Source organism: Gossypium hirsutum, chromosome A01 (assembly GCF_007990345.1).
Source record: "Gossypium hirsutum isolate 1008001.06 chromosome A01, Gossypium_hirsutum_v2.1, whole genome shotgun sequence".
In the NCBI taxonomy this organism is placed as follows: domain Eukaryota; kingdom Viridiplantae; phylum Streptophyta; class Magnoliopsida; order Malvales; family Malvaceae; genus Gossypium; species Gossypium hirsutum.
The window spans coordinates 3535241-3607329 of record NC_053424.1 but is presented as its reverse complement, the minus strand read 5'-3'; the positions used below and the strand labels follow the sequence as shown (position 1 = coordinate 3607329).

Genomic DNA, 72089 nt, shown 5'->3' with positions numbered 1-72089 from the left:
AACAAATGCTCATCTCATTAGTATATTTTTTAACACTAATGTCGAAAGGACTACTCACTTTATCCATCTTGCCAAGGTCCAAACCTTCAAAGTTCTTCAATGTCAAAAATGGTGGTAAAGTGAACCTGCAAGGGAATTTTGAAACATAAGACTCTTTGAGTGTAACTCGAATATATTACGAAGAATGCTTAACAGCCTCGAAGACACTGCGAGACAATAATACCTGTTCTTGATATCAGCTTCTCTGCGACCGAGTCTCGGAGTATCAACTGTAAGGGCAATTGCCTTGAAACCAGCCCTCTCGGCTCTTCTAACTAGCTGTGCAACTACATTCCTGTCCTTGTATACCTTGAGATTCGACATCGAAGATCAGTTGATGTACAAATATAGGACACCAATGTATGCATTATTGAACTTACATAGAGTTGGAAAAACCGAATGCCGGGTCCTGTCGAAGCAACCTCCTCAACACTAGAAGTTGCCCATGAGGATAATGTCTGAAATGATCAACAAGCAAGTTAAAAATGAATTGGAACACTGTCACCGGTTATGGATCGGTTTTAGCATAAAAACATTCGACGATTGGGGTTAAATAAGTCGGGAATGAGAAACCAAACCATGATAGTTCCAGCAGCAGATGCAGCCCTAGCTGTTGCATACTCCCCTGTCACACAAATTGAAAGGGATCTCACTCAAATTGGCTTCCATGAAACAAGAACTAAATAACAAAATGAAACCGATTCCATACCTTCAGGATGAGCCATTTTTTGAAAGGCAGTTGGGGCAATCATGATAGGCATTGATATATTGAAACCCAACACAGTTGTGGTCATGTCTATCTTGCTTACATCGATGAGAATACGAGGACGAAACCTTAAGAACAAAGAATGTAAACAAATTGAGACATAAACATTTAGCAATAAAGGAACAATCTGGTCTTTGTTTTCAAAAAAAAAAAGCTCACAGTATCTTAGTGAAAGCAAATCTATTCTCATGCAATGTCCATTGGTCCTCAGCACCAGATGCGTAGTAGTCATACACCATCTTTGGCAACTTTTGCTTTGCAATTTCTTGATACTCGGTCACATTTGTTATCTCCATCTTTGCGGTGAAATGTTAAAAGAGTCTTCTGTCTGAAAAAACATATGATACCAGTTAGGATTAGGGACCAAAACAATGTAACCAGACTGAATGGTACGGACAATAGTTCAATCAAATGTCGGGCTTCAAGACCTAGACTATGAGCATCTTTTTTTTGCATTCATTATCTACCTAACTTTACATAAACATTTAAATAATTAAATCAATTTTTTTAAAAAAATATTCTTTTAGTAATTTTAAAATATTTTTAAAAAATAATATTAAACTAAACCATGTTATAACAAAGTTCCAAATACATGCATAAAACTATAGAGATGAGAAGAAACTAATTCAACTTATGTTACATAGACATAGACATAGACATGGTTCATTGTGTATATAAATATTTTAAAATTTTCTATGTATTTAGAATTTCTTTTAATATATTTAAAAATTCCTTTAAATTTCAAAAATAGAAATTCTTTGGATTCGTATTAGCATAAATTTTTACTAAAATTTACCCGATAAGATATGTAAGATACAAAACCAATTAAAATAAATGAGGCTCTACCCTTTGAAATTAAGAAATTGAATTCGTGAGCCATTTGCTTCCATTTTTCAATACTTTTAACTACATGTTTAACATGAAAATTAACTCCCAACTTTTATTTGTTCTTTAAGCATCTTCATTCAATATTTACATTTCATATATATTCAGATATGAATTTATTATAGGATACTTTAAATATGTTAGAAATATTCGTCCTAAATACATACTCATATTTTAACATTCAACTTGAATTTAAATAACATAAATTCAGATAAAAGGAACAAGAAAGAAAGATATTTAACCCAAAATATTCAATGAAAAAACATAAATACAAACTACATAATAATTTACTGAGTCAAATTCATTTATTCTAAAATACTCCTATTCAATATATATTTGAATATGAATATAGAAAAATTATCATCCCAACATATGAAAAGAACTTGGGATAAAGTTTATATGTCCAACACACCAATATCAGAGACTTAAACTGAAATTTAGCTAACATAGCAAAACATATATGGGGGAAATGTAGTGTAAAATTGAATAATGCAGCAGAATCATAGAAAGTGTATATATTTTAGTCTACTATCTAAACCAACATGGCCAAAAGACCATGAAATAAGGTAGAGAAAAGGCATACCCTTGGGTTCCAAGACTATGGAGCACAGTGCATGAAGGGAATTAAACCAGTTATGGAAATACTCTACTTATTAATAAGGGACTGATTGGCAATGAAAAATGTTTAAAAAAAAGGTTTTATATTAAAAAAATGGGATCCATATTAAAACAAGTAAGAGTATATAGTTATATTATATTATATGGAAATTACAAGTTTAAGTGGATGAGCATTTGGAGGTGAGAAATTGAGACCAAATCCTATTTTGGGGTATTGGGGAACTCTCATCCACTTATCCTTTGTGTGTTTCACAGTGGTTCTTTTCCTATATTATCATTTCTCATCCCAAAATAAATAAATAAAAAGAATAAACGGAGAAGGGGAAATTAGAACAATGAATAAGGTATATAATATATTTAAAAAATTCGTGACATGTGAAAATGACAACAGTGGTTCAGGCTCTCCCCACCTCACTCTCTCTATGGATATACGATATGAATGCTACATTTTTGGTAAAAAAAATTAAGTTGATGTCTATTACAAAATTAAAAGTAATTAATTGAAACTAGATAAATAAGAATAATTAATAATGGTATTAATGATTTTTGTCAAAATTATCCTGGTAATAAAAGGAAAAAGAAATGAATTTTATACAAGAAACACATATGTCAAATGTTTTTCTCATTTTCCTTTTTTTTTTCTAAGTGATTAATTTATTTAATTTTTAAACTAAAAGGGACTTAAGAGGTATGTAAACGTACTTATGATTTAAATTAGGCTTGAATGAGTCCGAACTACTTTGAGAGCTCAAAAATTATTTTATGCATCCTTTCCATCACATCACTCATGGTCTCTTTCTAATTATCTAATGTCATTTTAACAATTTTTTCCATGTAATTAATATATAATGTTGGAAATTTTTTACCCCGAACCTAGAATCCTAAACCTTGAACCCTGAGCTCAGAATTTTGACCCTAAACCTCAAACTTAAACCCCGAATCTTGAACCCCTAATTTTAAACTTGGGTTTTAGGGTTTAAAGTTCAAGTTAAGGGTCTAGATTTGGGGTTTATTTTTTTGAACAAATTGGTTTAATGATAATATTCATTAATTATATTAATACCTTTTATATATTGTCCTCAATGGTTTTTGCACAAAGAAAAATGAAAGTAAATATTGGCTTAATGGTTATCTAATGTTTAACTAATACTAAGCGGTATTACATGGTCGGATCGTAATACAAAAAGACAACTTATATCAATAGATGAACCTAAACATGTCATTAATCTAATCGAAAATGAACAAATTGATTAAAAGACTAATATGTCATCTGTCGAAACCATCTTTTTAGGGCCAAAAAAAAGGGCGATCGACTTTTTGAAAAATAGAAATATGGAGTCGCCACCGATCCTTTTGTTTTGGTGTGATCGGATCACCTAAAAATTTAGTTATTTTAATAAAACATTTCTTTTTTACTAAAACAACGATTTTGGTCTTACGAAAATATGAGAAAACGGGTTTCGGAGTCGGTTACGCATGAGGAAGGATTAGCACCCTCACTACGCCCAAAATTGGTACCAAATCGATTAAATACTGTCCTTTTGTCTAAGATTTAAAAACGTTTTTGAAATGTGGTTCCCTTTCGATGACATTTGAATAACCCGAGTTGGTCATCAAAATTCTCTTGCTTAAGAGGAATATAGCATTACATCCAGCACAATAGGACATGATCCTTTATGCCCTTGAAAACATGATAAATTTTGACTTCCAAAAATTTATATGTTGAAAACCGCAAAAGGATGACCAATTATCTTGTCCAACGGGAAAATCGAAACGCAGCACAGTAGGGCACGACTCCTCGAATTTCTAGATATCAGACATTGCCTTATTTTCGAATTTAGAGAGTATGAGTGAAATTCTAAAGGATCAATTTGGACAAACAGGAAATCGTAACCCAGCACGATAGGGCATGATTCCCCGAATTGTCAAACATCGAATATTACCTTCGTTTTGAAGAGTTTTTAGAACACGTGAGTGAAATTCAAAAGGGACCTTCGATTATTTTGATCAAACGAGAAATTGCAACCCAACACGTTAGGGCACGATTCCGCGAATTGCCAAATATCGAATATCGCCCTCGTTTTAAAGGGGTTTTAAATGAATAATTATAAAACTAGCTTAAAACGCCTTAATAACTTGACTTGAAATGAAATGGAATTAATCTTAAAGATTTGGACTTTATAAAACCGCATCTTGTAAACCAAGTGGAAAACAATGATATGGGATAATGTACATACAAAAAATATACTTTGCGAAGAATAATAGTATAAACATAAAAAAAGGAATTAATATACACAGCATGACAATGAGTTCATATCTCATTTAGAACATTAATGAGAAACTAAAATATAATTCACCAAAGAAACATATTATAAGGAAATACAACCAATTTTCAAATATAGATGAACAACAATTAAAATGATAATGCAAATGAAGAATAAACAATATGCAGTAGTTATGTATGAAATGAAATGAAAACTAAAAAAAACAATATATAATATACAAATTAATACGGATAATAGGAGTCAACATAATGTGCAACAATTCAAAAACCATTAGTAATAAAAATTTAAAAAAAATGAGCTATGCATGTTAGGGTTTGAAATGATTTGCATATAAAAAAAAACTAAGAATATATAAATGAAGATTAAAATAAATATTGTAAAAGAAATTTAGAGCAAATAACATACAAAAATATTTTAAAAAACAAAACATATCTACTTAAAGATGATGATATACATGCAACAATAAAAGTCAATGTAAACAATGTATAATGAAGATATAATAGAAATAAAGGATAAACAATATACATGACAGAATAACAAATTAATACATAATAAAACAACATATACATGGAAAATTAATATAAACAAATTTTCGAATGATAATAAATAGATTTAAAATAAATGAAGAAAAAGAATTTTGAAACCATATAATTTTAACCTAAAAAATTTAAAACTAGGCAACACATGAGAGAATTTGAAGTAAAGTACATAATGAAGATAAGTAATAATTCGTGGAGGAGCTCTAAAATAAATATTGCATGAAAAGAAATATGAAATAGCGAAATAATCTAAACAAAATATATTGCCTTAAAATTGATTAACACATAAAATAAAAGCTTAATAGAATTAGTACATATATAAAAGTGATAGATAAAGATGTAAAAAAACAAAATGAGATCTCTAAAAGAGATAAATTGTGTATAAACAAATTTTATATATATATACATATATACGTGAATAAATTAAAAAAGGGAAATATGTACATAAAATTGACAACATATTTATATGAGAAATAATGCATAACATAATAACATATGGAATTATTTAAAATAAATATTAAATGAATTTTGAAAACCCAAAGAAACCTTAATATATATATATATATGAATAGAAGAAATCACAAACTAAACAATATAATAATTTTAAAATAATGAAGAATAATATGTTTTAAAAATATATATAAAAGAAAAATCATCAAACTAAAGAAACTCAATTGAAACAAAAATAAATAAATACAATTATTAAAGCAGAATTGAGGACCATAATTAAACGCACCCAAACAAACAGGGATTAAAATCGCAAATGTCCCGAGTCCCCCAAAACGAGGCGCAGAGGCACGGACCAAAGTGCAAACACGCACAAATTACAAAGACAAATTAAAAATAAAGCAAATTAAAATTGGGGCCCGATCAGATGGTAGTGCGAAGGGAAGGACGAATCATGAAATTATCCCTTTTTTAAACAAAGGCGTGGATCCGAATGTGGGTCGGGTCAACGCGCGGGTTCCACCACACATAAAACGACGTCGTTTGGCTTGTGCATAAGAAACCCCAAATGCATCTGTCCCAAAATCGAATGGAACAGAAGGGATTTCTCCCTTCCTTCTTTGCTAGGGCGCAAATGGATCAGCCCCGCCGCTAATCCATCTCGAACGTGAATAACAGTGGCTGGAGAAGGTACTCTCAACCCTTTTTGCTCTCTTTCCCCCTTTTTTCGTATATTTGCCGGATCGATTCAAAGTAAAGGAAGAAAAATGAAATAAACACCCTTAATAACCTCTGAGTATATTCTTTTTTTTTTTGTAAACTGCTTTTGAACTGATTTCTATTTTATTAATATGCGTGTGCTCCACTTTTGGTCGGCTCGTGGGCTTAACCAGCGCATAATGTGCCTCCACCACCGTCGCGGTTTCAACCAGACCCACAAGGATCTGTCAACCTTCGACCGGAGGAGCCAACGTCGACCAAATCGACACCAAAACAGTAAATGAACTCTCCCTTTTTTAGATTCGTCCAGTAGATTCAAAACAAGATAAAAAAGAATAAGAACAGAGAAAAAAGCGAATCACCTTTGGTAAACTATTTTTTTTAATTGATTTCTCTTTTTTTTCAATCCCCCCATTTTTACAAAAATCAAAGGAATCCTTTATATCCGAACACTTATCCCCACCAAATAAAAATACAAGCCCCCTTCTTTTTCTATTCTGTTGTTTTTTGTTTCTATTTGCTATCGTCTGCTTGTCTGCTTGCAGGTACGTGGTGGTGTACAGAGGTGGTACGGTTGTGTCGACGTGGAGGCGTGAGCGATGGTAGTGCTGGAGGATGCTGGAGGCTGCTGCGGCGCCAAACAAATGAGGCTAGGGTTAGGGTTCCCAAGAACTGTCAAAGGATTGGGCCTATCGGGCTCTATTAGTTGTGGGGCCATTGAGTATTGGGCTAGGATTAATTTGGTTTTTAGGTTTTATATTTGGGTTTGGGTTTGAAATTGGGTTATGTAATTTGGACTTGTGGATATTTAATTTGGTTTAATTTTTATTTGTTTTTTAATTTTGGTTTTTGGTTGTTGGGCCCGGGCAGATTTGGCCCATTACATCATCTCTATGCAAGAAACCAATCTTCAATTCTTCAACTTCAACTCAATTAGTTTTTATGTTTTGGGTTTTAATTCATCCTAATAATCCCACAACAGATAATCCAATATTTTTATTCTAAAGTATGCCAACTTGAAAGTAGGCAACAATGAAATAGTTCAAGAAGTTATGGCAACTATTTCAATAAAAAAAACAACTACAGAATTAATCTTACCTTCAAATGTGTTAACATTTTGCATTAAATAAATAGTTCTTTTATAGATAAATAAAATGCTCTCTCAATGTGTATATTTAACCTAATCATGCCATGCATATATAGAATTTAATAAGACTTATTCAATTATAACCACTTCTTTCCACTAAAATAGTCAAGTAAAAAGGTTTTTAATTATACTTGTAATGTTTGAGATGTCTCTAGTATCAAAGTTCTTCTATATAAGAGGAATTTGAATTATATTAAAAGTGTTCAATTCAATTTTTTTTGTTGATTTTTGCTTGTTTGACTTTAAAGATGCGTCGCTAATAAACCACACAAGTCATCAAAATAAGAATATACTAATTTAGTTAAAAATATATCAATCAACTATCAATTATTTCTTAAGTTGCAAATTAATTATAGTTGGAAGGTAAATTTTGCATTAACATAATTTATATTTAAATTTATATAATAAATATTTTTCTTAATTTCTTACATATCATTGTATAAAAAAATTTGTTATATTTAAATTTAAATGATAAATGTCGATTAAGTCTTAACTAGATTGTCATGGACATTGTTGCCAATACAGGAGGACGAGGGTTTGAGTACACAAAAGTGCATTATCTTCCTATTTATGGGTTGGGGAGGGGTTGTGGATAGTTATAGGTTATTAGATATGATCAGAACCTATAATGAAATTATTCAAGAAAATAAAAACAAAATTAAATGATAAATGAATCATTATCATTATTCAATTGCAATTTAAATAGATTTGTCCAATAATTCTATTATTATCCAAATTTAAATATGTTTTCGAAATATAATTAATTTTAAATAAAAGTGCAAGGCCCAAAAATAGATTTAGACAAGTTTAAGGCTAACCTCGTGGAATCTTCTTCTGGTCCTAAACTTCAATGGTTTAAGAATGATAGGAGTCTAAAGAAGAAAACCAAGTCTCAATCCAATAAGCTTGCAAATTTCAAGAAACCTGGAAAGATTCAAAAGTCCAACAACTTGATAAGTTGCTATGTATGTAGTAAGCCAGTACACGGAGCATACCAATGCTTTCGAAACTCTGATCGCTCCAGAAGTCACAATCAGAATGAGAACAAACCATTAGCGAACCTGATTGAAGATTTAGACAATGTGGTCACTATTGTGGTCTCCGAGGTCAACGTAGTGGAAAATGACACTGAGTGGATAATAGACACGAACGCTTCTAAACATTTCTGCTCCAATAAAGAGATGTTCATCAAATTTGAAAATGTAGCTGAAGGTGAACAAGTCTAAATGGGTAACTTTAGTAGTTCAGAAGTACTCGATAAAGGAAAGATTTTACTTAAGCTTACTTTTGGCAAAACACTTGTTTTAAATAATGTTTTATACGTTTCTGCTTTACGTAGAAACTTGATTAGTGGTAGACTTCTAAATAAGGCAGACATTAAACTAGTCTTTGAATCCGACAAACTTGTACTTTCCAGTAATGGAAACTATAAGAGAAAAGGTTACCCGAGTAAAGGGTTGTTTGTGATTGAGACTGTGTCTAATGCTATTAATAAAACTTATACTTCTGCTTACATTCTTGAGTTTCTCGATATATGGCATGCTAGATTAGGACACGTGAACTTTCACTCCCTTAAAATGCTTAAAGAAATGAAATTGTTTCCTAATCTAGATAAAAACTTTAATAAATGTGAAATCTATGTTGAATCAAAGCATAGTAGACCTCACTTCAAACATATTGCTAATAGGAAGACTGTTCTTTTAGAGTTAATTCGCACAGATCTAACAGATTTTAGAAACATAGAGAGTAAAGAAGAAAAACACTTTTATATTACCTTTGTAGATGATTACTCTAGATACACAAATATTTATCTCCTAAGGTCAAAAAATGAAGCTAATAAAACATTCCTTGTTTAAAAAGTAAAAGTAGAAAACCAACTTAATAAAAGAATAAAACGGGTTAGATCCGATAGAGGTGGTGAATATAACACTAATTTTCTAAAAGAAGTATGAGAAAAACACGACATAATGCATGAGTCCACTACCCCTTATGTTCCACAACAAAACGACATAGCTGAAAGAAAGAATAGAACTTTAAAAGAAATGATGAATGCCTTACTTCTAAGTTCTAGCTTGTTTGACAATATGTGGATGGAGGTCGTATTTTCTAAAAATCACATTCTTAACAAAGGGCCTCATAAAAAAATTAGATTGCACCCCATATGAATTATTGAAAAGTTATGCTCCTAATCTGCAATACTTTTGATGCAGCTTTTATTGGTAATGTTTTAAACAATACGGCATATAAATTTATGTCATTGCATGATCATTCTATTTGTGAATCTAGAGATGTTATTTTCTTCGAAAACATCATCCCTTTAAAGAAATATGCTATAATGCACGACATACAGTTAGATGAACATGATTCTTCCTCTTCTAGTAAACACGCTAGGGATTCTCAATATGATGATGAACTTAGGAAGAGTAAAAGACAAAAAACTTTAACTAGTTTTGATCCTAACTTCCTTATTTCTTTTATAATTGAAATTGTTGAATTAGACTCAATAAGTGATTTCACTGCTCATACTTTCCTAATAGATAGGATCCAAAAACATATGATGAAGTTGTAAAATCAATTTATGCTAGTTTTTGGAGAGATGCTATTAACGATGAGCTAGAATTTCGTTATTTCTAATCATACTTGGGAGTTTGTGGACTTACCTAAAGATTGTAAACCTATTAGTAATAAATGGGTTTTTAGAAAGAAACTTAGACCAGATGGATCAATCCAAACGTATAAGGCAAGACTAGTTGTAAAGGGATTTACTCAAAAATTTAGAGTTGATTTTTTCGATACATACTTTCCCATTACTAAGATCTCAACCATTCATGTTTTGTTTGTTTTAGCTTCCATTCACAACTTACTTGTACATCAGATGAATGTGAAAACAACTTTCTTGAACGGTGATTTAGATGAGGAGATTTATCTGATAATGATGAGGTCAACTCTAATAGCTGCTATGTGTTTTACTTTAGGTGGAGCAATTATTTCTTGGAAGTCTGCTAAACAGACATGTGTTGCTCACTCCACTATGAAATAAGAGTTTATAGCTCTTTGTATTGGGCTAAATCCGTCCAGGCCCAACAACCTAAACCCTAGCCCAAACACAAAAAAAAAGTAAAAAAAGAAAATCAGATTTTTCTAAAACCCTAGCCGCCGTACCAGCATGCCCATCCTGCTGCCACCACCAACTCTCTGCCATCCCTGCAAAACAGACCAAAGAAGAGCAGATAAACACAACACGCAAACAGCAGTAGAAACATTTTTTTTATATTTGTAATCGGCTTTAAAAGGCCGAATGATGAATGTAAAAAAAGGGGGATTTTTGAATACAAGAAAAGATTGTATTTTCACACGATTAAGGAATCAAAAAGCAAAAACAAAAAGGTTGATTTTAGATCTTGTTTTCTTGTTCTTTTTCTTTCGGTTTTTCTTTTTTACTTACTTATTTTTCTGCCTTTTTTAAATTCCCTTTTTACAAAAATATAAATAAAAGGAGAAAAAGAAAACTTACCCAAACCCGGGGTTGCGTCGCCGGAGTTTTCTTTCCTGTCGTCGGAATTGACGCAAGGAGAAGGTAGGGGGTTCTTTCTCCTTTGTTTTCTTCGGTCTAGAAAGGCCTTACCATTGAATCTTCCTTTAAAAGTGCCAAAAACCTGGTTCCATGAGGCTTTGGACCACCGTTTACGGTGGAAGCCACGGCGGGTTCACGATGGTTTGGTGACGGCTCAAAGGGGGAAGGTAGAAAACCTAGCAGAGAAAAGAAATTGAGGGGAAGGGGCTGCTTTCTTTATTTCTGCCGAATGAATAAAAAAGGGGGCTGTTGTTTTTTTGATATGTCTTAAGCAGCCAAATAAAAGATTTTAGGGTATCTTAACCTAAAACATAGAGTTGGTATATTTCTTGTTTTGATCCCTGAGTGTTGAAGCAAATTGCGTTTTAGTCCTTCCTTTAATTTCAGCGGTTTATTTTGTTTATTAAATATCTCTTTAGTTAAATTTTGTTTTAATAGAGTCCTTTTGGGTAGTATAACTCCTTTTTTTTATTCACTTAATACTTACTTTTTATACAAGTACATATGTACTCTTTTTTAGCTATCATGATGATTTTACCCTTTTTTATTATATATAAAATCTTTATTTCAAAACTTTTTATATTATATGGTTTAAGATTTTTGTATAAAGTTTCCTCCCAATATCTTGTATACTATTATACATATAAAGCTCATAATAAAATTAGTTTTGTTGTTACTTTCTTATTTTTATTATCTTATGTTTGGAAGCTTACTGTAATTCATTTTGATATGTTTTTAGTGCATTGGTTAATTCATTTTATGTGTATGCTATTATCCTTTGTGGAGTATAATATATTATTCATATATGTTGTTATATGCTTATAATTCCACTTTTTTTTTAATGAAATCACCATTTTAAAATTCTTTTACATCATAATATTTTGACGTTTTATATAGCACTTTGTTTATAAATTTTTATATACATTTGTGTACATATATTAATTTAGTTGAGCTTTCTACTAGGAAATATTCGTATTTTAAAATTAATCTAGGTGGTTTAATTTATTTTAATTATTTCGCATTATTTACATGTGTATAATTTTTTAAAATTTGTTATTTTAATATTTTTGTATAATGTCTCATTTAAATATCCTTGTGTATATTTGTACATATATTATTTTAATGATTAAACTATCGTTTTAAAATTCGTTTTTATGCTTTTAAAATTGTTACTTCGAAATTATTTATATCGTATTATTTTAATATATTATATAGTATCTCATTCAAACACTTTTATATATATATATTTGCAAGTATATGACAAAATTAATTTGAGTTATGTATGCATTTCCCTTTTACTTTATTCTAAATTTATATATATATACACGATTTGTAAATCTAATATGTTTTTCAAATTATATTTCATAATATATATTTTTTACCATCTTTGCATATTTTATACATAATTTTTTATTGTCCCTTATTATATATAAGTTGTCAATTTTAAACCGATGCCCTTTAACATTTCGTATATCATTCGATTTAAATATTAATTTTAAATTATATTTTAATGGTCATACGTATACCTCTATTTTGTTTCTATAAAAGGTTTCTAGTTTAACAATTCATGTAATATAGGTTATGTGTTCATCCTTTTAAATTTGTCTTATACACATATATATACATTTTTTTTTAACTTTCATTTTGCTTTGCACTTGAGTGTGTTGTGTTAGGTTACATATATTATTGTGGTTTATTATTTTCGTTTTGTATCACAATTGATTATTCTTCATTCATGATTAGGAAATTGATAATTTTTTAGATTAGTGGAATTCGGTTGTTATTTTGTTAGTTGATTAAACGAATTATATTATCTCCATTCATTCATCATAATACTTCATACATGTATATCATCCCGTGTTTTTTTATTTCCATTCCGATCTACAACTATCACTTTATAATTTCTAATTCTTTAAAAATTATTCCCTTTTATTTCAAGTTAAATTAGTGTACTTCAAGCTGGTTTTATAATTATTTGTTCCTTAAGACGGAGGCGATGTTCGATGTTTGACAATTCGGGGAATCGTGCCCTACTGTGCTGGGTTGCAATTTCTCGTTTGCTCAAAATAATCGAATATCTCTTTAGAATTTCATTTGTGTTTTCTAAAAACTTTTTAAAATGAAGGAAATGTTCGATGTTTAGCAATTTGAGGAATAGCGCCCTATCGTGCTGGGTTGCAATCTCTCATTTGTTCAAAATAATCGAATATCCCTTCAGAATTTCATTCGTGTTTTCTAAGGCGAGGCAATGTTCAACGTTTGGAAATTCGAGGAATCGTGCCCTACTGTGCTGGGTTTCGATTTTTCGTTGAACTAAATAGTTGAGCATCCTTTCGAAATTTCCAAATTATAAATTTTTTTGGAAGTCAAAATCTATCGTGTTTTCGAGGGTATAAAGGATTGCATCCTACCGTGCTGGATGTGGTGCTATATTCCTCTGAAACAAGAAGATTTTGACGTCCAATTCGGGTTATTCAAATGTGATCAAAAGAAACCTCATTTCAAAAACATTTTAAATCTTAGACACAAGGACAGTTATTTAATCGATTTGGTACCAATTTTGGGGCGTAATGAGGGTGCTAATCCTTCCTCATACCTAACCGACTCCTGAACCCTTTCTCTCAATTTTTGTAGACCTAAAATTATTATTTTAATAAATCAAATGTTTTATTAAAATGATCAACTTCAAGGTGATCCGATTACACCTCAAAAAAGGGTCGGTGGCAACTCCATTTTTGCTTTCCAAAAAGTCGATCCCCATTTTCAAAAAAATGGTTTCGGCACTCTTGATTTAACCGGGCAAGATGTCGAGTGGCTCAGTAATCTACTTGCAGAGTTTACTTTATGGGAGAAAACTACACCTCTTGTGTCCTTGTTATGTGACTCACAAGCCGCTATTTGTGTTGCTTAAAAGCAGGCTTATAATGGCAAGAAAATGCATAACAAATAAGACATGAGTAGTTATGTAGGAAAATGGTTCTTGATTTGTCGAGGGGAATGAGTCTAAAGCCAATTGGTTGAGAAATTCATGGTGGATGCCTAACTTAGCCTTCTAAGTTCAATGTGGTCAAACGAAACCATGGAAACACTCATATAGTACATATTTACTTATCCCTATGGTACATACATAAGGATGAGTCCATTACTCTTAATGAGTTCATAACTCAGAGTTTGGGTGATCCTACTAAGACAAACTTGATAAATTCACCAAATTTATAAAATGAATTACTAGATGCTCTTAATGAGTTCATAGCCCAGGGTTTGGGTGGTCCTATTGAAACGGATTTGATGAACCTACCAAATTTTTAGGATAAGCCTCTAAATGTTCTTTATGAATTCATATCCCAAGCTCTAGGTGGTTTTATTGAGACAGGCTTGTTGAATTCACCGAATTTCTAAACTGAAAGGTTGAGCTTATTAAATGCTTTTAATGATTTCATAACCTTGGTCCGGGTGGTCTATACTGAGATAGGCTTGATGAAATCACCTACATAAGTGTGAAGGATTAGTCAACTTTTATGAAAGATGTTGGGTCATTTTTCTAGAGCACTTACCAGCATCCCAAGGTATATTAGCTAAATTGTTGATCTATTGTGGAACTCAATTGGACCTGAGATTAGTCGTTTGTTATGAGTTTACTCCTATTTTAACGAGTTCTAGATTCATTCACTTGTTAAGAGAAGAATTTCCCATTTCACTGTGTATTAGTGCCAATTTAACAAATATTAGTACTTAAGTAGCTAATTTCGCTGTTACTCATTTTTTCTCATCTTTTCAAAAATCTCACATTGATAAAACATTGGCTTTCACAAAGGTTTAAATATAGTCTTTTGGGTTTACTCTAATTGAGTAATAAAAGACTAAGCCCATTCATGCACGCTGTCGCCGCCGCAGCCACCCACCCAATTCATGTTCCTATCATCGACACATGCACGCGTGTTTCTTTTTAGGTATGGTTTGTATGAATTTATCATAAAAATATTTTTTTATCTATTACATTTTCTAAAGTTTGATTGTTTCATAAAATTTATAAATAATAAATTTCAAATTGAATGTGTGAGTATGGAGGAACTAAAGTGAGTGGATTTAGGGGAATAATATGGAACCCTTAAAATATTTTTTGGACGTAAAACCCTTTTATTTCAGCTATAAAAGGGAGTCTTCCCTCATTTGCAAAATGTACAAAAAATTATTCAGCTCTTTTCTCCCTTTCTCCTCTATGCACTTTCACAGTCTTCCTCTACTTTCTAGTTGGTTCTCCACCTCTTCTTGGTTTTCACTATTTCCTCCCTCCTTCCACCATTCATTCTTTTCAATCCTTTTGAGTTTCATCTTCTTCATTCGGGTGTACGAATTTGGAAGCACTGTATTAACCTTGAGGGATGACGTCCATTTACAATTACACCGATAAGGGCAAAATCTGTAATGACCCGAATTTTACGGTTATCCAAAAAGTGTATTTTCGAGTCTCCGTTACTGAAAAACGGATCCGTAAATATTTATAAAAAATATTTAAAAAGTTAATTGAGTGGTTAATTAGAGTTTAATTAAGTGAATTTAGCTTAATTAAATATAATTGGATAAAAGGATTAAATTGAATAAAGTGTGAAAGTTTAATTATAGATTAAAAAAATAAAAAGGACCAAAATGATAATTATGCCATTTAGCATAAGTGAGGCGGCATATAAAGTAAAAATCTAAGATTTTTACTTAGATTTTAATTCTAAAATATATATATTTATTAGTAATAAATTATATTAAATTAATTTATTATAATTATATTATAAGATATTTATATGATAAATAAATTGAATTGTGACAAGTGTGTGATAAAAATAAAATATATGTGTAATAAATATTATACATATATTTGTAATATATGTATGTATTTACTTATTATTTAAGTAAATATTGATGTTATTGTTATTATTAAATTGATATTATATTATGAAATAAATTAAATAAAGATAAATATATGGTAAATAAAATATACAAGTGCAATACATATATTTGTACAATTGTAATATATTTTATTTAATTGCTTTTTATTTAAGTAAATAGATTTTTATATGAAATAAATAAAATAAATAAAAGAAAGACAAGTGTATAAAAATGATTTGTTACAAGTGTAATAATATATATGCATACAAGTGTTAAATAAATGTGTTATTAAATAGATTTTTAATATAGATATTTTATTGTTATTATTATATTATATATATATGGTAAATAAAAAAAGAAAAAGAAATGAAACAAAGAAAAGAAACAGAATAGGCAAACGAAAAGCAAGGGAAAGAAAGAAAGAAAGGAGAAAGAAAATAAAAAGGGAGAATTAGGGTTTGAAGGTTTGGAAGTTTAATAGCTAACCTTGTACTGGAAATCTCGGCTAAGCAAGAAAAAGGCAAAGTCGACGAGGGTTAACTTGAAAATTACGGTTTGTATTTCTATAATCTGAACTTAATATTTAATTATTAAATTTATTACTTAATATGTATAGAAAGTGCTTTGAGATAAATATTTGAATTAGAATAGATATTTGTTAGAATTGAAAAGTGAAATTAGTTATTAATTGTTGAATTTTGATTGAATATTATGATAGTAATTGAGGTGAGAAATATTGTGTTTTATAATTGAAATGGATTGATCAGGTATGTATTAAATTTATTGAATTTATACAGATATATGTGATTATTGTGAAAATTGAATATTTGTTATTGAAAAAGTGAAATGAATTATATCGAATTATGAATATATATGATTGTTGAGATGTGTAATGATTGGAAATTGGAAAATGAATTAGAAACCCTATTAACAGTATCAGGCTAAGTCGGATATAGTTGGCATGCCATAGGATTGGAAGTGTTCAGGGATATTTTGACTTTGTGTCGATGAGACACTATAAGTGTCGCCTACTGTTACTGTTCCGGATTCGTTTCGAAGAGGTACTCCATACTTTACTGTTACTGTTACTGTTCCGAATTTATTCCAATGAGGTACTCTGTGTATCACTACTGTTACTGTTACTGTTACTGTTACTGTTACCGTTACGGTGTATTCCGGCTCCGACCGATGAAACACTATATTCTATCCCGGTGTGTGGGTTAGATCCATGTATCCGTTCGTATCCGAGTCATGTTAATAGGGGTAAATAAAAGTACTGAATAACTGACTGCTACTGAATAATTTATCGTTACTGAATAACTAACTATTAAAGAGTGACTGAATATTATTGAACGACTAATTGTTATTGAATGATTGAATGTTACTAAATGAAACTGATAAATTGATCGATACTGAAAATTATTTACTGATATTGAATAGTGAACAGAAGTATAAGTGAGACATATGAATGGAAAATATTATTATTTAAATAATTGTGAATTTATTTGAAAAGCTAATTGGGTTAATAGATGATAAAGATTGAATGAGTTGTAAAGAATTTATCCATGAAATGAATAAATGAATATTTCTGATCATTAAATGATATTAAGTGTATGTTTTATTATTTAATGTTTGGATTTTAGAAATACCACTGAGTTCATACTCAACGTACGGTTTGTTTTCGAGCGCAGGTTAAATTAAAGCTAGAACGTTGAATCAGCATCCCAGGCCGATCCCAAATTCAATGAGGTAAGACGTATTAATAGTTGGTAATGGCATGTGTGTAATGGCCTAAATTCAAGGTTATCGGAATAGTAGTTTCGTAACCACAAAATCTGATTTAAAGAGAAATTTATTTCAATATTTTTGCATGAAAATTGATATGATAGGAAAATCGTATGAAAATATTGATAGAAAAATTTTACCGATTTAGTGATTAGTTAGAAAAAGAAATTATTGAAGAAATTGGGTAAAAACAAGGTATCGAGACCTCTATCTCGTAAAACCGAGTCAAAAATAATTTTATAAATATTTATGAAATGTTAGTAATGTGGTATTAAAATTTCGTTAGGAAATTTTAATGTTTGGATAGTTAATTAAATGAAAAGGACTAAATTGTAAAAGATGTAAAAGTGGATGGGATGATTAAATAGCTTAAGTGTCTAATGAGAGAGGATTTAAAAGGTAATTAGACCCAAAATTTATTTGGGCTGGACGGCAAGGGCATGAAATCAGCAGAAAAATTGATAAATTAAGGGTAAAATTAGAATATTGCAAAATTAACTAAATAAAGCTAGGACTAAATAGGAAATATCTAGATTTCTCTTCATTTCTCTTCAATTCCAGCAGCTAAAAAGGCCATAGGAGGGTTCTCTAAGCTGGTATTTCATAATTTTTGCACCAAGTGAGTTAATCCTTGCCTTTTTCTTGTAATTTTTGTGTTTCTAAGACTTTTACAACTAGGTCCTACTATTAAATTCATTAGTTTTTGATTTCATGGATGAAATTGAAAGTCACCATTGTTGAGTACTGTAATTTTATGATGAAATAGCATGAAATTTAAGCTTTAATTTGTTTATAAAATGATTTTATTAGGTAATCTCAATAGAAATTGATTTTTAAGACCTAATTGTGAAAATGTTTGAAATTAAAGTATATTGCTGAAATTATGATTCCTAAAGGTTGTAAACTAGTTTAAGGTGATAGAATAAAGTGTTAATTGAGAAAAATCATCTCAATTGAGAGGCTAATTGAGTAGGGACGAAATTGTTATTTATTAAAAGCTTAGGGAAAAATGGTAATACACAGCTTGCACTAAAACAATATTGGACAGCAGCAGTAGACTAACTTTGAAAAATCACCATAAATTTTAAGAATCGAATTAGAAGATGAGAAAAATATGGAATTAAATCTTATTGAGTCTAGTTTTTCATAGAATAAACGGTGTAAGCAATGGATTTGTAAATTTTGAGATATAATAAATTTTGTGAGACAAGTTCAGAATGAATTCAGGTTCCCCTGTTCTGACTTTGAAAAATCATAAAAAAATTGAATAAAAATAATTAGGGGCTTAAATTTATATTTCTAGAATCCTGAATGAGTCTATTTTCAAGAGAAATAAATGGGAACATCATCCAAATTCTGTATGAAGAGATAATTAATTTTTAGTGAAGAATGGTCAGAACTGTTGGACAGCAGAACAGGGGTGACTTTAAATAATAAACTGTACTTATTGGCTGAACCAAAAATTCTGAAAATTTTATGGTAAAGAGTCTATTTTCAGATAAAATTATCGGATCCTAATTTGAAGTTCTGTAGCTCAAGATAAAAATAATTTAGCGATTATGACTCAAGTAGACAGCTTTGAATAAACTATAAACAATAATAATGAAATTATAGAAAATGTTGCATATGAACATGAAATGTATTAAATTGATAATTAAATTTATTTATTTAGATCCAGAAGATTCAAATACGAAGCTAGATCGAGAAAAGGAAAAAGTTCAAGATTAGTAGATTTTTGTACACGAACAAGTATCAAGGTAAGTTCATGTAACTTGAAGTATATTCTTAAATGCTTGAAATGTATGTTATTGATGTGAATATGATTTGAATATTTATAGTATGAAAATTGATAAAACATTAATATATTTGATAAAATGGGAAGAAATCCTAGTTGAATGAAAGGAAAATTCAATGGATCTCTGAAAAGGAATTAACAGTAAAAAGGATCTAGCCCGGACGGGTGATCATATCCTGATATAGCCCTCCTGAAGAATATGTGGAAAATGGATTTAGCCCGGACGGGTAATCCGAATTAGGGTCTGAATTTAGCCTAGACTGGTAATTCAGATGCAAGCTCATTAGAGTAATTGTCGTTGCAGGGGATTTAGCCTGGACTGGTAATCCCGACAATACTCTATGAGTTTATATTACAGGGGATTTAGCCTGGACTGGTAATCCCGCTGTAAGGATGAGGTTCGCGAGAGTGTGCTCTCTGAAATAGAAATGTGCGCACATGAATATGAATTGACAGACCCGGAATTGTACACTAAAAGTGTACCTCTGAAAATCTATCGAAATTTCGATAAATTCAACGAGATAAATATGAAAAAAAAATAACAAGGAAATGGAAATCATGGTATTGATGAGCTCATCAATCATGGTATATATTATTGGTACATGGAAATTATTGTACTAACTTGAATGTTGAGTTTGTGCATATTAGGGTAATAATGCATTGAATGGATATATGAATGTTTATTGTATTGTATTGAAAATATTAGGTAAGTATAATTCTTGTTACATGAGCTTACTAAGCACAAAGTGCTTACCCTGTTTCATTTTCTTCTGTTTCGTAGTGTTAAGAGCTCGGAGGTCGGATTTGGTCGGAGACACATCACACTATCAACCTCAGGATTTCGGTATATAAAGAAACTTTATTTTGGAAATCAATGGCATGTATAAGCTAATAAAGTAAATGTTAACATGAAATGAATGTAAAGTTAGCCATTGATATGGTTAACAAATCTAGTTTTGGGTATATGATGACGTTATCTTATAAATATGCATGAATTTATCTTGAAAATATGTTGAATTGGTTTGGTTGATGTGGATTGTTTTTGGTTTAAAATTGCAGGGAATGTTAGATATTTATAAAAGAGATTATATGGAAAAAAAATTAACTCGTAAACTCCGCTAATACCTCGTACCCTATTCCGGCAATGAATACGGGTAGGGGGTATTACAATGTGCCTAGGATGTTTTACGTGTGTGTTGTTTTGGATTGTTAATGTATTAATGAAATAAGTAGAATTAAGCTTGGTAATGGTATATGGTAGAATTAGGGTAATAAGTATGAATCTGAACTATTTGATCATATATGATAAGTGAATAGAATTAAGTATTGGATAATATATAAAATGTCTAAATTTGGCAAGTTTTGAGTATATTTAAATGTATTTAGATTGGTTAAATATAGGTATTTTATGCTATGTTTGGTAATTATGTGTATATTAATTGTAAATTATCCGATAGGTCAGGTAATGTTCCGTAACCTTGTTTCGACTACGGTTTGGGGTTAGGAGGTGTTACAAAATTGCTTCTAAGATAGCAATTCTCCTCGACACGATATTTATTTATTTTTATTTCCTGATTATTTGTACTTGCCAACGTACTCATATTACCAAATTGTTTTTAAGAAAAGAATATACAGAAAAGGCAACAGTAGCCAACATTATCATTACATAACCTTTTAACTCAATGAAACAGTAACATGTTCCCAAAGAAGAAAAAAAACAGTAATTTTATGCCATTAATGCAATGCAAATGCTATATATATCTCTTGAGCTCCGACTAAGTTCATCTTGCGATTTGCTAGGCTAAAGTTCCAAGCCCATAATATATAAGGCTCTACAGTCTCGGGGCCGGACGAGGATGAGGACTGTCCCATTCTGTCATGATGTGGTCACGAGTGATTTCTTTAAGAGAACGACAACCGCTCAACGCCATGGTTAGCTCAAACTCCTCACGCAGCATCGAAAGCACTTTCCTCACGCCAGCTTCTCCTTCAGCAGCTAATGAGAACACCACTGGTCGCCCAATCTGAGATTTAAGCATCATTGTTATAACATTGCACCATTGTATAATATCAACTTTTGCAGCTTCATGGTGCAGCCCTTATAGGGGCAGGACAGTTATATACTTACAAATATACCAGAGGCTCCCAATGCCAAAGCTTTAAAAACATCGGTTCCACGCCGAACACCACCGTCCAAGAAGACAGGAACCCGACCTTGAGCAGCTTTGACAACCTGAGAGAGTTTCAATAATTTGTGAAACATGAAGTTTTTGGTAATGTGTTCCCTATGTCTGAAACCATTGGTTTACCTCTTCCAAGGCCATGATAGTGGCAGGAACATAATCGAGTTGGCGAGCTCCGTGGTTGGAGACGATGATACCGGCTGCTCCAGCCTGTATTGCTATCCTTGCTGCGAGACAAGCATCGATATATAGTTCAAAAAATCAATATATGTTATCGAAATGGACCTGAGAAACAGAGAAGGGCTCGAGTTCTTTCTTACTATCTTCAGCAGTGAGTACACCCTTCACAAGAATTGGCAATTTGGTGATTGTTTGAAGCCATTTCACATCCTATGCATAGCCAATAGAGTTCATTTATTAAACGTTTAATCAAAACTATAGCATGTACATTGTAAATTAACCGATAGAATCCCTGGATCGGCTCGTGCATGTACGTACCTTCCAGCTAAGGGAACGATCGATTTGTCCAGCAACATACGAAGCAAGACCCGAGTCATCAGCCTGCATGGCTCCCAATAACAAGTTAAATATCATAGGAAACAAATGCTCATCTCATTAGTATATTTTTTAACACTAATGTCAAAAGGACTACTCACTTTATCCATCTTGCCAAGGTCCAAACCTTCAAAGTTCTTCAATGTCAAAAATGGTGGTAAAGTGAACCTGCAAGGGAATTTTGAAACAGAAGACTCTTTGAGTGTAACTCGAATATATTACGAAGAATGCTTAACAGCCTCGAAGACACTGCGAGACAATAATACCTGTTCTTGATATCAGCTTCTCTGCGACCGAGTCTCGGAGTATCAACCGTAAGGGCAATTGCCTTGAAACCAGCCCTTTCGGCTCTTCTAACGAGCTGTGCAACTACATTCCTGTCCTTGTATACCTTGAGATTCGACATCGAAGATCAGTTGATGAACAAATATAGGACACCAATGTAGGCATTATTGAACTTACATAGAGTTGGAAAAACCGAATGCCGGGTCCTGTCGAAGCAACCTCCTCAACACTAGAAGTTGCCCATGAGGATAATGTCTGAAATGATCAACAAGCAAGTTAAAAATGAATTGGAACATTGTCATTGGTTATGGATCGGTTTTAGCATAAAAACATTCGACGATTGGGGTTAAATAAGTCGGGAATGAGAAACTAAACCATGATAGTTCCAGCAGCAGATGCAGCCCTAGCTGTTGCATACTCCCCTGTCACACAAATTGAAAGGGATCTCACTCAAATTGGCTTCCATGAAACAAGAACTAAACAACAAAATGAAACCGATTCCATACCTTCAGGATGAGCCATTTTTTGCATGGCAGTTGGGGCAATCATGATAGGCATTGATATCTTGAAACCCAACACAGTTGTGGTCATGTCTATCTTGTTTACATCAATGAGAATACGAGGACGAAACCTTAAGAACCAAGAATGTCAACAAATTGAGACATAAACATTTAGCAATAAAGGAACAATCTGGTCTTGTTTCGAAAAAAAAAGCTCACAGTATCTTGGTGAAAGCAAATCTATTCTCATGCAATGTCCATTGGTCCTCAGCACCAGATGCGTAGTAGTCATACACCATCTTTGGCAACTTTTGCTTCGCAATTTCTTGATACTCGCTCACATTTGTTATCTCCATCTTTGCGGTGAAATGCTAAAAGAGTCTTCTGTCTGAAAAAACATATGATACCAGTAAGGATTAGGGACCAAAACAATGTAACCAGACTGAATGGTACAGACAATAGTTCAATCAAATGTCGAGCTTCAAGACCTAGACTATGAGTGTCCTTTTTTGCACTCATTATCTACCTTTTATCTTTTGAAAACTTTATTTTTAACTTGACATAAACATTTAAATAATTAAATCAAATTTTTTGAAAGTGTTCTTTTAATAATTTTAAAATACTTTTAAAAAATAATACTAAATTAAACCATATTACATCAAAGTTTCAAATACATGCAAAAAAAAAACTATAGAGATGAGAAGAAACTAATTAAACCTATGTTCCATAGATTGTGAAGATATATATTTTAAAATTTTCTATGTATTTAGATTTTTTTAATATATTTAAAAATTCCTTTAAATTATAAAAAATAGAGACTCTTTTTATTCATACAGAATAAATTTTCACTGAAATTTATGGGGTAATATATATAAGATACAAAATCAATTAAAGTAAATGAGACTTTAACCTTTGAAATTAAGAAATCTGACTTTGTGAGATATTTACCATCATTTTTTCAATAGTTTTATGGTTCATAATTTTTTTTTGGAGTTAATGACTATAGCTTTTAACTCCATGTTTAACATAAAAATTATCTTCAACTTCTAATTTTTTCTTTTAAGTATGTGCATTCAATATTTATATTTAATGCATATTCAAATATGAATATATTATAAGATACTTTAAATACATGATTTGAATTTAAATAACATCAATCGAGAAAAAAAGAACAAGAAGAAAAGTTATTTAACCTCAAAATATTCAATAGAAAAAACATAAACACAAACTACATGATAATCTGCTGAGCCAAAAACATTTATATTACATGGATTTCTCATTTATTCTAAATTATTTATATTCAATATATATTCGAATATAAATATAGAAAAAATTATCATCCCAACTATGAAAAGAACTTGGGATAAAGTTTATATGTCAAACACACCAATATCAGAGACTTAAACTTGAATTTAGCTAACATAGCAAAACATAAACATGGGGGAAATGTAGTGTAAAATTGAATAATGCAGCAGAATCATAGAAAGTGTATATATTTTAGTCTACTGTCAAAGCCAACATGGCCAAAAAACAATGAAATGAGGTAGAGAAAAGGCATACCCTTGGGTTCCAAGACTATGGAGCACAGTGCATGAAGGGAATTAAACCAGTTATGGAAATACTCTACTTATTAATAAGGGACTGATTGGCAATGAAAAATATTTAAAAAAAAAAGGTTTTATATTAAAAAAATGGGATCCATATTAAAACAAGTAAGAGTATATATTTATATTATATTATATGGAAATTACAAGTTTAAGTGGATGAGCATTTGGAGGTGAGAAATTGAGACCAAATCCTATTTTGGGGTATTGGGGAACTCTCATCCACTTATCCTTTGTGTGTTTCACAGTGGTTCTTTTCCTATATTATCATTTCTCATCCCAAAATAAATAAATTTTGTGACATGTGAAAGTGACAACAGTGGTTCTGGCTCTCCCCACCTCACTCTCTCTGTGGATATGAGATATGACTGCTACATTTTTGGTAAAAACGACTGTTGGGTCATTTTTAATTTTAAAATTAAGTGAATTGGTCCCTCTCAAAAAATTAAAAATAATTTAATTCATGTCAATTTTGAAACTAAGCAAATAAGGATAGTTAATATTGGTATTAATAATTTCCGTCAAAATTATCCTATGTGGTAATAAAAAAAAATTTAAGTTTTTTACAAGAAACACATAGGTCTCCTTTTTTTTCTTTAAATGATCAATTTATTCAATTTTTAAATTAAGAGGACCTAATAGGGATATAAACCTACTTATGAATGGAGTGAAAATTAGGCTTGAATGAGTGTGGACTACTTTGGGGCTCCTTTATTGTTCAATAAAAAGTAAAATATTATCAACTAAATTTTAATTAAGTTGAAATTGTTACTATAACGGCATCTTAAAAGATATGGTTCAATTTTTCCAGAAGTGTTTGGTATCCTATGCTTTATTAATTGGGGTTATCAATAGTTTAAAATTTGTATAAAAATAAAATATTACTGTACTGTAATTTGAAAGATTGTTGATTTTTGTATGTTAGATACATGTTAAGTTGTAACTATCATAAGAAAAAAAGAGATGGAAACCAAAATTTGTTCAAGCAATTGGAAAACTTCTTACAATCACGTGGTATTGTCTAGAGAGTTAATTTATTGTGCTAAAAAAGTATAAATTGTAATTTAAGTCTCACTCACTCACCAGGTAGTAATCTCATTTCTATACTCAAACTAGATGTTTTTCCTTCTAAAACTCTCTCCGAAAGCTTAAATGTAAACCAATTGACTTAATTTAGTTGACTTACAATGTTTTGTGAAGAAACGTGGGGTACTTGCAAATCAGAAACCGTGGCAAAAATAGTACTTGAAACTATAGCCATGATTTCAATCACAAAATCAAAAGTATGAAAACATAAAGATGAATATTGAGATTGTTTACGTAGTTTGACCTTAGTCTAAGTTTGTGAGGCCTTACCCAAAATAATGATCCACTATCTTTGTCATATTATAACTAATGATTTAAGTCCTAGCATTGATCTAACTCTCACCAATTTATTGACCTCGCTATTGCACAAAATCTAGATCATCCTCCCTCTAGGCTGTTGGATTTGGTGCCTTAAGTGTAGTATTTTCTTCTATGTTCACTTGCATTTTTCGAACAAATTAGTTTAATAATATCTATTAATTACTGTCGAAACCATTTTTATTTTGAAAACGGGGATCGACTTTAAAACGAAAATGGAGTCGCCACCAATCCTTTTTGTTTAGGTGTGATCGGGTCACCTTGTGATCGATCATTTTAATAAAGTAGTTCGGTTTATTAAAACAACATTTTTGGTCTACGAAAAACTAGAAAATGAATTCGGGAGTTAGTTACGCGCGAGGAAGGATTAGCACCCTCGTAACGCCCAAAATTGGTACCGTATTTATCAATTTACGTCCTAACGTTGAAGCTTTGAAAAAGATTTTAAAATACAATTCCCTTAAAACGTTTGGATAACTTGAATTGGATATTGAGATTCTTTTGCTTAGAAAGAATAAAATATTACGTCAAGCACGATTGGATACAATATTTCGAACCATCGACACAAGATCATCTCAGGATTTCCAAAGCACATGCACTTAAAACTTTTAAAAAGGATATTTGACTATTCGGTCCAAACAGTAAACCGAAACCCAACACGATTAGGCACGATTTATCGAATTTCCAAATACGAAACATTGCCTCATTTTAATTTGAGAAAACATGGATGGAATTTCAAAAAGATATTCTGTATTTTAATTGAATGAAAAATCGAAACACAGCACGATTGGGCACGATCTCTCAAACTTCCAAACACGAAATATTGCCTCGTTTTAAGAGGTTTTTTTTTAATGAGGGTGATTATAAAAGCGGTGAAGTACATTTATTCGGTTTATATAAAAAAATGAATTGAACAATTTAAGATGACAAAATAAGCAAGATCGATCATAAATCAATACACAGAAATCTAAAAGCAAAGTAACTAATATGAAACATGTACATAGTTAATATATTACAGCATTGATCAACGATATTACAAAGGTGCAGATATGTAAATTAAAACACACAAAAACAAACAATAAACAAACGAACAATACATAAAATAAACTATATGTATACAGACAAACAATACATGCAAAACTTTAAAATTAATTATAAAATAAATAAAAATAATTAATGCATAAAATACAAAATATTGATCTATCTAAATTAATAATATACATATAATGAAAAACTTATTATAAATATATGTACAGAAATAATAATATAAAACATTTGAAATAAACAAAAATACATCATAAAATAACTTTAAAAGGCATAAATTATATATATATATTTAAAAGGAAATGTATAATCACAAATAGATTTAAAAGAAAATACATAAAATAATATAAAATCAACAATGTATATATAAAAAAAATAATGTGCAACAATTCAAAGCTGATGGTATAGGAAACATTTACATATATATAAGTGTAAGAAATAATTTTGTAACGAAATAGTATAAATGATATACAAAATAATATATATACGAATAAATAATATACACAAAATACAAATAGCTTAATATAAATAATATATATAAAAATAATAATATAATATTTAAAAAATGTTCATAAAAGAGAAAATAAATAAAATATAATAAAACAGAATAAAAATATACAAAAGAAAATACAACAAGAAAAAATTAAAATAATGTGGAACCAATTAACAAATGTTAAGATAATATGAAAAGAGGGGGAAGAATGAATAAATTATAAAGAATATAAAAACATGAATTTTAAAAGAACTCAATGGAAATAAAAAAAATTAAGGGGATAATTTGTAAATAAATAGAATTTCTAAAGCGCAAACAAGGACTAGAATAAAATGTGCCCAAATAAATAGGGATTTAAAATACAAATATTCCAACTCACAAAAGACAGTATTTAAATGAGGAGCAAATTAAAACGATGCGCAAATCCTTCGAAATAAAAACCGTTATTGAATTGTTGTTTTTTTTTTGTGTTCGTATTCAGCATCTCCTCTCCTTTTCTCCAAAAAAAACCTCCCCTTTACAATAGTTTTGAATGGCTTTTATAGCCAAATTTTACAACTGATTGCTTCTTTCTCTTTTCTTAGGCAAGTGGGGTAATAGGGTTAGTGGGGTGATTTAGTGGGGTGATGGAATTAGTGGTAAATAGGGTGATGGAGTTAGTGGGGTGATGGAGTTTGTGGTCGGTTTAGTGGTGTGCTAATTGGATGGTTGGTTTTTTGGGCTCTGCTTGTTGGGCCCGGGTAAAATTTGGGCTCTACAGCTACCCCTCTGTACTCGTTGTCGTGTAACGAAAATAGAGCAAAGACTTCAAATAGGGCCAATTTTGCCCGGTCTTGCGAAATCTTCAACTTATTTGATGCTCCTCTTCTTCAAGTAGTCCTACAGCAACTTCAAGAAGATAACGTTTGTAATTTCAACCTGTTCCACTGCAACTTCAGGGAGATGAGGTCAATGGCTAAAATCTGCTCCATAGCCGATACATGGAGATAAGACTTGCCATTTCTGATCTGCTCCATAGCCGATATATGGAGATAAGATCCATAATTTTCAGTCTGCTTCTTGCAACTTCAAGAAGATAAGACTAGTATCTTCAACTTGCTCTCTTGCTACCTCAGATAGATAAGGCCGGTGGCTAAAATCTGCTCCATAGCCGATACATGGAGATAAAACTCGCTATTTTTTATCTACTCCATTGTCGATACATGGAGATAAGATCTGTAATTTTTCAGTTTGCTTCCTGCAACTTCAGAAAGATAAGACTAGTGGCTAAAATCTGCTCCATAGCAGATACATGAAGATAAGACTCGCCATTTCTGATCTGCTTCATAGCCGATACATGGAGATAAGATCTGTAACTTTTCAGTCTGCTTCCTGCAACTTCAGGAAGATAATACTAGTGGCTAAAATCTGCTCCATAACCGATACATGGAGATAAGACTCGCCATTTCTGATCTGCTCCATAACCGATACATGGAGATAAGATCTGTAACTTTTTAGTCTGCTTCCTACAACTTCAGGAAGATAAGACCTGTATCTTCAACCTCTCTCTTGCTACCTCAGAGAGATGAGACTAGTGGCTAAAATCTGCTCCATAGCCGATACATGGAGATAAGACCCGCCATTTTCGATTTGCTCTATAGCCGATACATGGAGATAAGATCTGTAAATTTTCAGTCTGCTTCCTGCAACTTCAGGAAGATAAGACTTGTAATTTCAACCTGCTCTCTTGCTACCTCAGAGAGATGAGGTTGGTGGCTAAAATCTGCTCCATAGCCGATACATGGAGATAAGACTCGCCATTTTCGATCTGCTCCATAGTCGATACATGGAGATAAAATCTGTAAATTTTCAGTCTGCTTTCTGCAACTTCAGGAAGATAAGACTTTTATCTTTAACCTACTCTCTTGCTACCTCAGAGAGATAAGGGTGGTGGCTAAAATCTGCTCCATAGCCGATACATGGAGATAAAACTCGTCATTTTCGATCTACTCCATAACTGATACATGGAGATAAGATCTGTAATTTTCAATCTGCTTCCTACAACTTCAAGAGGATAAGACCTGTGGCTAAAATCTGTTCCATAGCCGATACATGGAAATAAGACTCGCCATTTCTGATCTGCTCCATAGCCGATACATGGAGATAAGATCTATAATTTATAGCTTGTTACCCTACTGCTTAGGGAGTTAAAGCTCGCAACTTTACCGTTATACTGCACTGTCATCTGAGGAATATAATCTGTAAAATCGGTTTCATGTATATATGCTTATGCCAAACAGTTAGGATGCTATGATCGAAATGAATCAAATGCTCCTAGCTAGATGTGATGCTTATGCCAAATAATTAGGATGCTATGATCAAAATGAATGAAATGCTCCTAACTAGATGTACTATGAATGACATTGGTATGAATGTAGAGTGTCATGAGAAATGCCTCTTTTTTATGCTTAAAGTGTTATCACTCATTATTCATCAGGGACTTATCACTGACGTATTAATTTCCATCTTGTTTGGCTGGTATTCTTGACAAACTCAGAAGCAATCCCATTCTGCTCAACAAGCCTGCCCCAATGTAGTTTCGAAGTCCCTTCCACTGTACCTTCTGGGACATAAAGTTTGTACTTCCTACTGCAACTTCAGAGGAAGAACATTTGATTTCTTCTATCAATCCTGTTACAACTCAGAGGTATAGGATTCGTACCATCTTCTTCAATCAAATGATCTATTACACCTCTCTCTGAGTAATATGACCAGATGCGTATGCAGAATATCAATTTTCTTTTTCGAGCTAATACCATTTAATGCTTGGGTGAACATTGTTCGTCATTCGTCGAGGTTGTATCACCGATGCCGCATCTTGTATCTGATACTTTTGATAAGAAATCTAAAGAGATAGTGACAATTTAGACTCCTCTTTCCAACCCTTAAGTTTGGTAAGTTCTAAATAATAGTCATGTTTTAGGTTCTTCAATTATTTAGAAGCTTCTAGAGTAATATGCAGAACCTCTTTTTGTGAAGGTATTATTAGTCCACTAATCACTATTTCAATGCAAAAATGCTTAAAAAGAGATCATAACAATGGACCAGAGGGAAATTAGGAGCATAGCTCGAAGTAAGTAAGCAAATACAACTTTAAGAAGGAAATTTATTGGAATGTATCCTGAAAAGAATAAGATAATCAAAGATATTAAATCCAAAAATTGGTGAAATGAAAAATTAAGTGCCTCAAGTATCGCAACCTGAGCTTCTCTGTACTTCTTGAGGACCATTTTGAGCTTGACATGTGTTTAGGAGATCTATAGTACTTTGTCCATGCCCGGAGACATAACTTACTTCCTCTTCGTTGATTCCAGCATAGCAAGACTACCATATGCCTCATCTTTGGTCGAAATTTGAATTGGCATTTTCGGGTTTTCAATTCAAAACCCCTTTGATCTCAAGGCGCCTTTTGCGAGTTTTCGTCATAGCCTCTCCTTTTTCTTTTCTTTTTCTTTTTTGTGTTTTTTTTAAACTATTAACTGTAACTGAATCTGAGTTCACCGGATTGGGCAGGTCCTTGCCATCCATTTCGGTCAATATCAATGCTCCTCCAGAACAGGCATTCTTTACTACATAAAGTCCCTCTCAATTTGGCATATTTCTTCCTTTGAAATTCTTCTATATAGGAATGATCTTCTACAATATCAAGTTCCCCTCATGGAAATTCTCTAAGATAAATTTCTCTGTCATAAGCCCGCATCATCTGACTGTGGCGGACATCCTTTAAATTCGATTGAATATATCAGGATTAGGTTCATTCTACCTCATCTCATTTTAATTCTGACAAGACTTGGAGAAAAGGAATCTTGTTTTTAAAACCATTTTTATCCCATAAACCAATGAGTAATGTGTTGCCCCAGCGAAGATCTTGGTTAACATTCAATAAGCATAAAGGGTAAATAGTAACTTTTTTATGTCAATCCTTACAAGTCTTGGCCACCTTCTACAATCTCTTTTTGTTGTTTTTGTTTTTTCTTTCCCTTTTTTGTTTTTTCCTTTTTGGCCGCCTTTGCTGTATTAGGATATGGAATCTGATCTTTGAACAAACTGCAAACTTTTGACATTGTGCAGTTGTATTAGACATGATCTTTTCTGACATTACTTGTCGGCACCCTTTTTTTGAAATTTGACGACTACCGACCTTGTAATATTGGCATATGAAGCGACCCTCACCCTTTTCATGAAGTTATCAAAGACCACCAAAATAAATCGATGCATATTAGACGAAAATGACCTGATAACATCCATGCTCCACATATAGAAAATCTATGAAGAAATGGAGATAGCACATAAGTCATGTCTTTCTCCATTTGGCATTTACGGCATAACTAATACAATCCCCTTCTATGGTGGATCAGTAGCACCCGAACCTCATGATTAACCTGGCTAACGTAAAATCATTAGCATGTGTCCTTCTGACACCCGTATGGACCTTTTTAGCATCCATAGGTCTTAGTAGCCCTGGCATATCTTGATACAATCATGCGAAAACATCTTTGAATTCTTGAAATAACTCAATGAAGTCTCGCTTTGTTTTGTGGTGATGCTGGTTTCGATCTTTACCTCTTTCTCTTTTCCTAGTCTCACAATATCTACTGACCCTTTGTAGAGTAAGATCTATTTTTCATCTTGTTCTACCACCAGGACATAAGCTATAATCTCTGTCATCTTCAAAGTCCTAAGATCCACCTAACCCCAAAAGGGAGTCAGTTATAGCGTTGCTCCTGTCGTTGATATCTGGGGACCTATTGTAGGTACAAAGGCACATTTCCAAAGAATAAATGATCCTAAAGATGATTATTTGTATGGTATAATCATGAATGAAGCATATTTAAAAGACAGACAAAAGAATATATCAAGAATGAAAGAACATTTATTAAAAAAGATGCATTTGATTGAAATAAAGATTTTGAACATAAGCCTATTTCACAAAATGATTCTTATTGCACCTAAGCTTAAAGCAACAAACGCGTTTTGAACATTACTCTAGATCAGCTCTAAAAATACAGGGATCTCTTCCACAGTCCCATTATTCAAAACATCCCTAGGTACATAAGGGTTTGGAAATTTCTATTTCCTGGTTCCCTCTTCAGATATATCATTCAGATTCCCCAATATGTCATTCGAATAGATAACTAATGGTTACAGCCATCGACTGGCCTATATTGAACAATTTGGAAGGCATGCTCACGATATTCACTTCATTTTTATTTCTCTTTTGGGTTGACCTCTTGGCGCTTTCTCACGCATCTATCTTCGCGCTCCTTATTGTGTTTTCAATCAATTCACCAGACATTATCATATCTGAAAAGTTCAGAGTAGTGCTTCCCAACATATAGTTAATGAACGGGGCTTTCAGAGTATTGATAAAAAGCATGGTAGTCTCTTTTTCTAGGAGAGGTGGCTGAACTTGCATGGCAACCTCCCTCCACCTTTGGGCGTATTGCCGGAAACTCTCTTTCGATTTCTTTTTCATGCTCTGTAAAGTAATCCTATCAGGATTCATGTCCGTCGCATGACAATACTGTTTCATGAAAGCTTGTGTTAGATCTTTCCATGAATTAATCTGGGTACGGCTCAATTGGTTATACCATTTAGATGCTACCCCAACCAGACTTTCTTGGAAACAGTGAATCAATAACTGGTCATTATTGACATACCCAGTCATTCGTCTGCAAAACATGGTGATGTGAGCTTCGGGACAACTAGTCCCGTTATACTTTTCAAATTCAGGCATCTTGAACTTGTAAGGAAGTATTAAGTCTGGAACCAAGCTTAGGTCTCTGGCGTCAATTCTATGATAATCATTAGTATTTTTCATCGCCTTGAATTTTTCATCCAACCACCTATACCGATCCTCGAGTTGTTTTGGCAGTTCCATCTTTGCTTTTTCCATTTCGTTCAAATCAGGAACTACAGGGGTAGTTGGATTGCCCCACGGATTGGAGTTTGAGCCTATCAGATAATTCACTAGTGCTGAGGTACTAGCCTAATTTTGCTGAGTTTTGATAATTGGTACACCTTGCGGACATGCCTGTGCATTTTTCGGAGTGAAACTCGGAGGATAGAAAGACTCCTCATTATCCACCCCAGCATTGACCATGGAGCTTTCCCTCTTTTGTAGCCCCTTAGTCAGCAATTGGGACAACTAGTTCATTATATTCTTTTGAGACTCTAGCACTTGGTCTCTCATATCTTACTGTATCCTCATCAGTTGCTCTTGCATTCGCATTTGTAACTGGTCATGCATCTCCCTTTGAAGTTGTTTAAGTCTTTCCAATCTTTGGTCCATATCTTTTGCCTTAGCACGGGTACCGTAGTGATGCTTGGTTTGCAAGTTTTTATCAGTTTCCAGATTAACGGAAATGATTTCAATTAATTAGGGTCCTTTTGTGAAAATCTAATGCAAATGATGCAATGCTATGCAAATGCAGGGAATGAATGCAAAAGAAAGAAAGTCGTTGATTCTAAATTTAATTCTATTAGAACAACTTTTTTAGAAAACAAATTCCTTTACATAAAATGGATTACATATGCGGCCTTGCCCTCATGTTCCAGGCGAAGACACCGATTTCTTTTCTTTGTAAAAGCCAAGCTTTCAATAGATGCCCCCACTAGCTCCTTTTGCTTGATTCGGGCCGTGACTTAATACTCACTTATCCTCGCAATGTTCGTTAGATCCTTTAATAAAGTTGAGACGTGACGTCTTTTGGATAATCTTTATTAACTTGGATCCCCAGGTAAAGTCTTGTTTTTCTCTGCGAACTATCAGCCTTCTTCCGCTGTGTTTACTTAGACCATATTCAGACAACCGTATTATAATCCATTTTATCAAGAAATTCGTTTTCTTATGACAAACTGTTCTATTTAGCAATCAAATATGAATCAACACCTCCTTTCTATGATGATGTAATGCAATGCAGTCATAAACAAAACAGACAAAATACGTTAGTACAGAAGAAATAAGTAGCAAATAGAGCACCTACTTGGGTAACCACTAGGGTTTGGAGTGGCTCTACCTAGGGTAGGCTCTTAAGGCTCGCTATATGCAGTTTAGTTCTAAAAACAAGGTACCTGAACCAGCAGCTTCCTCAATCCTCACCCATTATAGGCTCATGTGGATCGAGTTTAGTTCGGGGAAATATATTTCCCTATGGCCATGCGGAGGTGAAAACCTCACGAAGACATAGCTTCTCACTTCCACTTAAATGGTGTGACCACAACGGTCATGCAATATGCAATGCAAGAGTATTCTATGGGACTTGAGCTAGAATAAATGCAGTAAAAGGATCGTATGCCAAAAACCAAATTTTAAATTTTTGACAAAAGGACAGAAAATAATTAATTTTACAGCTTGACTCTCTTATTGGTCCCCAGCGGAGTCGCCAAGCTGTTGAAACCATTTTTATTTTGAAAACGGGGATCGACTTTAAAACGAAAATGGAGTCGCCACCGATCCTTTTTGTTTAGGTGTGATCGGGTCACCTTGTGATCGATCATTTTAATAAAGTAGTTCAATTTATTAAGACAACGTTTTTGGTCTACGAAAAACTAGAAAATAGATTTGGGAGTCAGTTACGCGTGAGGAAGGATTAGCACCCTCGCAACGCCCAAAATTGGTACCATATTGATCAATTTACGTCCTAATGTTGAAGCTTTGAAAAAGATTTTAAAATACAATTCCCTTAAAATGTTTGGATAACTTGAATTGGATATTGAGATTCTCTTGCTTAGAAAGAATAAAATATTACGTCCAGCACGATTGAATACAATATTTTGAACCCTCGACACAAGATCATCTCAGGATTTCCAAAACACATGCACTTAAAACTTTTAAAAAGGATATTTGACTATTCGACCCAAACGGTAAACCGAAACCCAGCACGATTGGGCACGATTTATCAAATTTCCAAATACGAAACATTGCCTCATTTTAATTTGAGAAAACATGGATGGAATTTCAAAAGGATATTCTGTATTTTAGTCGAATGAAAAATCGAAACCCAGCACGATTGGGCACGATCTCTCAAACTTCCAAACACGAAATATTGCCTCATTTTAAGAGGTTTTTTTTAATGAGGGTGATTATAAAAGCGGTGAAGTACATTTATTCGGTTTAAATAAAAAAATGAATTGAACAATTTAAGATGACAAAGTAAGCAAGCTCGATCATAAATCAATACACAGAAATCCAAAAGCAAAGTAACTAATATGGAACATGTACATAATTAATATATTACACCATTTATCAACAATATTACAAAGGTGCAGATATGTAAATTAAAACACACAAAAACAAACAATAAACAAACGAACAATACATAAAATAAACTATATTTATACAGACAAACAATACATGCAAAACTTTAAAATTAATTATAAAATAAATAAAAATAATTAATGCATAAAATACAAAATATTGATCTATCTAAATTAATAATATACATATAATGAAAAACTTATTATAAATATATGTACAGAAATAATAATATAAAACATTTGAAATAAACAAAAATACATCATAAAATAACTTTAAAAGGCATAAATTATATATATATAGATTTAAAAGAAAATGTATAATCACAAATAGATTTAAAAGAAAATACATAAAATAATATAAAATCAACAATGTATATATAAAAAAAATAATGTGCAACAATTCAAAGCTGATGATATAGGAAACATTTACATATATATAAATATAAGAAATAATTTTGTAACGAAATAGTATAAATGATATACAAAACAATATATATACGAATAAATAATACACACAAAATACAAATAGCTTAATATAAATAATATATATATTAAAAATAATAATATAATATTTAAAAAATGTTCATAAAAGAAAAAATAAATAAAATATAATAAAATAGAATGAAAATATACAAAAGAAAATATAACAAGAAAAAATTAAAATAATGTGGAACCAATTAACAAAATGTTAAGATAATATGGAAAGGGGGGAAAGAATGAATGAATTATAAAGAATATAAAAACATGAATCTTAAAAGAACTCAATGGAAATAAAAACAAAATTAAGGGGATAATTTGTAAATAAATAGAATTTCTAAAGCGTAGACAAGGACTAGAATAAAATGTGCCCAAATAAATAAGGATTTAAAATACAAATATTCCAACTCACAAAAGACAGTATTTAGATGAGGAGCAAATTAAAACGATGCGCAAATCCTTCGAAATAAAAACCGTTATTGAATTGTTGTTTTTTTGTGTTCGTATTCAGCATCTCCTCTTCTTTTCTCTAAAAAAAACCTCCCCTTTAAAATAGTTTTGAATGGCTTTTATAGCCAAATTTTACAACTGATTTCCTCTTTCTCTTTTCCTAGGCAAGTGAGGTAATGGGGTTAGTGGGGTGATTTAGTGGGGTGATAGAATTAGTGGCAAGTAGGGTGATGGAGTTAGTGGTCGGTTTAGTGGTGTGCTAATTAGATGGTTGGTTTTTTGGGCTCTGCTTGTTGGGTCCGGGCAAAATTTGGGCTCTACAGCTACATTAATATCCTTTGTATACTATCCTCAAAAGCTTTTCCACGTAAACCAAAATAAAAGTAAATATTGGCTCAATGGTTATTTAACGTTTAACTAATACTAAGTGGTATTAGTGGTCAGATTATAATACGGAAAGACAACTTGTATCAGTACATAAATCTAAACATGTCATTAGTTTAGTCGAAAATGAACAAACTAATTGAAAGACTAATATGTCGCCTATTCGCAAGTAACTAAACTTAATCTGCAAGAAATCAATCATCAATTCTTCAGTTCTTCAATTTCAACTCAATTGATTTTTATGTTTTGGGTTTTAATTCTCCAATTCTTGAAGTTGTGGCAATTGTTTTAACCATAAAATTAATCTTGCCCTCAAATGTGTTAATATTTTGCATTAACATAATTTATATTTAAATTTATATAATAAATACAGTTCATAATTTCTTACACACCACCGATTCCAAAAAAAAAAAAGTTGTTATATTTAAATTTAAATGATAAATGAATACTTTTCATTATTCATTTACAAATCAAATAGATTTGTTCAAAAATTATATTATTATCCAATTTTAAAGGTGTTCTCCAATTATAATAGAATTTAGATAAAAATGTAAATTCAAAAAATAGACTTAGACAAAAATTAAAACTCACATTTTATTCTAGTCAAGATTTTAAGTGAAAATTTTGATCTGGCTCGATTTAAATTTATACTACTACATTTAATGTCTGTTAAACATCTCGATAGTGATGAACGAGTGACGTTGTCTCAGCCATACGATTGAAACTCAAAGGTGGATATGTCAAGATTTATTTTGGTGAATAAAGCAAACAAAAATCGTCGAAGTTTTGATGAACAAAGGCCGTTAAGAGCCTAAGGGTGTAAATAATATGGCTAAATTTTTATTTAAATTTAATTTAATAACAATTATCATTTTTTTCAAATATATTATTATGTTTTAATTTTGTAACCATATTATTAACAAAACGTTACAAAATTTATTAAAAATATATTTAAAAGATAATTAAATGTAATTTAATTCATACACATAATCGGATAAAAAAATTAGTTATTAAAAATATTAAGGTCTTAATATTACAACTAATATATATAAATTTTTTAATATTCAATTATTAAAAGTGCTATGAGTCAGGTCAAGTTGGACCTAAGTATGATATTAACATACATTATGTTTGTCCAAACTCGGGCTGACCCGATATATTGGCCTAAAATTTTGTCTAAATTCACTCATATTTGCAAAAGATTATCCAAGCTCATTTTAGATCCGCCCATATTATTTTTTAATTTTTTTAAATTTATATTATATTATTTTAATATTTAATAATTATATATATTTTTTATTTATTGAAATTATTTATATAGTCATCTTAACAATATTTTATTTTTTATATTAGAATAGTATCATATATTTAGTATATGTTTATTTTTTTAATGTATTCTAAATTACATAATATAAAATATAATAAACTTTAAAATGAGTCTGGCTTAGGCTTTGAATGTTCAAGCCGAGCTCGGTCCATATTTCAAACGGACTTAATTTTTTGTCTAAACTCATTTTTCGAGCCTAATATTTTTGCTCAAATCTTTTCAAATTTTAGGTAGATCTTCGAATCTGAACAATAACTCAATTCATGAACAAGTCTTAACCTACAAAATAAAAGAAAAACATGGTTTAGTAAAGCCCAACACACCAAAGATCAAGAAGAACATAAAATGGGCCCTTAGCCCCAAAATGGCAAAATTTCATTACATGATTGCCCAAACTTAAGTGCTATCCATCAATTAATTAACATTAAAGGAATCTTGCATAATTAACAATTTATGTTAGTCTCTTTTTCACTATTTTTCTTAAAGGGTTGAGGATTTTATATTTTATACCCATCAAAACCATCATATTTTATTAATATTATTTTTATTATTATTTTATCAACTTATTTATTTATTTATTTCCTACCTATTATAGTTGTAATTTAAAAAAAAATTCATACTAAATTTCAATGGATAAAAGCTAATTAAAGTAACATAAAAGAATTTAATCAAGAAAATTCCAAAAAAAAAATCAATAACCTTGTATTTAATTATAATAACATAGAAAGCCACCAAACAACATTATTTCTTATCATAAATTTTCAATTTTTTTAACCCGTGTGTTAGCTTGATAGTCAGAAAGTGTTCACCGTCTCAAATGTGACATAGATTCAAGTCATATTAATCGCGTTACTGTTGGGCTTTGCCATTTTCTTATAGTTCACAAAAAAATAAAACCAATTTCTTTTAAACATTTTAAATCTATTAATTAATTTTTTACTTAAGTATGTAAAATGCCCTAAAAAATTCAAAAAAACCAATTAAGCTCCTACTTTTTTTTTTGCACTCAATTGGGTACTTGAACTTTCAAAATACATAAAAAAAGCCCTCAAACTTAAAAAAAAACAATTAAGCCCTGATTTTTTTTTCACTCAATTGGATACTTGAACTGTCAAATGCATCAAAAAGGCCCTTTGGTTATAAATTGTAATAGTTGACTGTTAAATTTAACTACCCCTAATTTTTTTAATTAAAGCCACTTCGTACCACAACCACGGTGTGACATGTGGCAAAAAGTTTATAAAAAAGATTAAATTTTAATAAAAATATAAAAAATAAAATTTATTAAAAGTTAGAAAAAATATAAAATTTTATAAAAATCATAAAAAAATATAAAATGCATAAAAAATACCCTTTAATCACTAATTTAACTGTTGACCATTAAAGTTAACAACCCCCCACTGTTTTTTAGTTAAAGTCATCATATATCGCAACCCATCAAAACATATGGCGAAAATTTATAAAAAATAAAAAATAATAAAAATTATAGAAAATTTATAAAATGCTTCTTTTAGTACGATAATGTTTATAATTTTTTTATATTTCTATATAAAAATTTTTTATAGTTTTTTATTAATTTTTTTTCTATGTTTCTACATATTTTATCATTTTTTACGAGTTTTATATAATTTTAAAATTTTAAAAATTTTTTAATTTTCAATATTTTTTTATAGTTTTTTTATTAAAATTTAATAATTTTATAACTTTTATTTATTTTTATTTTTAATCATTTTTTGCTACATGTCACGTTGTGATTGTGACACATGGTGACTTTAACTGAAAAGAATTAGAGGCAGTTCAAGTACCTAATTGAGCAAAAAATAATCAATAGCTTAACTGCCTTTTTTTTTTTAAAGTTTGAGAGCTTTTTTTATACATTTTAAAAGTTTAAGTACTCAATTGTGTGCAAAGAAAATACAGGGGCCTAATTGTTTTTTTAAAGTATTTGAGGACTTTTTTGATATATTTTGAAAACTTATGTACCAAAGTGAGTGCGAAAAAAAAGTAAAAAGTTAATTATTTTGTTTTGAAAAAATTTGAGATACTATTGAGCCTTAATTTTTTTTTTAATAAAATAAGAATGCTAATAGCCCATTGCCCAACATCCAAAGCCCATTTGAAAAGGGAAAAAAAATAGGGTAGCTTTACGAAATCAAAATAAACTCTGATACTCCCGATTTGCTATTGCCTCCTTCCCTGTTAAATCATCAAACAAGGCAAAACCCTAAGCAGCCTCTCCCCCACCCCCCTCTCTCTTTTTCGATGGCACCAAAACGTTCAAACCCCATTGAAGTCCCACCAGCCGCTTCTTCCTCTGAAGAAGATGAAGAGGTGACTTCTTCAGAGGAAGAAGAAGAAGGGTCTTCAACTGAGGAAGAAGATGAGGAAGACCCCAAAACCGAGTCAACTCCATTGATCCAAAAGAGCCCACCACCCAGAAAGCCGGAAACCGCTACGCCTGGCGTCGTTAACGATGAATCTGATGAATCCGGTTCTGATTCCGAATCCGAATCCGACACCGCTACACCGAATGTTAAACCTCTTGCGACGAAACCTATGGAGGAAAGTTTGAATGCGAAGAAACCCAGATCTAATAAGCCCTTGACTTCGCCCATTAGGGCTTCTTCATCTAAACGGCCTGGGGAGTTGGACTTGGATGCTAAAGAAGCCAAACGACCCAAGAAGAAGGTTGGGGAAGAAGGGTTGGCTACTACACCTGCTGCGGAGGAGGTGAAAAAGACCGGTGAAGATGCAAAAAAGCAGCTTTTTCAGCGGTTGTTCAGTGAAGATGATGAGATTGCTTTGTTGAAAGGTATGTTGGATTATTCTGCTAAAAAAGGAGCTGACCCTTGTGCTGATATGAATGCATTTTATAATTTTGTCAAGAAATCGATTCATACTGATGTTACCAAAGCACAAATGATGGATAAGATTAGAAGGTTAAAGAAGAAATTCGAAAACAATGCTGGTAAGGGTAAAAAGGGCGAGGATCGAACTTTCTCTAAAGCCCATGAGCAGAATGCTTTTGAGTTGTCGAAAATGATTTGGGGCAAAGAAGGGATTAGTGGAAAAGTTGAGTCTTCAGCTGCTAAGTCGAATGGGAAAGCCAAGGGGAATAACAAGGCAGTGGTTGCATTGAAAGCAGAGTTTTCTTCACCCGATAAGAAAACATACGATGCAGTGCCAATAGAGGCCGATAAGGTGGTGTCTAAGAGTTCTCGTAGTTTGTTTGATAAGAGATTTGGTGTCTCTGACATGGAAGAGGCAGTTGTAAAGCTCGGGTTGGATATGGTTGATGGTGAAAAGAAGGCGGCTTTGGAGGCGAAATGGAGGAAATTGCAAATTGCGCAGTTGGAGCTGTTTGTGGAGCGAAGTGAATTGGTCACTGAGCAAGCTAAGTTGGTGCTGGAATATTACAAGTCTGAAGACAAATAGAGTGCTAGTATAATAAGTAATGATATTTTTATATGCATTTTAAAGAAATGTTTAAACTTTTGTGCTTATTAGATAAGTAAGCTGTCTATATGTTGCCAATCATGGGGGGTATCTGTAGCTCATAATATTGGTAACTTTGGGATAATATTCATCTCTTGCATAGAGAGTAACTTATGGAGCTGCTTCTTCGTTTGTTGGTCGCTTATATGCGTTATAGGTCGCTGTTAAGCATATTTTGTTATGTTTGGAATTGCTTAATCCTTTTATTTTATTTTCTTTGTCTCTAATTTGTTTCATTTTATTGTATTTTATGGTTTTATTCATGAATTTCTTGCTGCTATAGTGCCTTTCTGCATGATGGTTATTTTATTCCCTTGTTTACTTGAACTGTTGTGAACTGATCCTTTCATTAATATGCCACATTTTCCTTTTGATACATCATCCACCAGCTCTGCTTTGTTTATACTATTGTACTATGCATGTATTGTGCCATGCTCTTATAATCACTACTCTGCGTTCTTAAGTGATACTGCTGTTTGTAAAAGAAACATGGGCAACTCTAGTTTTTTCTTTCCTGCAAGGAACATTGGTGATAGTTGACCTCACTGATTATCAATATGGTTTTAAAAAATAAATGCAACATCGTAAAAGGTTTGCTTAGCTATGTGAATGTATCCTATGATTGCTGCATTTGCTCTGTTTTCAGTTTATTTTATTGTAGTTTATACTTATGTAGTTATATTTGTTTGGCCATATGCTTTGGTATAGCCTAATAATCGTTCCACATTGTAGTTATTTGAAATGTCTTGGTTGTCTCCTACTGATACTTGAACATATTTCAAGTTGAGGCTTTTGAAAGTGTATGTATTTACTATTTAGTTAGCTTTCCCGGGGTTTTTTTTTTCCTTTTTCTTTTGTTTTTTTAGAGAATGTAAATAAGGGGTGTAGCCTTAGCACAGCTTTAGTTGGAGAACAAGGGTGTAGGAAAAATTACTGCATGAAATTGATGGTTTTGCTTTGTTTTCGAACTCAATGTTAGGGAAATGAGCACAGTTGAACATGGCTCTTTTAAATGGTGGTTTTACATTTTTTGTTCATGTATAGTAACCTAATTACAGGAGATTGCTGTCATTGGCATTGCTGCTGAGAAACTGAATCAAGGTGGATAGTTACTTGCTCCTAGCTATCATGAATTTGGCATCTCTCAGTATGTAAACCATTCATATTTTATTCCTACTAACATATAATTTTCATCCAAAGCTCAAATTTTGGATGATGCATGTAGGGCTGTCCTAGTAAATCTCCAGACATGGTAGTTAAAATAGAACTGCGTATTTTGAGGGGGTTAATATTAGATGTTTGCTCCGAGGGTGAACCGTAGAAATGTGCAAACATTGGTGTCAGTGACTTGGTTGAGTTCTCTTTCAAGTAATGAGTTGCACTAGGCAAGTATCTATAGCTGTTGTCATGCTAATTGAACTAGATTTTTTTATTTTATTCAATGTATAATTTGTTTAAATATTTTGCATAAAAATTAGTGTAAGTAAAAATTATCTTTATTTTTTGTTCAATTTCAGTTTTTGGAATTTTAAAAATCTTAATGTTGCAAAGCAACGATAATTTTTTTCTCCAAAATGGATCAAACCGATCCATTATCATTCCAACGTGAAAATGTAGTAAAGAAATTTCTACAAGCATTGAAATTCTCATTTGGTTTAACATGACAAAATACATTTTGTACCAAAAAGACATTCAAGATAATATTTTCGTTGCCTATGGAGCATTCCATCCAATAAAAAAGCGAAAGAGGGGCCCAAAAGCTATCATAGCTTTATTGTTGGATCTTTGCAAGGTATGTGATAGAGTTTATCGAAATTAGACTTGTTCACGTGCTAAGTCGTTTTGTCTCAAAAGTGAAAGAATTTAAGTAAAAATATAAGTTTAAAAAAAAATTTGGACAAAAAAATAAAACTTGTTTTTTGCTTGGGCTGGGTCTTGAGTAAGTTTTTTTTGTTGGGCCGGATTTGCAAAAAATAATTGTTGCTGTTTTACTTTTTTGCTATTGTTTTTATTATTATTTCGTTATTATATTGTAATTATTTTGTTTTTATTGTTTAGATAGTGTATAACTCTTGTTTTATTATTAATTTTGTTATTATTTGAGAGATATTTGTTTACTAAGTTACACTTATTTTAGTGTTATTTAAGTTTTTTTTAATTTTTTTATTTGTTGGGAAACATTTATTTTAATGTTTTTAGTGTATTTGATGTATTATATTTTTTAAATTTATTTTTATATAAAAATAATATAAAAACTTTTAACATGGGTGGTTCGGACTCGAATTTTAGCATTTTTATCTGTGTTGGGTTTGGACAAAATTTTAGACTCATTTTTCGGGTCGAATTAACCTCAACCTAAAAAATGGACCTAAATTTTTAATCCGGCCCATAGACAACTCTAATAGAGAGTTCCTAAAGAAATTTTTGGAAAAAAAATTTTATTCTTTTAACATAATAATTTATTTTACTCTCCAACTTTATAAAAAAATTATTTCAAATCTCTATCTAATTTTTTTGAACTTATATGTGAAATCACCTTAAAATGTATCCAATGCTTTTCAAAGATTTGATCAAGCTTATTTCACGAATACGGAACTCTATTTAAGTTGGTCTCTCTTTTCACAAGAAGGAAGTTAGACTATCTGAAAATTTTCCCATTGCCCCCCTAACATTAAGCGATAAACTGATTTGGCATTTCTTGAAGGATAGTTCTTACGATGTTCAGTTAGAGTACCGTTTACTTTCATAACATTCTACCCATTTGAGCTCAGCGTCATCCAGTGATGTTGATGCGAATCACTCTTCTGGATGGTCTTCATGAAAAGTCATTTGGAGAGTCTGTCACGATGTTATGGCCACTAAAGAAAACTTGGTAAGAAGGTCAAGACATGGACAACACTGGTATCCAAAGGGATGTGAGGAACGTGAATCCTTAGAATATGCTTTACTCTTTTGCCCATTTGGGAAGCCTTGGGTTTCAGCTATTCCCTACGCAGGGAAGGTTTTGGAGGTTCTAAATAAGAAAGCAAAATCAACCAACTTCTTGTAGAGTTTAAATAAGAAATTTGAAGTCAAATAACATAATTTAGTTAGTACTAAAACTTTCATCAATATCAATTACTATAAACAATAAAAAAATTATTTTTCTAATACAATATTTGATATTATCAGTATAAATCATATAATATCATCTCATTTGTGTTTATATATATCGATAACATATCAAATATTTTGTCTTGTTTGATGGAAGTATATAGCATAGGTGTATTCCTCAAAACGTTCCATGGCATCTATTTCATGATTAGTTTATGTTAAACGTATTAAAATGCAGAGAAAATAATTAGAAGAACGTGAAATCTTTATTGCTGGTTACAATTGAACTCATCATTGCGGTCAAGAAATTTTCCTGGGAAAAAAAAAAAAGACACGATGGAAAAAAATGATGTAAACAAGGCAAAAACAATCCCAACATTGCTTTGTAAAAACATAGCAAAATTAGTTGCTCCACCTAATCTACTTATTCATGTTAATTATTTAGCCATAGCAACCATTATTAATTTTAATTTGTTTTGGCCATTTGCATGAGGAACAATAACATGGAGCTTTCAAGTTCCCTTGAAAGACAACATATAGCAGCTTTGCCACACACTGACGACGAATATGTTCGTCGTCCTTTAACGACCTCATTGTCGTTGAAATCTTTTTCTTCCTCGGCTATGGTGGCCAACATTGTCGTCAATGGACGCTTGGAAACCGAGATAAACCGAGGCGGGGCGACTTCGTTCATGAACTGGTCGAGGTTTCGGGACTTAGGCTTTGTTGGTTCCATCGAACAGGTGAAAATACAAGCAAATTAATGGATTGAAGGTGGATGAGATAGAGGGAAAAAGGTGGTGTATAGGAAGGGTTGTGAAGGGTCATAACATATGAAGACAGGGATTGAAGAAAATGAGATTGATTCATGGACTCCACAAGCACTATAGGCATTGAATTTATATAGGAAGAATTGTGGGTAAAAGTTAGAGAATTGAGATGATAGAGAGATGTAGCTTTAATTATGTCGGTTGGCATGTGCGAGCATATGCCTTTCTCTTTAACTAGACATGGATACTAATTTCTTACACATTCAACTTAATATATTTTGGATTAATAATAATTAAGTTTGATTAGCATATATCGTATTTAGTTTCCTCGTGCATTTAAGAAAATCCTTTACACGATATGTGTATTGTCCTCAATTTATAATTGACAAATGAGCTATTAATTGCAAGATTTTTGGCCCTAGGGAAGGGACCATATTTCCTTCTAGAAACATTTTCTCTCACCTAACATCACCAACAAAATATGAGAATTCAAGGCTTAATTCAATTGAGTGTTAGTTCGATTAGTATGCATATTGTTGTTTGTGTAAGATGACAGATTTATGTACGTTAAAGTGCCCTATCCTCTTAATTATAACTTGGGAAGAGATTATGAATAATTTTAAATATTTTGTCAAAAAAAGTAAATAGGACCAAAATCTATAAATTAAAAATTTTTTTAATATCATTTATTGCATGCATGAGTTAAGAATGGAATTCTGCATTTGATTTTTCCTTTTTATGGATGTTATTGCAAAAGTTAAAATAGAATAGGTCATTAAGTGCTTCTCTTATTGATGACCCAAGTGTGCCCCAAAAGCCAAAAACGTATTATATCGGATAATTTTGAAATCGAATTCTAATCACTTCATTTCAGATTGATTTTGAGGTTTTTACATATAAAAAAAAGTGTTACTATTAATTGGTAATTGCTGTAACTCTACCAAGATCACAAAGTTTTGCCTAAGTACAATGGGTAGTTTGTATTAGGGGCGAAGCCAAAAAAAATTTTTAGTGAGAGCCGGATAAAGTTTTAATTTTTTATAGTTTATATTTTTATAATTTGTAAAGGATTAAATTAAATTTTTATAATTTTAGGGGGGGCCAAAGTACAATTTTACCTTTATTAATTTAAAATTTTAAAAAAATTTCAAAGGTCTAAAATGAATTTTCTATTTTAGGGGGAGCCGGGGCCCATGCCAGCCCCCCTGGCTACGCCACTGGTTTGCATGTTTCTAAAATTTAGGTTACCACCCATTAACAATATGGTATTACGATTGAGTTGATATCATAAGTTAATTAAACACGAATATAATAAAAGTAATTATCAAAACACTATTAATTAAAGTTTTGTTTGATAAACTGAAAAATTAAATGTTGAATTTTAATTAAATACTAAATTTATGATAGAAAGTTATTTTGTATATTAATAAAATTAATTATTGAACACAATCATGTTGTTTGATAAAATTAAACTTTTTTTTTAAATATTTATCACTTAAATTAATCTTATTAATATCATATATTATTTTATTATGTATAGTTTTGGATAAAATTTAATCTTATTAATATGATATCTAACATTTTAACAAATAAAGAAGAGAGATAAAAGTACAATAGAAGCCCTTATATTAGAAATGAGATTATATTTTATCTCATTTACTTAAAAAAATAGGCAAATTAGTTTTTGTACATTAGATTAAAGAGTAACTTGATTTTTCTATTAAAAAATTCATCCATTTCTAATATTAGAATTGGTCCCTATATGCTAGAATGAGGTACACGTGGCACGCCACATGTAATTATTTGAAGTTAAACATGCTAGTTTTTAACAGTAGAAATAGATAAATTTTTTAACAAAAAAACATCAGTTTACTTTTTAATCTAACGTATATATATAAATTTATTCAATTTTTTAAGTAAAGAAAATACAAAAATCTCCATGAACTTTGGCTTCATGATACTTTTACCAACTGCAATGGGCAAGTACAGTAATGTACAAAAAGAAAAGTTTAATGCCGTATGTCAAGTAACAACAGATAAGTGCAAGGACTGAACGGTTTTGAGTCTAGGCATTTTAGCCACCAACCAAAGGTGTGTGCTGCTGCTGAGCAAATTGAGTGAGGGACCCCAATATACTGTGGTTGTAAACTGTGACTGCATCTACACGTCGTTGAAGGGGGGCTACGAGGGGGGACCGAAGACAGTTGTGTATGGGTTGCCTTTGCATTTGTCCATCTAAACAGTTGTTTTCGACTCTTTTTTTATACATTTCAAGTTGTTTTCACCATTGCCGACCTTTGAATGCACAACGTGGAGACCTTTTACCTACTTTTCATGCATGCTGTAGTAAATGATTCGGAGGGCAAATTTGATGCTAAAACGAGAGACCCTGAGCCAAAAAGATAAAAACAATTATTTGCTATTTTACCTCCATTGCAAGAAACATAAAATATCTCGTCACACTTCCCAAGGTCTATCGACACAACCAATATTTTTTTTTACCATCAATGTATTTTTCATATATGGTTTAGGGTTTATAAAGATTAAATAATTACTCCTAGAAAAAATTAGTTTCGATAGCTATAGTATATGCAGCTTAATTTGGTTTTTGTCTCACTTGAATTTGTAAAAGGTCGTGTCGAATGCTAAGTTAGGTCTCATATGTTAATTTTATATATATTAGATCATGACAGACTTACAATATAACTAAAAATTTATATATATATATATTAAAAGTTTATATAAAAGTAAACATAAACTTTTAATCATTTTTTAATTGAATTGAAATCTAATTGATATATAACATCAAATCAATCAAATATTTAAAGAATAATATATATTATCTAAGATTCGAAAATGAAATATAAACCTCTAAATTTATTTAAGCTATTATATTTTTATTTAAACCCTTTGAAAACTTTAATTGAATTAATTTAAATTTAATAAAATTTTTTAAGGGTAAAAACCATGCTTTAATTGCCAAAAATCAAGAAAACAAAGCTAGTCCAATGGAATAGCCAATGAGTCCCTTATCTGCATGAAAATATTTACAAACACATATAAATATTTTTATCTTTTTTATTTATTTTGATACATGTCGCAATTTTAATAATTATAAAAATATCAATATTAACTTCTAACAATATAATTAAAAAAATATTTTAACACATCAATTTTTTAAAATATTGATAGTTTAATATCTCAAAAATATTATTTGTGAGGGTTTTGTAGGAGGAATTTTATTTATCAAGATTTATTTATTTGGGTAAATATATTGAAAATTTTCAAAATTTATGAATAATTTTAAAAGGGAATTTCAACGGTTAAATCTCCTTTTTCTAGTTCCACATAAAAAGGTACTTTTTCAAAATTTCTCAATTTTATTTGATTTAATACACACAGTCTCACTATAAGATAAAAAACATAAACTTTAAAAATAATTTTTATTTAATTATAATATATATTTTAAATTTTATTTAATTAAAACTATTTATAAAATTTTACAAAGATAATGATATTCATATTGAATATGTTTTATATTATTTAATTTTAATATTATTATTTTGATTTTATAATTATTTTATAATTTATAAGATCCCAATAACCCAATTTTTCTTAAATAAATTATTTATCCAAACAAATTAATTTTGATGAAATTTAAAATATTAATGTTTTAAAAATCTCAAAAAATTTTAGAATGTTTTCACATATTTTTACTTAAGATTTTTTTTTTGGTAAAAATAAAAGACCTTATTTTATTAAAATAAAAAACATAAAAACTTACCATTTTTCTATTAAAAGTACATATGCTTATCTAGACCTATTCATGGGTTGGGCCATCCGGCCCGGCCCGAAGGTTCACCCGAAATATGAGAGGGTTTGGGCAAAAATATAGGCTCGAAAAATGGGTTTGGATAAAAAAATAAGGTCAATTTAAAAAAACAGATCGAGCCTCGAGTAAGACATTTTTTGTCTAGGCAGGGCCGAATTCACTAAAGGACAAAATCTATTTTTTTTTTGTTTTTAATATTATTTTCTTATTATTTTCTCCCTATTTTGCTACCATTTTTACTATTATGTTGCTATTATTTTGTTGTTATTGTTTGGATATTGTATAAAACTTATTTTATTGTTAATTTTTTTATTATTTTAAAGACATTTGTTAATTTTGTTATTATTTTAGAGACATTTGCTTGTTAAGTTATATCTATCTTAGTGTTATTTAAGTATACATATTTTTTAAAATTTATTTTCAATTTGTTTGGAAATACTTATTTTGATGTTTTTAGTATTTTTGATTTATTATATATATTTTAAAATTATATAAAAATAATATAAAAAGTAATATGGGCGGATTAAGTCAAACCCAAATTTTAACATTTTTATTTGGATCGGGCTTAGGTAAAATTTTAAGACTATTTTTTGGGCTAGGCCAGACACAGGCCTAACAAACGAGCTTAAATTTTTAGTTGAACTTAACATAAATCTGACTCAATCTAAACCCAACTCAACCCATGCATACCTCTACACTTATCTATCCATCTCATGCTTTTGGAGACTTAGTGGGATTTTGTGAAACTTAGAGCCAAAAAATAGTCTTAAAAAGGCCTTATATAAGCCTATATAAACTAGTGCCTTTTTTTATTTTTATTTTTTCAGTGGTCATAGTGCTGTTCCTTTTAGTTGGCTGAGATGCACTTAGCACAACGTTTGGGCTTTCATTTGCCATGTATTCAGCCATGTACTAGTTAACAATAAATTAATTTAATTGATAATTTTATTATTTATATAATTTATTTTTTTTTTAAAAATGATACATTTTTCTAGTTATTTTGAAGAGATATTATTTATACAAAAATTTTTATTTTTATTTTCAAATTTAAAGTTGTACTAACTTTTTATTATTTCGAAATCTAAATTTTTTCCTCGTATTATTCTATAAGTAACAAAACGAGTCATTAGATGAAACTTAAATAAAGCATATAATTACTTTCTTTACAAAAGAAATAATGCATTTTCCCTAAATATTTATAATTATATAAAAATCTCAATTATTTTTGTAATTCAACTATATTTTTGTAATTCAAACCCTTAAATTGGAGGATCTTTCTAACAACAATATCAATCGAATTAATGTTCAATAAACAAAATATATGAATTTTTCTTATCAATTAAGAATATATTTGATAAAATTGGACAATATTTGTGATATTTTATAAAAACCCAAAGGAAAAAGGGACACTCAATTACAGTTGAACAACCACATCTTTCATTTTCTTTTCTTTTTGCTACTTTGGCATTGTTTTTCTATTTAGTAATATTTTAATATTTATCAATTAAAAATTAAAATTAAAAAAAAAAAGAAAAGAAAAGAAAAAGAATTTGGTAGGTTGCTAAATGTTTGCGGAGTCTCCATGTTATCTTCCACAATCCAATAAGTGGCCCTCCTTCTCCAATTCAAGATAACTCATCCCTCCCTTCTTTTTCACTAATCCAAAACACTTTTTCTTTCTCCAGTTTCCTCATTCATTTCCAGTTCTCAACACAAATTTTCATCACCCATCAAGCTTTTCATCAATGGCTTCCCTTCAACAAGCTTCAATCTCTCTTCAACCCAAGCTTCTTTCATCTTCTCAACACCCCAGATCCCTTCCCTCTCTCAACCTCTCTTTTTCAGCCACTTTCCCTTCCCTCAAACTCTCCACCACTCGCCCTCTTCATGGCGGTGCCAAAATGTCAGCCTCCGCCGCTTCCAGCTACGCCACCGCTTTAGCCGATGTAGCCAAGTCCAACAACACCCTTGATGCCACCAGCTCCGACGTTGAAAAAGTCGAGACAATCTTCTCCGACCCACAAGTCCTCGAATTCTTCACCAACCCCACCATTGATGTCCTCAAAAAACGTCAGGTTTTGGATGAGATTGTTAGCTCCTCCGAGCTTCAGCCGCACACGGCGAATTTTTTGAACATCCTGGTTGATGCCAAGAGGATTGATCTTATCAAAGAAATCGTGAAAGAGTTCGAGTTGGTTTACAATCAGCTGACGGATACAGAGCTGGCGGTGGTGAGTTCAGTGGTGAAATTGGAGTCTCAACATTTGGCACAGATTGCTAAACAGGTACAGAAGCTGACTGGTGCTAAGAATGTTAGGATTAAAACTATGATTGACCCAAGTTTGGTAGCTGGGTTTACTATCAGGTATGGGAGTTCAGGGTCTAAATTGATTGATATGAGTGTTAAGAAGCAATTGGAAGAGATTGCTGCTCAGCTTGATTTGGGTGATATTCAACTTGCTGTATGAGTTTTGAATTCTTTTTTCTTTTTTTAAGAATTGGGTTTGAAGCTTTTTTGGTTATTATTGTAATTGAAATGAATACTTTTAATGTTAATTGTATGAAATTTGTGTATGATGAGATTGTTTGATATGGGAGAAACTGATAGTAGTTTGGGATATTTCATTAGGAAGGGCTAGGGGGAAAGTTGATATTTTGGGCTAAATTCTTGCATCAGATTCAAGGATTCTAAGCCTAAATCTAATGAATTTAAAGCATTCAAGAAGTATGAAGCATTCATAAATGAGTCCTGAAACATGGGTATCAATTCATTTACTAGAGTGTGATGGAACTTTGAGATATCAGTGAGTTTGATTTATATATTTAGAAACATTTAGTAGTCAGATTGTTCGCATAGCATTTTCTTGGTGGAATTTTGGGTTGCTAGACGAATTATAGAAACCATTTTGTTTCGAGTTCTGCATCTCAGTAATTTTTGGGACATGGAGTACAGATTGAAATATGGAAAGATGAGTAATGTTGAAGAACAAAATCTCAATCAGTATCGGAAACCAATCCATGTATGCTTAAGCCTTTGAAAGTCTTGTTGGAATCTGTCAATACCATCAGTCACAACTCACTTTGTAACTGGACGATTCTGTAACTTGACATATATCTTAGCGCAGGCAAAAGCTGACATTCACAGTACTTGAATGGAAACCAAATTAACCGTGGAGAACAAGGAAATGGGTAAATTTTAGCTTGTAAAACCTAACTCTATTTCTAAGGCAAACAACAACATTTTTGGAGTGTAACTGATTCGAGTCGAGTTTGAATATTGATAAAATAGAGTTCGAGTTTGATTAAATATTTATTATTAAGGTCAAGTTCAATTTGAAAAATAATCATTCGAGCTTGATTAAATTCGTATATCAAATTTGAATTCATGTTCGATTAAGCTCGTACATATTTAAGCTTAAACTCAACTTAGTAATTAAATTTAGAGTTAATATTAAAAGTAATAATGTAATTTAATAATATAAAATATCAATAGTATATATTAAGAATAAAAAGTTCGACTCACAATAATATTATTAAATTTAAATTAGCTTGATGGACATCTTGAATTGTTCGAGCTTAAGAATAATGGTTTGTGGAGACAGATAAATCAAAAGAACAAAGGGATCAGTGTATAAGTTTTGCCTGTTTAGAATTGCTCGAAAGCTGTACCACCAACAATTAAAGGTCACAATTACACATTAGAATACTTGAAGAAGCTTGTGGGTAAATATAATAATGTCATGGGGTCTGGGTTAGGCTGCTTCTGGCCCATAATTTGACCCATTATCTTGACCTATAGTTCTATTTAAATTTAATTTAAAATATAGAGGTTAAATTTTTTTTTTATTTTTCTTTAAATGTTACTATAATTAACGTCATAATTAAAATTCTAAAAAAATTAAAATTTTAATGATTACATGATGTGAATATTTTAGTGGTTAGAATTTTAATATTTGTCATTAAAAACACTCTACTTGAAGTCAATTTTTGATTGAAACCCCCTAAGATTGAACCTTTCAAGCTGATGGATACTCATTAGTTTTTTTTTATTACAAACAAGTGATTTATGGCACGCTCATCATGTAGGTAGGGTCGAATCTAAATTTTTTTTAGGAGTGAAATTAAATTATAAATTTTTGAAAAATTAAAATATAATTTTATTAAGTATTAATTATAATTTCATCATTTTCAAATAAATAAATATATTTTTTTGCTTTTTGGGATGAAAGTACATTTTACCGTATATTAACATATAATTTTTTTGTGGGCATTATTATCAATGTCGGAGCTAGAAATTTTTTTTTGGGAGGTCAGAATTTAATTGTATATTTTTATAATAGTAAAAAAATATAATTTCATCATTTTAATAGTCTATCTTTTTTATAATTTTTAAAGAGTTAAATCAAAATTTTATCATTTTGAAGGGTGAAAAGTGCAATTTTACCACTACTTATTTAAAATTTTATAAATTATAAAAGACCTAAATGAAAAAAAAATTATTTTAGGACGACCGGGGCACTTGCCAATCCTCTTGGCTCTGCCACTGATATCATATAACTTCACTATTTTATGAGAGAGTTGAATTGTAATTTTTCATTTTTGAGAGCTAAGGTCCCTACTCACTCTCTAGGATTTGCCCCAGATGTAGGTGAAAAAATAATTTTGGGTGAAAAAAATACAAAATATGAATGAGAGTTTAGTTAAAATAATAAACTTCATATTTTAAGCACTTTGATATTTTATGTTCAAATGCCAACTTGTTAAGGTTTAGATTATTTTTTTATAGATTTTATTTAAAATTATTCATAGCCTTTTCCAATCCATAGATAGGAGGATAATGCGCTTCAGCATATTTGAACCCATATTTTCTATATTGACAATAATGTTCATATCAATTGAGCTAAGATTTAATCAGCAAATGATGTTTCATTATGAATAAATCAAACATTAACCCATTAATTTTGAATAGAACAAATCGTGTTAAGGATCAGAACAAATTTAGTTATCCACAAGAATTACTTCGCATTCATATGTGAGGTTCTAAAGAGCCCCAAATAAGAAGAAAAAGAGGCGTCAATGCAGATTTGGAATAGATAAGATTTTTTTTTTCTAGACTTTCATCAATCAATTGATAAAGACTTGAAAATTAGAGTTAATAGAATGATAAAAATATTATGGAAGTCCTGTATTAAACATTAAATTGTATTTTGTCTTCTCTATTAAAAAATATTAGTCTCTTTATGCTAGATTAGATAGCAAATTAGTCATTTTGTTAAAAAATTTATCTATTTCTGCTATTCAAAACTAGTTTCTGTAAGCATGAGGTGCACATGACATATTATGTCTCACTGTTTGGTTATTTTATCAGCCACGTTAATTTTTAACACTGTACAAATAGATAAAATTTTTAATAGAATGAATCAATTTACTCTTTAACCTAATGTATAATTACAATAGGCAAAATATAATTTAACTTTTAGCATAAAAACCTCTATAATATTTTTACATTAATGGAATGGGGAGAGTGGAGTGGAGAATGGGAAAAATGAAATTTATATGCATTAATGAAAATGTGATGGAGGAGAGAAAGGGAAGATAATAAGCATGGCTAGAAGATTAATATGAAATAACACCAACCATGTGAGCAAGAGAAAGGTGTGTTTTATTTAATGCACTTAGGAAAGTGTGGCCTCCATGCTTTGAATGCCATTCATTGCTTTCACCACCCACCTTACCTACAGCCATTAATATGGTATTCAAGCTTTGCCCCTATACATATAATTTTCCACTTAAACCAGCACCAAGAACCAAAAAGGGGAAGAGCTAATGGAAAAAAGTGAAAAGGGTAATGGTGTTGCTCCTGCTACAAGGTCTCCAATGGCTTTAATGGGGTCATCTAGAAATGAAAACCAAGAAGTGAATACCAGCATGAGAACTGCCGAGACCATGCTGCGGTTGGTGCCTATGGCTTTAGGGGTTGCTGCACTTGTTGTCATGCTCAAAAACTCACAGTCCAATGACTTTGGCTCCGTTTCATACTCAGATCTTGGTGCTTTCAGGTACTTGGTGCATGCTAATGGTATTTGTGCAGGCTATTCCCTTCTTTCAGCTATTATAGCAGCTGTGCCTAGTCCTTCTACTATGCCTAGAGCTTGGACTTTCTTCCTACTCGATCAGGTCACCTAATTAAACTTCCTTTTTCATTAACATCAAGTCATCAACCATTTATACCAGCTAATAACATCATAGTAATTTCAGATTCTAACATACGTAATCTTGGGAGCTGCTGCTGTTTCAACCGAGGTGCTTTACTTAGCAAACAAAGGAGACTCAGCCATCACTTGGAGTGCAGCTTGTGGGACATTTGCTGGTTTCTGTCATAAAGCCACAATAGCCGTGGTGATCACGTTTGTTGCAGTCATTTGTTATGCGGTGCTATCACTGGTCTCTTCTTATAGACTTTTCACCAAGTTTGATGCCCCAGTGAACTACCCCAGTAAGACCATAGAAGCTACTGTTTTCCATGGTTGATTTATGTTATTACTGAAATTAATTTACCTTATATTTTCATGTTCTGCTTGTAATAATAATAAAAAAGGTTGCTTACAGTGTGTTTATGTTATATGATTAAATAGAGGTGTTGTCTTTGGTGCTTCTTTTGTAATCTTCAGACTGCTTACTAGAATCCCTTTTAGGTTGCATCATTGGTATCATGTAATGTCAAAAATGAAAAAAGATTTATAAGTGACAGCACAAAATGCAAAACTCGGAGCTTATATTTTGTTGGTCCCTGCAACTATTTTTGACCCAATAACCATGCTGGTCCATGTAATTTACGATTCACGTCTACTTCATTAATTTTTTTTTTTTATTAATTGAGTTCTTGCTGTTGAAGAGATTGATTAAATTAGTTACTCATTTTTTTTCTCAAACTTTTTCTTCTATTCTTTTAATCTCTTCTTTCATCTTCTTGTGTTCTTTTCCTCCCGCAAACCCTAGCAGTTATTCTTTTTATTGTAGATTTTGCCGGATTCGAGTGGCGTTCCCTGCCAACACTGTCATTCGTCCCTTTTTCTCACTCTTGTCTTTCATTTCTTATTTTTCTTACGTTCTTTTTATAAACCCTTACCCGTCACACTTTTCTCCACCATCTTTGTTATCATCTGCTTAGGGTTAATTTAGATGAGCGATATATTTATATGTGATTAGTATAAATATAGTAGTACCTGTAAGACCCCTAATTTATCCGGGCCAATAAGATGATTCATAAACAGTCCATCTTGCACCTTTAAACCCAATCTCAAAGCCCAATAGACCAAAGCCCTCATCCATTATAACCCCAAATTGCACCTGCACACAAGCAACAGTGACAGTAAGCATAAAAAATAGATTAAAAAGTATTATAAATGGCTATAAAAGCCATTATAAATCAAATGTATTCTTTCTGGACATGAATAATACAAAGGCATTGATTCAAACAGACATCTAAATATGAAAAGGGAAACACCAACAGCAAGCAAACTTTAAAGAAATCGGGTTCAAATGTGCATTAAGGTATTTTTTTCCTTTTTATTTTCTCTTTTTTGAACCTATTATAAATAAACTTATCAAGAAGAATAATAATAAAAAAGAATGAAAAGGAAGAGAGTGAACTTAACTCTCCGATTCACCTAAAAAAAAGGGAAATTTTGAACTTCATGGCGGCCGGCGATGGTCGGCGCGGTGGAGGACGGTGGTGCCTGGCCAGGGTTCTCGCCGGATTAGGAGACTTGCAGAGAAAACCAAAGAAAGAAGAAATATATATTTTTAAGAAGCTACTCAAATGATTTTATTTTATTTTATTTTTAACTTATATAGGCCATATAAAACGACGTCATTTTGGCCGGTGTCCATAAGCCCCAAAATGACGTCGTTTCGCCCTAGCCCGACCCGATCCGACCCGCTCTGGCCTAGAATCCGCGCATTTTTTAAAGGAAGGACTAACTTTTAGCCCTTTCGTCTTTTTATTGTTTTGAAATTATGTTTTTCACTATTTTTAATTTTACCCTGTAATTTATTTTGACCTTCAATTTGGTCGCCGTTGGTGCTGTGCGTTTTGGGAGAGTGGGATATTGCCCATTTTGGTCCTCCCTTGTTATTCGCGCACTTAAATTGGTCCTTTTCTTTGTATTTTTATTCTGAATTTGCCCCGAACTCCTATTTTAAATTCAATTTAGTCCTTTTAGTTATTTTTGCTGTACTACCATTATTATTATTACTATTATTACTTAAATTTCACATTTGTTTATACGTTTTACATAATACTTATTTGCATTATTATTATTATTATTATTATTATTATTATTATTATTATTATTATTATTTTATTACTACTATTATTTATTATCGTTAGCACCATTATTATTGCTATTATCCTTATCATCTTTTATTTTCTTTTTTTTTTTGCTATCATTATTATTATTTTATATATTATCATTATTATTCCTATCATTATTTTTCACTATTATTATTTATTGCCATTATCATTATTACGACTATCATTATTATTATTTATTATCATTATATTTACTATTACTATTATTTTAACTATTATTATTTTTTCTATTATTATAATTAATTAACCTGTTATTTTCCTTTTACATTGCTTGCTCATTTTATTTCTCCATTTTTGTTCTCATAATTCTTATTACGCGTTTATCTTTATCTTGTTAATATCAAAATTTTTATTTGTTTGGTCATTCTTCATTATTTTATTTCATTACGAATTTATGTTATATCAACCTCTACCCAACAAAAATAATTCTTTCATAAAAGCAATATTCCATATTTGGAACTTCGAGAAAAATCGTGCCCTCACTTACTAGGTTTCGATTTTTCTCATTTAACCTAAATAGCGGAATATTCTTTTAAATCGCAATACAAGTTTTGAATAAAATGCCTATTCTCGGAGATACGAGGTGTTGTGCCCTAACTTACCGGATGTGACATCTTGTTACTTCAAGATAAGATTTTTACAAACAAAGGCAATATTCGGTGTTTAGAAGTGCGAGAGATGGTGCCCTAACTTACTGGGTTTCGATTTTTTCCGTTTACCCTAAATAATCGAATGTCCTTTTAAAAAGGGGTTAAAATACACGGATTTTAAATAAAAGGCAAGCTCACCCTCAAAAGTTCGAGATGTCGTATCCTAACTTACTGGATATGACATTTTATTACTTTGAGACGAGAAGGTCTTTAACGTTCGAGTTTTTTTTGCAAAAAAAGGGGCCGTATTTTTAAAGTCTTTCAAGTTTTTAATTTTCGATATTAAGACACTAATTAATCAACTAGGTACCAATTTTTGGGTGTTACGAGAGTGCTAATCCTTCCTCGTACATAACCGACTTCCAAACCCATTTTTCTGAATTTCGCGGACCAAAATCGTTGTTTAAATAAATTAAATCATTTATTAAAAATAACCACTTTTACGAGGTGACCCGATCACACCTCATCAAAAAAGATTGGTGGCGACTCCTATGTTTGTTTCTGTTTTCAAAACCAAGTCAACCTCGTTTTTTAAAAAATGGTTTCGACAGTAACAATAAAATTAAATTTTATAATGATACTGTATCGTGAGATAAAAAAAAATAAACGCACCATAATAAGGGTAAACGCCCATCCAAAAGCCCTTAGTCTTTGATGACAAAACGCACCAAAATACTTCATATGTCCCATGTTCTTTTCTCTTTTCTTCTCCGAATAGTTTCTTCTTAAATGAATGTGAAACCCCTCAAATCTGTCGTTTAAATTGGAGCTGAGAACTCTCTCAATTTATACAAGCCGAGTTGGATGGCGGCTAGGTCGGGAAAGGTCACTTGAATTTGATGATGAGAATAATAAAGACGGCTACTAGGGTTTGTGGGAGGAAAAAAAGAGAAAAGGAAATTCCAACTTAGCATTCCATTACAATTTATTAGTAAAAATATTTGTTTCATTAATCTTTTTAACAGTAAAGATCAAATTAACAAAAAAAAAAGAAGAGTGGTCAAAGTAAAAATAATCTACCTTAATATTGCTTTTCGTATTTAAACATAATTTTATATTTTAGGCTTAAAGTGTAAAAGGTCCTCAAAATTTTTTCAAATAAAGTAATATGATTTTTTTGTACTCAATTGGGTACTTGAACTGTCAAAATGTAATTGCTCTTATTTTTTTCAGTTAAAACCACTTCGTGTCATAGCCACAGCATGACATGCGGCAAAAAAAATTATAAAAAATAAAAATCAATAAAATTTTAAAAAATTATTAAATTTAATACAAAATATTTAAAAATTATAAAAAATTGTAAAAAAAATTACATGCAATGGCTTTAATTAAAAAAATTAGAGGCTATTAACTTTAACAGTCAAATGGCCTTTTTGACACATTTTGAAAGTTTAAGGACCCAATTAAATTTAAAAAATATTTTTTAATTATTATTATTATTTTTTTAAATTTGTGGTTCTTTACATTCTTTAAACCTATATTTTAATATGATATATTACTCTAATATAAAACTCAGCTAAAATCTAATATCACTTGACATGTCAGGTGAATCAATCCTATATTGTCACATGACATTGATTGTCTAGTTCTTCTTTCCTTAATCATCTTCCTTAAAGTTCATGGAATTTCTAGTTGTTAAAAGGTTCTATTTTTTTCTTCCTTCATTTTCGATATTCAAAATTTATTCTTTTCGAATTCACAATTGAAGAGCAAAACCTTTTCATTATAAATATAAATTTATAAGAACATAATCCAAAAATAAATATTTTCGAAACTAAATTAATTGATGGAATTGAAAAATTAAGTAGAGCACCAGCTCGAAATAAGATAAAATTTATTTGAACCGAAAATCGAATTGAACTGTTAACTGCAAATCCGATGAACAATTTAAAAAAATCAATTTTTATTTATTTTGGGTTAAAAATTCCTAGCCCAACAAAAAAACCTCCCTTTTTAGCCCAAATCCTCCATAAACCAGCCCAAACATTTAAATTTGGGTTGGTCCTACCCTAAAAGTGATAAAACAAAATAAAAAATGTAAAGGAAAAAAATTAAAATTTTTAGAATTAAATTGATAGAATATATAAGTATTGAAGACTACATATGCAATTATACTAATTAAAAAAGGGTCATGCCATTGTTTTTGTTAATAATTTAACAGAGGGTGACTAAAATAAAATTTTTGTAGTACAGGGAATAAAACAATAACAGGCTAATAGTTGAGTGACAAATTGTATCTACTTTATCCTAATTTTTTAAATTTTAAAAAATTAATATTGTAAAAATAGATGTTTTAAAAATATTAGATTTGACTTTATTGAAATTTTTATAAAAGCTTTATTGTTTTTATATTCAATTTCATTTTAGTTTTAGTTTTTTTTAAATTATTACTTTATTTTTCATTTTAAATTTAGTTATATAAAATTTGATGTGTCGTTAAATCAATTGTTTTAATAATGAAACGACTTGATTAGTATATTTAAATGTAATTAGAAGGTTTTAAATTTAAAAAAGAATTTAAAATGAAAATTATAGGTTAGGAATGTCTATGCAATTAACTTAATTCTAAATTGACAACAACATTTGGTTGTTGGATGGGCCAACCAAGGTTTTGGAAAGGTAGCAAAGCAAGCTTCTAGCTTTAGAGCTCAGTAAATGAGTTTTATTAGCTAATTAAACGAGCTCAATTGGACAAAATGTATTAATATTGTACACTTTATTATTTTTTCAAACCTTAATCAAATTAATCTATAGGGATTCTAGAGTTGCTCATGGATCGGGTCATTCAATCCGTTCAAAAAATAGGAGGATTTAGGCAAAAATATAAGGCCAAAAATGGGCCTGGGCAAAAGATAAGGCTCGTTTATAAAATGGACCAGGCCTTGGGTAATATTTTTTGGCTTGGACCTGGCCGCCTGACTCGAATTTACAATAAAAAATTCCAATTATTTTTTTTTCATGTTTTGCTGCTGTTTTCCCACTTTTTGCCATTTTTTGCTATATTTTTACTATTATATTGTTACTATTTTGTTGTTAATGTTTGAATATTGTATAACACTTGTTTTATTGTTAATTTTGCTATTATTTTAGAGGTATTCACTTGTTAAGTTGCACTTATCTTAGTGTTATTTAAATATAAATAATTTTTTAATTTATTTTAAATTTATTGGGATACATTTTTTTTAATATTTTTAGTGTATTTAGTGCATTATATATATTTAAATTTTTTATATAAAAAATAAAAAAGTAAAAAGATAAATACAGGCGGGTCGGGCTTAGGCAAAAATTTAGGTCCATTTTTTTGGGTCAAGCCTAAAATTTTGTTAGAACTCGAACCTATCTGACCCATAAATAATTCTAATTGGAATTTATTGTTTTTTTTTGAAAGTTGCTCAAATTCTACAAATATATTTTTTATACTCTGCTTGTAATTTTTCTCTGATTTTTAAATCAAAGGAAAAATATACTTAAGCATATTTGAATACACGTTATATATTTTCATTGCTATAATAATAATTATGTCAATTGAGTTATTACTGAATCCGTTGTTAATATTTATATAGCCTTGATTTGAGATCTTGATAATTATTCAATATAGCTTGAACTATTATTTAAATAATAAAATTTAAATTTAAATATATTTATAAAAAATATATAAATATTAATATAATATTTTGATGAGATGAAATCGAATTTCTTTTAAATAAATCAGTCGTGAATTTATTGTTGAAAAATCCATTTTGTTGATTTTTTTTATAATGTTTGCATAAGCAAGTCAAACAAAAATGGCAAGTAAAAAAAGTAAAAAGAAAAAAAGAAAAGGAGATCCCTTTGTCAAAAGGAACTTTGACTATCTTTAGAACCAAAATCTTCAAAACTCAACTGGTAGTTGCTACTGGAAAATATTCCATTTCTTTTTAATTTTCTAATTGTTTTGGCCTAACTTTGATTGAAAAAGGCAAATGGAAAATTGATCCCATTGTATTAATATGTATAATTTTCTTTTCAATTTTTAAAGGACTTGCCTGATTGTAAAATACAAATTTACCTTTTTTCTTTTGATTAATTTATCTGATTCTTATGCATTTGGCAATGAGATTCGAGAATAAAAACAAGTTTAATTCTAGCTATTCTATGTTTAATTACATATCATATTTACTGACTTGTGGCAATTTGAAGATCCTAGAAAATTTGAAGCTCGAACCTTATCATGTTTGGATTTGTTAATATGAAATTTGGTGGAGTTGTGTGTGATTTAGTGTCACGAGCTGCTAGTACAGCTAGATGGAGGGTTTGAAGAGTTTGGTGATGTAACACCCCACACCCGGCCCAGACGTTATGACCGAATCCAGCGTGTCACATTGAAGTTTTAAAAACCCATGACTCGTATTAGAGTTTTAAAAGACCGTCTTTTGCAAAGTTAACAAAGTAAATGGAAGCTGTGCACCAGGTAGGTATCCGAAACAGAGGAGGTGAGCCATGAGGGCTGCTTAAGTACCAGGCTCTCGATTGGATCCAATCCTAGCCATGCTCACAACCATTGCCACACTTTGATAAACGAGTTGAAATTCATTTGAGTAGATATCTTTGATAAACCGGTTAATCGTGTCGTTGCGCTATTTTGAAAACGAATATCATTCTGTAAACGCGCCCTAAGTCTAGCCTATTTGAATTATTATCAGAAATATTTAGAGTTATTAAAAATAAAATAATCCCAGAAAAAAATAGTTAAAATGGCCTTATTACAACCCAAAAATAAATAGTATTTAAGATAAACTAAAGGAAACCAGTTACTTATTGTAAAGTCCAAGAGCAATCACCGTGGCCACGCTGAATCCCCTCCGGCTCCAAGTCCCCACATCAAGGCCCACCTGCAAGGTTAAAGAAGGGTGGTGAGTTTGGAGACTCAGTGTGCAACAAGCCCTTTTTAGAGCCCAACCAATATCAGCATACTGGGCCTAAGCCCAAGTTCAGTTTCAATATATACTGGGCCGAAGCCTTTCGTTTAACGGTTACTGGGCCAAAGTTTTTTCATAAATCATATCACTGGGCCAAAGCCTTTACTGTAATCGGTATGGCCCATAGGCCCATTGCAATATCACATGCAATATTAATGGATGTATGCAAGCCCGTTTGGGGAGACTACTCAACCCACCAACCGCTACTCTCCACCCGTACCAACCAAGCTCTCCATGTGGGGAATAACTCAACCCACCCAACCAAACTCTCCACTGGCAGCATAGCTGCTTTATCATATAACTGGAGGCCTAGCCTCTTTTAATAACTGGGGCAAAGCCCTTTTCGGTAAACTGGGGCAAAGCCCTTTTAGCACTTCCTCCGTTCATATAAAACCCAACCCATGCATATGTGAATATATCATGGCATATCATGTGCATATCATGGCATATCATGTACAAAAGCAGTATCACATGCATCTTAATTATAACATAACCCTAGGGGTATAATGGTCATTTTCACCTAGGGGCAAAAAAGGTTGTTTTCACATTATAAGGGTAATTTCATTTCTCTACCAATTATTAGGGTTTTCCATGCTCATTATCAATTATCAACAATTTCAAGTGTTTAATCAGCGACTCTAGCCCATTCTAGCAAAACCGAGTCATTGGGCCAAAAACCCCTAATAGGCCCTGCATGGTTGATTTAGTCATCTAGGCCCATTTAGCCTATATTCCATAACGGTATTAACTGTCTTAATGTGCAATTTATCTGGATTCCATTTTCTACCAACTTACCCAAATGGGCCCGAAAGCCCATTGGGCCCGATTTTAGCCCCTCGAAGTCCAACTTACCGTGATGCAGCAAATCGTGCCCTTACCTGTTCCAACGATCCCAATCATCAAACTTAGCGTATCTAGCTAACCTATGAGCTTTCGCATGCTCACGAGTCCTCGAAATGCCAGAATTTTCGACATTTCGACTTTTCAGCATATATCGAGTTAAACTACGAAAGAGGGTTCGTTACACACCTGTTTTGTGACGTTCACCAACGAAGTCTCCCACGGAAACCTACAATTATTCACCACCATTCTTAGTCTACAGTTCATGCTAATCAACCCAAATCTTACCTTACCAAAATCGGCCAAAGAACTCCTAATGGCCATAGTTCACTTACCTTCACAGGGTCTAACGATATGATTCAAGCTTATCCAACACTGACACTCCAAGCCTTGCTGCTCCTCCAAAGTTATCTATTCCACTATACAAACCATAAAAATCAAATGAAGAAGCCCAATAAAGCCTATATCTCAAATCGACAACCTCCCTAAACTATAGGGGGTTTCGACTTTTGTCAACAGTTATACCACTGAATTGATTGGAGTATGAATACTTACCACAGTCTTTCTTTTTTGTACCGTTTAAAAATTAGCAGATGAAGGAATTAGCCACCAAAAAGTGAAGAAAAAGAAGGTTGCTGGTCAACAAGAAATCGGCACAACCAAGCTTCACAGGTTTAAGCTTTTGTGGCTTTTCGGCAAAAGTGATGATGAGAAAGAGAGTAGTAGATGGGAAGAAAGGAATAGTAGGCTGGTTTTGGAGAAGAAAAGAAAGAAAGATGAATGGAAAGGTTGATAGTTCCGGTTAGAGAAGAAAAAAAGAAGAAGAAAAGAATGGCTCTATGGTGTTCCAACAGAGGAAAATCAGCACAGCTATAGCCTAATGCCGAAATGCTACCCTCAAAATCTCCAAGCCGATTTCTCCTCCCTAATCCCCTCTATTCGGCCAACTTTAATCCCTCCTTCAAATCCCTAAAATCTCTCCCCTTATCACTTTTTAATTCAAGCATTCAACTGATTCAAACTCTCTCCAACAGAGTTCCATTCGGCTTCAACTTCTGCATGCTCAAGGCATAAAAATAACATCACATTTGCCATCATTGTGAATCAAACCCTGGCTTTCCCCCAACCACTTACACGCCACCTTTTTAGCTCCTTAGTGGCGTCACTTAGTCACATTGCCAGGGGCTCTTTTGTGTTACATTTTACCCACACCTTTTAATAAGGCCACCTATCCAAAGCCCGTAACTCCTTAAGTCCAAAATTCAAAAATTCTACTAAGTTTTGGCCATCACATGGGCCTTCCATAAGCCCAATTACATACTCCAATTATGAATTTCACAACCAAATACCAAATTTTAAAAACTTTACCAAAATCTTGAGAATCACGAAAAACCCAAAAATTAGGATGTTACAGGTGATATTTAAGGATAGTTTCGGTGATTGAATAGAGTTTGATCCTTTTAAAAGAAAGGAGGAGCCTTATATAAAAAAGGGGTCAAGCATGGGTCCTTCTAAACAAGTGTCCTACTATGGTAGAGTGGTGAAGTGCTCTACTTGAATGTGATTAGGTATAAAAGTAAGATGATGGGAGTAGCTCCTAAATGGACCCTTGACTTTTCCTTCTGACGGCCCACATGGCAAGAGTGTGCGTGCCTTTAGTCAAATGATCCTTTGTGTGGGTGAGTTCTCGTAAGGGAACAACTCTTAAGCGAATCTTAACATGACCTTGAGATGGCCTATGTGACAGGTGTGTGCATGCCTTTAGTTGAGCGAGCCCTTCTACGAAAGAACCCTCCTTGATCGAGTAATTCATCTAATCCAATGTCTTAGGTAAGGTGTGAAAGAACAATCTCTATATTTGCAAGCAAACTTGAGTAGTACCAAAAGCAGTGCTTTAGGCACGAGTGAAGAATAAGGTAGAAAAATAAAAAAAAACACACGATATGTCTACGAAGCCTTTCCTAGAAAGATAATAAACAATCTTAGCAACTTATACAACAAGTGATTGATTACAACCTTTAATATGCACTAGATTAGAGTCCTCACCTTTGTACCTTAGGAGTGCTTTCTTTAATGACTCATCATTGAAGCTGTAGTAGCCAGTTTTGGCCCAGACAAATAAACAAAAAAAATATAAATAATAAAGTCCAAATAATAAATGTCCATTTACAAAACCCACACCAGCCCAAAATTTAAAACCCAAAATGAAACCCTAGCCCAAATCCTAGCCCACTATCTTAAACATTTTCAGCAAACAAAAAACCTAGCCTTCTTTTCAGCCGCCGCTCCTCCCACGCGCGCCGACGCCAACCACCGCTCTTCCACGCTCCTCTGACACTTGCAAAGCAAGAGGAACACGCAAGCAAGAAGAAACAACGAAGAAAAAGACAAAAAAAATAGAGAAAACAAAATGAATAGGGACAAAAACGGATCTTGTATTCGGTTATAAAGTTTCAAACATTAGTCTTGTATTTTTTTTACGGACACTGAGATCCAAAAAGCAGAATAGAAGTAAAAAAAAGGTGTTAATTTTAATTTTTTTTCTTTTATTTTTCTGTCTCTTTTTACTTTTATATTTTCTTTTTTACGAGTCGATCTTTAAGGCATAAAGAAGAGCAAGAGAAAGGAAAAAAAACCTTACCTGAAACCGGCGATTTCATTGTCGGAGGTCCTACCTCCGGTGTCGGATAGGAACGCGGGGGGTGAGGGTCCCTATTTTCGATTCTCTTCGGGTCAAATGGGCAAGGCCATTGAACCCGCTTTGAAACGGGGTTTAAAAAAACCCACTGTTGCTTGTTGTCGGCCACCGTGTTCGGTGGCGGTGTGGCAGTGGGACGGTGCCTCCTTTGGTTGGCCAAACAAATGGCTAAAAGAGAAAGGGAGAGGGAGGGAGAGGAGAGGTTGCTCTCTGTTTTTTTTTAGAAAAAGGGCTGGAAATGAAATAAAAAAAAGAGGTTTTGGTTTAAATGATGATGATGAAACGGCGCCGTTTGGTGTAATGGGGGGTTTGTGCTTTCTCCCTAAAAGGGATATTTATGTGATGGGTCATTCTCCTTCGCAACCCCCATTCAATCAGGCCCTATTCTCTGTCTTCTTTTGTTTTTTTAAATTTAGCCCTCAGATCCTGTTTGGTTTTCGTTTTGATCCCTAATTAACTTTCCAGTATTTATACTTTTATACCCCGAATTTTAATTCATTTTTAGCCATGTCCTAAATCTATTTAATTCATTTATTAACCCTTTTTTTAAATGTTTCATTTATATGTTATTTCAAATATTTTATATGTTATTTATTTACACCTATTCTAACTTATTTTATTGTACTGTTTATTCAAATTCTTATTATTTATTTTAACTTGCTTTATGTATATATGTTACTTTAATCTATTTTATATGTATTATTTATTTTTTATTCCTTACCTATTATATATGTATACATATAGTTTATTTCAAGCTTTTTAAAAATCGTTTTGTTATATTTTTATTCCGAATTATTTTATATTTTAAGTTATTGTATATTATGTATTTCAAGTAACTCTCTTTGTATTACCTTTGAACTGTTACTACTATAAAATATATTTATATTGTCTATTTTTAATTCTTTTACGTATTATATATTTTAAACTTCTTATTTATTACTTTTAAATTAACTTATATATTATTTATTTTAAAATTATTTTATATACCTTATTTTAAACCCATTCTACTTATTCCATATTATTTATTTTACACTTTTATTTATATATATTATCTATTTTAAAAATTACTTATATGAATCATTTTTTAATTTGCTCTGTGTAATATAGATTTTAAAATTCTTTTACATTATTTATTTACTTTTAAATAAATTCTTTATGCATTTCTCATCTTAAATTGTTTTATCATTTACTTTAAAATTTTATATATATTATCAATTTCAAATCGTTATATCCTTTTTACATATATACTAGTTATTTTTAGATGTCTTGTATATTATTTATTTTAAGTTTCTTTTTACATAACATTTATTTTAAACTCATTCATATATTACTTATCTTAAATTATTTTACATATCCTTCATTTTAAACTTTTCCCATATATTGTTTATTTCAAACTTTCGCCTATATTACCTATTCTAAAATTTCTTATACATATTTTTATTTTTAAATTATTTTGTACATTGTTGATTAAATTTCTTTTTTCATTATTTATTTTAAATTCATTTCTTATCATCTTAAAATTTGTTTTACGTTTTAGTCATTTTAGTTTGCGTTATAATATTTTTAATTCATTTGTCTTTGATTATTAATGATTAGTATTTAAGTGACATATGTTATGTGATTATTGCCATTGTGTGTGGTATAATTAGTTTATTCGTATTTTCGTTATTGCCATTTGCTTGTATAATATTGTATTTGTGTTGTTATTCTATACTCTATGTTATATTTTTGTTTTATCTAGTTTAAATCATATCATACCTTAACCCAACATCCTTGCCCGACTTGGATCGCTTGATTTTTTATTCCAAACAAATAGCATACGTCATTTAAATGCCGTATTCGCTACTATTCAAAAATAAAAATTTTAAAATAAGGCAATGTTTCGCATTTTGGAACATCGAAGAATTGTGCCCTAATTTACGGGGTTTCGGTTCTCTCGTTGATTCTAAATAGCTAAATATCCTTTTGAGTTTTAAAATACACGGAATTCTAATTAAAATTAAAGACGACCTTGTGCTCGGGAATTCATGGTATTGTGTCCTAACTTACGGGATGTGATACTCCGATATCTCGAGATAAGGAAATCTTTAGTAATTGTTTTGAGCTAATTCAAGCATTTTAAAAAAAATTGATGTTAATAAGATTGTATTTTAAAATCCATTCCGGATTTTCAACTTTCGACATTAAGACATTAACTAATCAATTCAGTACCAATCTTTGGGCGTGTCGAGGGTGCTAATCTTTCCTCGCATTTAACCGACTCCCGAACTTATTCTCTTGAATTTCGTAGACCAAAAATGCCGTTTTAGTAAACTAAAATTGTTTTATTAAAACAAAGGTGATCCGATCACACCTAATAAAGATCAGTGGCGACTCCTGTTTTAATTTTTGCTTTCACACCAAGTCGACCCCCATTTTCAAAAAAATAGTTTCGACAGAAGCCATCTAAACTTGGAGTTTGAGTGGTATTAGAACGATTTAATCTCTATCATGTAGGTAGTGTTCTAAAGATCGAAGGATTACTGACTTTGAACAATTTATAGATACTCTGCTTGAAGGGGAAAGCTTGGATGGTGCAACTCCTTTTATGACCTAATATCAAAGGATCCTTAATTTGGCTAGGTGGCTTTTAGATGATGAGGGGTGGCCCACCCTGGGCTCCTTCAAACAACTATCCTACTGTAGTAAATCTGTGAAATGTTTTACTTGGATCTGATTGGGTATGGCTCGACTCTACCTTTACAGAGTCAATAGTAGGGTGATGGAAAATTTTATCAGACGTGTTCAGGATAGCTCCCAAGTGGACGTCGACATGTTTTTATGATGGTCAATGTGATGAGTGTGTGCTTGCCTTTAGTCTAGCAAGCTCTTGTGTGTTCGAGCCCTTCCTAAAGAGTAACTCCTGAGTGAACCTTGACATGACCTCGGGACAACCCAAGACAAGCGAGTCCCCTTTGTTGAGCAATTATTTTTAAATATATTCTAGTTCAAGTTATACTACTTATTAACTCTCTCTAGTTTTGTTCTATTGCTTAAATCTAAATTTGTTCTAATGCCTAGTCTGAAAATTTTACCATATTTGATGATTTATATTATATTAATATTTAGGTGACTCACATAAATTCCATGGTTTACTAAGTTTATGAAGCCTTTAAGTGGGGTTTGCTTAACAAATTTGAAAAAGAAGTATAACCAAAATATTCTTTTAGTCTTTCTTTCCCCTTTGTCAAATTTGTTGATTTTACACATTTCTTCTTGACCGGACCTCTTGGACTCCAATCGGTCATAAAAACAAATTTCACAATAGGGTACTTTCCCCATTTTCTTTCACTCCATAAATTAATTTTTTTAAGTTTATTTTACTATATATATATTCAAAACTTATAATTATTATTTATTAATAATATTATTCTAAAATTTAAATTTACATTCATTCATTAAGAGTTGAATGTAAATTTTCACTATATAGAACATTTATTAATATAATTCATTAATTTTACTTGAAAGTGATATTAATTTTCAGTCAATTTTGTGTAACTTTTGTATTTTCTTTTGTTGGTTCTTCAGTGGGGCACATGTATGGTGCATTTCATTTTGTTAATGACGCTTAGATGACGATTTGTTGGCATAAACAGATTGGTTTAATTTCAAACAAAAAGGTCTTTTAACTTTATCTTCCTTTTTTCAACATTTCTTGTGTAAAATTTCTTTTTAACAACCTTTAAATAGTCTTTTCAATGTGAAAATAAGAAGGTCGCAAATTCATGTTGGGTGCTCTCGTGTTTGTCCTTCCTGTTAGTGCGTATGCTATTCGTGTTTTGATGATTAAGACTATGAAAAGAAATAAAAATATTCTTTTAAAAATTTATGGTCAAGAATTTATATACAACTTATTAAACATATTGATTGCTTGGATACATAGTTTTTAATTATTTTATTTAAAAATTATGTAAAAATATAAAAAGATAAAAATATTACCATAAAATATTAATTATCACTTAAAAAAAGAGCGTGTATTAGTTTAAGAAAATTCATAAAATTTTAAATATTTAATTTATATTTACATAAAGCAAATTATTGAAAAAGGAAAAAAAATTAAAATAGAAGAAAAAATATAATTATTATTAATAACACATTTTTGAAAACAAACTAACAACTAGTGTTGCATTAGCTTATTGGCAATGTTAAAGTTATAGGGACTTCAAAATCTCAAGTTGATTTCTTATTCTATATAAAATCATGTGTGGACTCTTAGTCTATATTTATTGTAATTTATGACTCGGACTTTATATAGATTTATTTTAATATAAATTTAAATATATTTTGATTATCAATCCGATCATGTTTTATAATGATTAATTTTAATTATAATCATTTGGATATATTTTTTATAATTGTAATAGTGGCTGTATTTATAACTTTAAAAATATATATATTAAATGAGAAATAAATTAAGTTTACCACATGATAATATTAAAATATAATTTAATTTAATAATAATTATAATTTTTAAAAAATTTTAAATATAAAGATGATGGATAAGAAAATAAATAATAAAAATTAATGATAGATAATGATGTGCTTCTATTTAAGATTCATTTAATCCTTAAATTTTAGAGGTTAGTGTATCTTTCACCAAAGTTTTAAGTGGGTAAGTAGATATTTTTAAAACCATAGGTAAGTGAAGTTTTTTTATCAAATTTTAAGTGGGTTTGGATATTTTTCTAAACATTATTACAAAGATGCTTTATATTTATTCATATAAAATTTATAAAAATTAATTTAAATTTATAAATGCATATAATATGAAAATTGACATTAAGTGTATTATTTTTTACCCAGCTCTTAAATGAAATCTAGGCCAATTTGCCCACCCAAAATGACATTAAGAAAA

General features: G+C 31.1%; 5 protein-coding genes and 1 long non-coding RNA gene across 7 annotated transcripts in view; 4 read left to right on the top strand and 2 right to left on the bottom strand.

Annotated features, from left to right (window-relative positions):
- LOC107932676 ((S)-2-hydroxy-acid oxidase GLO1) overlaps nucleotides 1-2790 on the bottom strand; it is a 4011-nt gene extending 1221 nt beyond the window's left edge. The window contains exons 1-7 of one of the 2 annotated variants that reach the window (XM_016864733.2): nucleotides 2274-2790; nucleotides 965-1133; nucleotides 749-873; nucleotides 618-664; nucleotides 420-497; nucleotides 224-348; nucleotides 59-125 (exon numbers count right to left, since the gene is read on the bottom strand). In XM_016864733.2, the coding sequence (XP_016720222.1) occupies nucleotides 59-125; nucleotides 224-348; nucleotides 420-497; nucleotides 618-664; nucleotides 749-873; nucleotides 965-1101 (579 nt within the window). In that variant the 5' untranslated portion in view covers nucleotides 1102-1133; nucleotides 2274-2790. Of the gene's footprint in view, nucleotides 1-58; nucleotides 126-223; nucleotides 349-419; nucleotides 498-617; nucleotides 665-748; nucleotides 874-964; nucleotides 1134-2102; nucleotides 2216-2273 lie in introns of those variants that run through there. The other variant, XM_041074248.1, reaches the window with a different exon arrangement.
- Nucleotides 2791-5796: 3006 nt separating this feature from the next.
- On the top strand, nucleotides 5797-7139 carry LOC107932678 (uncharacterized). The gene is made up of 3 exons (XR_001693469.2): nucleotides 5797-6269; nucleotides 6473-6575; nucleotides 6845-7139. It is a non-coding gene; the product is annotated as an uncharacterized lncRNA (long non-coding RNA).
- A 13972-nt stretch (nucleotides 7140-21111) lies between these two features.
- LOC107932677 ((S)-2-hydroxy-acid oxidase GLO1) lies at nucleotides 21112-24940 on the bottom strand. The gene is made up of 12 exons (XM_016864734.2): nucleotides 24565-24940; nucleotides 23224-23392; nucleotides 23011-23135; nucleotides 22880-22926; nucleotides 22682-22759; nucleotides 22486-22610; nucleotides 22321-22387; nucleotides 22163-22225; nucleotides 21985-22054; nucleotides 21791-21891; nucleotides 21610-21714; nucleotides 21112-21505 (listed from the first exon to the last, which is right to left on the bottom strand). The coding sequence occupies exons 2-12, from the start codon at nucleotides 23358-23360 to the stop codon at nucleotides 21314-21316; spliced, it is 1110 nt and encodes a 369-aa protein (XP_016720223.2). The 5' UTR covers nucleotides 23361-23392; nucleotides 24565-24940; the 3' UTR covers nucleotides 21112-21313.
- A 15670-nt stretch (nucleotides 24941-40610) lies between these two features.
- Nucleotides 40611-42427, top strand: LOC107932671 (mediator-associated protein 1-like). Its single transcript, NM_001327350.2, has one exon. The coding sequence runs from the start codon at nucleotides 40748-40750 to the stop codon at nucleotides 41918-41920; it is 1173 nt and encodes a 390-aa protein (NP_001314279.2). The 5' UTR covers nucleotides 40611-40747; the 3' UTR covers nucleotides 41921-42427.
- An 8759-nt stretch (nucleotides 42428-51186) lies between these two features.
- LOC107932688 (ATP synthase subunit delta, chloroplastic) lies at nucleotides 51187-52249 on the top strand. The gene has a single exon (XM_016864745.2). It carries the CDS (start codon nucleotides 51421-51423, stop codon nucleotides 52141-52143), a length of 723 nt encoding a protein of 240 aa, XP_016720234.1. The 5' UTR covers nucleotides 51187-51420; the 3' UTR covers nucleotides 52144-52249.
- Nucleotides 52250-55477: 3228 nt separating this feature from the next.
- On the top strand, nucleotides 55478-56469 carry LOC107932682 (CASP-like protein F16). Its single transcript, NM_001327351.2, has 2 exons — nucleotides 55478-55852; nucleotides 55934-56469. Exons 1-2 carry the CDS (start codon nucleotides 55502-55504, stop codon nucleotides 56204-56206), a joined length of 624 nt encoding a protein of 207 aa, NP_001314280.1. The 5' UTR covers nucleotides 55478-55501; the 3' UTR covers nucleotides 56207-56469.
- The last annotated feature ends 15620 nt before the right edge of the window (nucleotides 56470-72089 follow it).

Excerpts from the sequence above, each read along its gene's own strand:
- LOC107932677 (XM_016864734.2), bottom strand. The coding sequence starts at position 23,360 with ATGGAGATAACAAATGTGAGCGAGTATCAAGAAATTGCGAAGCAAAAG. Across the intron at positions 22,611-22,681 it reads TTCGGTTTTTCCAACTCTAT|GTATACAAGGACAGGAATGT; the intron begins GTAAGTTCAATA and ends TCGAATCTCAAG. Across the intron at positions 22,388-22,485 it reads GAAGCTGATATCAAGAACAG|GTTCACTTTACCACCATTTT; the intron begins GTATTATTGTCT and ends ATTCCCTTGCAG.
- LOC107932682 (NM_001327351.2), top strand. The coding sequence starts at position 55,502 with ATGGAAAAAAGTGAAAAGGGTAATGGTGTTGCTCCTGCTACAAGGTCT. Across the intron at positions 55,853-55,933 it reads CTTTCTTCCTACTCGATCAG|ATTCTAACATACGTAATCTT; the intron begins GTCACCTAATTA and ends TAGTAATTTCAG.
- LOC107932688 (XM_016864745.2), top strand. The coding sequence starts at position 51,421 with ATGGCTTCCCTTCAACAAGCTTCAATCTCTCTTCAACCCAAGCTTCTT.
- LOC107932671 (NM_001327350.2), top strand. The coding sequence starts at position 40,748 with ATGGCACCAAAACGTTCAAACCCCATTGAAGTCCCACCAGCCGCTTCT.